The sequence below is a fragment of the Piliocolobus tephrosceles genome, chromosome 5, assembly GCF_002776525.5.
Source record: "Piliocolobus tephrosceles isolate RC106 chromosome 5, ASM277652v3, whole genome shotgun sequence".
Lineage (NCBI taxonomy): Eukaryota > Metazoa > Chordata > Mammalia > Primates > Cercopithecidae > Piliocolobus > Piliocolobus tephrosceles.
Genome location: NC_045438.1, coordinates 93,087,344 through 93,159,432, shown reverse-complemented (window position 1 = coordinate 93,159,432; position 72,089 = coordinate 93,087,344). Strand labels below are relative to the sequence as shown.

The 72,089-nt window shown below is 38.1% G+C and overlaps 1 protein-coding gene and 1 long non-coding RNA gene across 8 annotated transcripts; one reads left to right on the top strand and one right to left on the bottom strand.

Annotated features, from left to right (window-relative positions):
• Positions 1-23,646: 23,646 nt before the first annotated feature.
• Positions 23,647-56,415, bottom strand: HMGN3 (high mobility group nucleosomal binding domain 3). 7 transcript variants are annotated; one of them, XM_023223082.2, is made up of 8 exons: positions 56,121-56,305; positions 37,468-37,518; positions 36,038-36,076; positions 30,994-31,023; positions 26,003-26,053; positions 24,693-24,806; positions 24,473-24,572; positions 23,650-24,129 (listed from the first exon to the last, which is right to left on the bottom strand). In XM_023223082.2, the coding sequence occupies exons 1-8, from the start codon at positions 56,133-56,135 to the stop codon at positions 24,116-24,118; spliced, it is 414 nt and encodes a 137-aa protein (XP_023078850.1). In that variant the 5' UTR covers positions 56,136-56,305; the 3' UTR covers positions 23,650-24,115. The 7 variants fall into 7 exon arrangements, with proteins under 7 accessions (XP_023078856.1, XP_023078850.1, XP_023078853.1 ...); XM_023223085.1 differs by lacking the exon at positions 36,038-36,076 and having other exon boundaries at positions 56,121-56,415; XM_023223081.2 differs by having other exon boundaries at positions 23,650-24,572; positions 56,121-56,307.
• On the top strand, positions 55,245-58,341 carry LOC111549896. The gene is made up of 2 exons (XR_002733864.2): positions 55,245-55,497; positions 55,632-58,341. It is a non-coding gene; the product is annotated as an uncharacterized LOC111549896 (long non-coding RNA).
• Positions 58,342-72,089: the final 13,748 nt, after the last annotated feature.

Genomic DNA, 72,089 nt, shown 5'->3' with positions numbered 1-72,089 from the left:
GGCATGAGAATTGCTTGAACCTGGGAGGTGGAGGTTGCAGTGGGCTGAGATTGCACCACTACACTCCAGCCTGGATAACAGAGCGAGACTCTGTCTCAAAAAAAGGGAAATCTTGTCATGTGCTACAATGTGAATAAACTGAGAACATTACGCTAAGTGAAATAAGCCAGTCACAAAGGTAAATACTGTATGATTCCAATTATGTGAGGTATCCAAAGCAGTCAAATTCACAGAAACAGAAAGTAGAATGGTTGTTACCAGGAGTGTGAGGGAAGGAAAAAATGGAGAGTTGTTCAATGGGTTTCAGTATTTCAAGATGGAAAAGTTCTGGAGATCTGTCATACAACTAAGAGAGTACACTCAACACAACTGAACTGTACACTTAAAAATTATTATGATGAGAATAATTATTTTAGAAAGCCTTTAGAATGTTTTATAGAAATACATATAACAAAATTATATTAAATATGGAAATAAAGGACCATGGAAAATAGGATGAAAGAAGTCTGAATAGAAAAACATGAAGTTAAGCTGGAAGTATTTTGTCCACAACATGAATGCTATAAGGCTTTGTGTTTTTGACTCTAGGCTTTTTAGCAGCCATTGCCAACTGGAGGCTGGTCATGATCTTGTAATCTACAAAAACAAATTTATAGTATGAACTTAATTAGATCACAAATAAACATAAATATATATTCAACATGCCAAAATGTTAACAAAGGTTATTACTAGATGGTGGTGGTAATATTTTCTTCTTTGTGCTTGAATATATTCTCTAAAATTTTCCCAATTGCTTGTTGTGAATGAGAAAAGAAAGTCGTTTCTTGAGACGGAATCTACACTTGCTGAAGATACTGTGAACATTGTTGAAATGACAACAAAGAATTTAGAATATATAGTTGATAAAGCAGTGGCAGGGTTTGAGGAGACTGACTCTAATTTTGAAAGAAGTTATACTGTGGATAAAATAGCAAACAGAATCACATGCTACAGAAAAACTTTTCATGAAAGGAAGAATCAGTCAATGTGGTAAATCATTGTCTTATTTTAATAAATTCCCATAGCCATCCTAACCTTCAGCAACCACCACCCTGATTAGTCAGCAGCCATCAACACTGAGGCCAGACCCTTTACCAGCAAAAAGATTAAGTCTCGCTGAAGGCTCGGATGATTGTTAGCATTTTTTGAGTAATAACGTATTTTTCAATTAAAGCATGTAAATTGTTGTTTTTAGACAAAATGTTATTGCACACTTAAGAGATTACAGTATAGTATAAACATAACTTTTATATGTACTGGGAAACAAAATTTGTGTGACTGGCTTTATTGCAATATTCACTTTATTGTGGTAGTCTGGAATTAAACCTGCAATATCTCTGAGGTATGCCTGTACCAAAACATTTACCTGTTTAAGTGTATAATTCTATTGTTTTTATATATTTACACACACACACACACACACACATATATATATAATCACAATCTAATTTTCATTATCCAAAAGAGAAACCTCATAGCTATTAAGAGTCATTCCCCACATTCCCCTTTCTCCTGCATCTCAGCCTTAGATAATCACTAATCTACTTTCTGTCTCTACAGATTTGCATCGGATGGACTTTTCATATAAATAGAATCATAATATACAGTCTATTGTAACTGGTTTCTTTCACTAAGTGTACTTTCTTTGGGGGGGCTTCATTCATGTTATAATATGTATTAAGTCTTCATTCCTTATCATGGAATGATATTCCACTGTGGGGATGCTATGGTTTAATGTTCCCACCAAAACTCATGTTGAAACTTCATTCCCATAGTAACAGTATTAAGAAGTGGGAACTTTAAAGAAGGGATCAGGTCATGAGAGTTCCACCCTCATGAGGGGTTAATGCTACTATGGAGGGAGTGCGTTAGTTATCTCAGCAGTGGATTAGTGATTAAAAGGATGAGTTCGGCTTTCCTCTGTCTGTCTTGCACGTTTACTTTTGCCTTCTGCTATAGGATTGCCCTCACCAGTTGCTGGACCGTAGTCTTGGATTTCTTAGCTTCCAGAACCATGAGCCAGATAAACTTCTCTTCTTTATAAATTACCCAGTCTGCGGTACTCTGTTATAGCAGTGGAAAATAGACTAAGACAATGGATATACCACATTTCATATTTCCATTCATCAGGAGGCAGACATTTGGGCTGTTTCCACTTTTTGGCTAGATTTTTAAACCATTAATAATTTTTTGTACATGAAGCCTATTTCTTAAAGAGTCTTCTTTTTGAAAGTCTTACGGAGTGATTAATTTATACCATTTATATTAATCTATGACATTAAATGACTATTATTTAAAGTTTCCAGGTAGCATGAGATAATCAATTATCAATCATTATCCTTTTAGAAAATCAATTATTGTACTAAACTGATGTCATCTCAGTCAAAAAACAGAAACTTGGCATTTTAGTGAGCTCATACAGCTTTAAGTTAAATGTCCCATTTCTGCAAGGTTTTCTGATATAATGAATATAACACACAGTTTCCCATCATTACCTCTGAGGCCATTGAAGGGCCTGGAGATAGGACCTGAGGTTGCAAGTCCCTGTTTCAAATTACAGAAGAGTGCAACAGGCACTTAGCTTTATTGTTTTCAATTACATAAAGTAACAAGGACTAATTTCCAAAGCATTGGCATAAAATGTCCCCAGGGGATTTGGTTTAGTGAACAGCTAAAAGTGATCTACAATGAACATATTTGCTATTGTACATAAATGGTGCTTTTAAAGAGCTTTTGAGTTTTTTTCTTAGGGAGGGAAATCTGGTTTAGCCTGTTCGCATGTTGTAATACACAGAAGGAGAACCTTGCATTGCATTCTGTCTCAGTGGTTCCCAGTGGTCTACCGAAGAGCAAGCATAAATCCTCTTTCTTCCTGATGTCTTTTTACCCAGCTTGCACTCATCTCAGGTAGAAGAGAGCTGATCCTGATGGCCTGGTTTCAGCATTTGGAAGGGATTATTTTTTCCAGGGTGGAACTGTGTAAGGCATGTACACATCCAGCAATTACAGGTAGGGTCCGTTTTCTCTGACTCCATCTTAGTTCTTTTTTTTCATCTCCAACAGTGTCCAGGTTCCTTGCTGTGACCTGTGAAACAGAAGCAAAGCAAAGGAAATGGCAACACTTCGATTAATTTTGAAAAAAAGAAATGGTGTTGATGAGGAAAAGGTAGGAAAAATGCCAGGAGATGAAGGCTATCCAGAGAGTCACACTCTTTTGCATGCTCCTTTACAAATCTAACTTGGTCCGCCCCTGCCCACAGGCTAGGTCTACTGGACCAAGGTTTGCATTTGCTAACAAGATCTGTAGCAGAAGGTCCAGGTGGGCTAACTCGCCTAATAAACAGTCCCAGACCTCAGTGGCTTCATTTGATAAAAATATATTGCTTTCTCACATCACGGTCAATGTGGTTGGCAGTCATGCAGGAAGAGCTCAGGTTTTTTCTATCTTTTGACACCACCATTGTCAACACATACCCTAGTTGCCACAGAATGAGTGGCCAGGCATGCAAGTATATCATGTATGGATATGCTAATGGAAGATGGGTGGCATGTGTATCACTGCCACCCATCTTCCATTAGTCAGAGCTCACATAGCCTGAGCCTAATTGCAAAGGGGCCCAGGAGGAAAGTAAATGGTCTTGGTAAACACTGGGCAGTGTCTCTGCCACACCAGGTCTCAGCTAGGGGATGAGAAATATTTCTATTCCTCTCTGAAGGCCTGATTCTGGTGTCTCTGGAAGGGATCATTGTCACATTTAATAGTAAATTCTGAGATTTGCCTTTCAATTTAGTGAATAGTAGGGGTTCACTTGAGGTTGAATTGCTGAATATTCCTGATTATCCATTTCAAAACATCATCTCAAATGCATCTAATAGCAACTGAATCAACAGTTGGAGATTCTGAAAAAGTGAAATTCAAAAGCTTTACTGGATCCTCTCTAAGTAAATTTTATTTAGTGTTGTAAAGGTCAATAAGAGTGCAGTAGTGTACTAGAGCTTTGGCTCTTTCCTGATGTACACTGCTGAAATGTTTTTATCACTGAAAAACATTTCACCTTCAGCAAAAAAAAAAAAAAAATGCTACTGGGATTTTCATTTAACCTATGTGTGCACAGGACACGCTTGACTTTCAGGAGTGAAGCCCAGTGGTTAAGAGCACGGGTTCTTTGAAGACTGTCTTAGTGTGACCTTGAGCAATTTCCTTTTTTGTTTGTTTGTTTGAGACAGTGTCTTGCTGTGGACTGGAGTACAGTGGTACGATCTCAGCTCACTGCAACCTCCTCCTCCTGGGTTCAAAGGATTCTCATGCTTCCATTTTGGAGTAGCTGGGATTTACAGGTACACACCACCATGCCTGGCCAAGTTTTGTATTTTTTGTGGAGATGGTGTTTTACCATTTTGCCGAGGCTGGTCTTGAACTCCTGACCTCGAGTGGTCCTCCCACCTTGGCATCCCAAAGTGCTGGGTTTACAGGCATGAGCCACCACACCTGGCTGAGCCTTTTACTTAATTATCTGTGCCTCAGTTACCCTATCTGTCAAACTGAATGGTGAGGCATAAGGAAGATATAATAATAGTACTTACCTGGAATAAAGTGGATTGCCTTGCTTATCCTACATTCCACCTCCCTCCAGGGGTCCTTCCTCTCCTGCGGAGGTTGAAAAGCTAAAATCTGCATTTCTCAAACCCCTCTGCCTGTAGGGATTTGGATGTTAGGTTCGTCTCGTCATTTAGATTGGCTTGTTTGAAATTTGGAAGGCAGATGTGAGGAGGCCATTCTCTCATCTCACTTGGCCGTTTTTCTGCTGGAAAGCTAGATCTTGGAGGTGTGAGGCTACATCTGCAGCAGGGGTCCAGCGTCCTTTTCCCAGCTTCTTTGGTGCCAAAGGCAGGGGTAGTGGTGGGATCTGCAGCAGCTTCTCAAATCTGGATTCCTGCTCTGGGATGCATTCTTGAATTTACTAGCTCTCAGTAACCTTGAAAGTAGTAGTTTTCCTAGTGGGAGAGTTCCGTATTTCTCTGAGAATTACTTTTGGAGGTCCAGCCTAGAACCTATTCCTTCAGCCTTTCCAACAACTTTGTAAACATCTAATTCCTTGTATTGAATCCCAGCTTGCATAAAGTGGTTTCATTTTTTCTGTCATGAATCCTGACAAAATCAGTATCTCATAGTGTTATTGCAGAATGAAATAATATATATGTAAAACACTAAAACCTGGCATGTAGTAAGTATCAAACACATGTGAGTTTTACTATTATGTACACATATGACCAAGAATGTGAAAGGAACTGTTACAGGATTGTCCAAAGAGTTCCATTTTAAAAGATGAATCTAGCTCTAGCAATATGGCTACCCAGCAGCAAATAAAGTGGAGATTTAGTTATACATGGTTAATTTGCCCACATTCCCTTTCACATGCTAATTAAGGAAAAGCTGTTCGGCCCTCTGCTGACCCCATTACTTTGATAATTGCCATTTCACCTGGTCCTAAAAGGGCGCAACCTCAAATTACTCTTCAGCTTTTGGACTCTATGAGGACATTGTGGATAAAGATGAAAATGCACCAAGAACAGAAATACCTTATTAAAACCCTCTTTTTAAAAATCAATTTATTTAATTTCAGAAGCCAGCTAAAGGTGAATAACTGTCTATTCTTAAAAAAGTGCAAATATAAAAGAAGAAAATTTTAAACAAAATTGTATTTGGTCACTATGAAACTTCCTTTATTCAAGATTTTAAAAGCCTAATTTAACATTCATTATTTCATCCTGAAATCCATTCAGTCTGCCTTTCTTATAAATTACCTTTTCAATGCATGCTTTGTATCAAAGCCACAGAATTGTTTCCTTTTGTGGTTCCTTCTATTGAGCCGATATTTTGAATCCAAAGTGACCATTACTTGCCAGGCATGAGGAATTTTCAACAACTCAATATCATTAATGAAATTTGGGTGGCTGTTTTTGGGGATGGCAGATGTTTGTTATCAATGATGATGATATTTTTTGACAAAAGAGAGACTATGTAACTAGCTTTTTCTGGAAATAATTCAGTTCCATATTTACATCCTTGTATGACTTAATAAGCATCTTCTATCATCAAAGAAGGACTGCTGGATACCACAAAGAAGAAAGGTGAGAATACACTTTAGAACCAGGTGGACTCTGATGAGATTCTAGCTACAACTTTTAATAGCAATTTTTGGAAAAAATTATTCCCAAATCTCATTTGTAAAATAAGAGTAATCATAGTTTCTCCTTGGATTTCTTTATGATCACAAAGGTAAACATGTATATAAAATACTTAAGAGAGTGCTTGGCCCATAGGAAATCTATGGAGCTACTCCTGATTACAAGCAAGTTGCTTTAGTTTTCCCACTAAAACTTCTTTGCAGAATATTAAGATAAGTTTGTTTCAAGACCCAGTAAATGCTCTAAGTATTATTCTGACTGTTATTACTATTCTTTACAATTAGTCAACTCTCTTTGAACCAGAATATTTAACTAACAGAGTACTCCTAAAATGCGATAGATGACAATGGGTTACTGTATTTTTCATAAGTCACTCAATAGTTCTAAAAAATAATAGGTTAAAAATAATAAAACAAAGCTTGAATTAAAATGGCTACAGACCTAAATGCCATAGAATCAGTTCATGAATTTCTATTGTTGCATGAAAAAAAAAAAAAAAGAATCTTTTTCCAGTTGAGCACCTGTTTATTTCAATCACCAGAGCACAGGAGACTATATCTGAAAACTTTGCTTCTGAGCTCAGCATCTAAACTTACTCCACAGATGGTTTTTATGCTATTTCTAGACAGGAAATACAAACTGTTCATAGAAGTATTAAATATTCTTATAGTTGTTATTGAGAATGTTTTATGTTTGCAAATGTTACTTCAATTATAACCGTGTAGGGCTTTAAAAAGCCAAAGGCAGAGGGCCATTCGTGGGGATTATGCCACCGACATTTTCTACAATGATCATTTGTAGATCCCCATGAGTGTGTTTTCATCTGCATGTGCAAAGATGCTGAGAGTTGTTGAGAGTTCTGAGTATTCTGTTAATTTTGAGTTACCAAAGCCAGGACCTCTCCCCTGGTCCAAGGAACTGACTGGGTCTTGGAAGTTGAGGAGTGAGTTTCCTTCCAAGTACCCAATGCCTCTTGTCCTTCTAAGGCATGATCCACACAAACCCGGGGACTAAGGACCCTGATCTCCCATAGCCATCACTGGCCATCTGACTTACCTTTTGCTTTACCTTGGCTTGTTGTTCTGCAACCAGACTCCTCAGTGCTCTGTCAGATAAATAGCAATCAAATGTGATTGTCAAAGTTCTACCTGCTGGTGTCAGTACTGAGGTTTATGACAGTGGTACATCTGACTGCTACTCTGAAAATGACCTAGAAATACCACATTTGGGGCTCTATCCTTCAAAATCAGAGTATTTGACACCAGATATTACAACATAAAAATTAGGTGTAGATAACGAGTAAAATCCTCCTATTGTGAAAAAAAAATTGCGTTTTATCCTTTTTTGACATCCCCTAATTTGTAAAAATTTTTAGAGACAGGGTGTTGTTCTGTCACCCAGTCTGGAGTGCAGTGGCACGTACCATCATAGTTCACCGCAGCCTCAAACTCCTGGGCTCAAGTGATCCTCCCACCTTAGCCTCCCAAGTAGCTAGGACTACAGGCATGTGTCACCATGCCCAGCTAATTATTTTATTTTTTTGTAGTGATAGGGTCTCACTATGTTGCACAGGCTGATCTGGAACACCTGGACTCAAGTAATCTTCCTGCCTTGGTCTCCCACAATGCTAGGATCACAGTCTGCGAGGCACTGTGCCTGAGCCATCCCCCAATTTTAAAAATACTTTATGGGGGTACAATTTACATACCATAAAATATACTCATTTTAAATGTGTAATTCAATTACTTTTTGTAAATTTACCCACATTTGCAACTATCACCATTCAGTTTTAGAACATTTTGGATTGTTCATTGCTAGTATATTGAAATACAATTGATTTTTGTATATTGATCTCATATACTGCAATTTTGCCAAACTTATCAAAAGTAGTTCTAATCGTTTTTTTTTCATGTGTGTGTGTTCCTTAGGATTTTCTATATACAAATTCCTGTTGTCTGTGAATAAAGACAGTTTTACTTCTCCCCTAATTTTTAACAGATTTCAAATCCAGTCACTTCCTGAGAAGGAGATATTGGGAGGAGATGCTGGTCTTGGCCATAGAGCTCTTGCAGGGTGTCTGGCTGGCAAGTCTGGCAAGAATCAAGAATCTATTCCTTGTTTTCAGGAACAGGACCCCTCTTCGGAGTTCTTTGTTTTCTTATAACTGTGGTTGTAATTACACATATGTTTTTATATATTTATAACTGTGACTTTTTAGCACAGTTAATGAGAGTGTTTTCCTTCTTAGGTTAAAAAAGAAAAGAAATGCAAGACTGGTAATTCAAATGCTTTTGGGTGGCATTTATGGACACAACTATACATACGTACTGGAATTTCTACTAGGTGTTTATTGCCATTGCTTCTTATTCAGCTGAGCAATGAAAGAATTACCCCTCACAAAAAAAATTGTCCCCTTTATTTTCCTTTTTTCTGCACAATTTGTAATAGCACTTGATTTTGACATCTTCATAAACTCCCAACTTCATATCCATGACCCATTTATTGCTAAATTCTACTCCTCTCTTATCATATTGCCACAAAAGGCTTAACTTTTTAAATTGTCCTTCTCCCTTTCTCTCCTTGGCCACCTGAAAAGCCAAAGATATTTTCTCCATTGTTAAAGCTATTTAATATTCTTCCAGATAAAATATCAATCTATACATTTACCATTCCTCATCTTGATTAATGTAAACTTCTCCTGTTGGCCTTACTTATAAATCACTTTCATTTGCCAAAAATTATTTCCCATCTTTGTTCTTGTAAAAGTGTTATCATTACCAGACTCTTTTGTTAACTGCATTCCCCCTTAGGATTTCCGTTATATTATGAATCTTATTTGTGTTCTATGTGTTCTGCTTCCTGTCATCTTGGCTAATCTTTTAACTTTGAGGACTTTAGTCTCCATGCAGCTATCCTTTTGAAACGTAACTCCTCTACCCATTTCAGAGGCTAGCACTCACATCCACACATTTACCAAGTTGGGGGTTTGGAAGTCAGGAAATGTGCTTTGTTTTAGTCATCTGTGTGCCCCCAGCACTTAGCACAGGCCTCTGCGTAAAGAGGCCTCTTCATGTTCCCTGATGACTGGGCATCTTCTAGGCACCCGATGCCCTGCCGCACTCTGGGGACAGAAAGAGGAATTAGAAGCTGTCCAGGGCTTTGGTGAGCTCACACTCTAACTTTGAGCATTGTGAAAAGGGCAACTTGTTATTCATTGTGATGAGGGCTATGATGGAAGCACAGAAAAATGGCTGTGAAAACATATAGAAAGGACCTGCCCAGGGGTGAAGTTTCATGAAGAAGAGTGCCACTGGAACAGGGCCTTGAGGGAGTTTTTACCAGAAGAGAATCTAAGCAAAATGGTTCCATAACTGTTGAAGTAAAATTGAAAAAAAAAAAACAAAAAAACGGTATATTAGGAACAAACATTCTGGGCTCCATTTCCATCTTTGCTATTTTCTAGTCATGTGGTCTTGGGCACAACATTTATCTGTGTTCTGATTTCCTTATCTTTTGAATAGGAGTGATATGACAACACACCTGTCAATAATTCTGTGAGGATCACATGAAATTATACATGTGCAAATCTAAAACATTGTATGACAATAGCTTAATTTCAATATATGCTATACATATGGTATGAAAGTTTATACTCCCTATTGGGAGGCCAATCAATAGTATTTGTGGTTAAAAGTTATTTTATAATATATATTAGCATATATAATATATAATTATTAAAAATTATGATTAAAAAAATCAACTGAGAAGAGAAAAGCATATTATTTAGAATTTTGGAAGCAAAATCCCAGGGGAATATCTGAAAGTGTTTGCTTTTGGGGAGCGAGCTTTGGAGGGCAAGTTTGTAGTAGCCAGATGTTTGTGTATCAGTTAACTTGTAAAACATTTGGCTTTAAAAAAGGTAAAAGTAAATTAAAAAGAGTGGAGATCCATAGAGAAGGAAGTTTATTTGTGACCTGGAATCCCCTGTTCCCATGATATCCCCAAAGAAGAGCACAGACCCTGCCCCTTGAAACCTGACCTTGTACCCAGATGCTCACTCTGACTTCAGGATGGGAGATTACTGAAGTTCTAGAGCAGTAGCTCCTAATGGGGGATGTACTGTGTCCTCAGAAAAGTTTTCATCTTCTGCTGAGTCATTATTAATTGTCACAGTGACAAGGGGTGGTGAGGTGGGTGAGGGAGGGTCTAGACATCTCGCGAGGTGTGAACAGGTCCACACAGTGTAAGACTGTCCTGACTCTCTAACGACTTTCACATATCCCACTGTACATTCATGTAGTTAAAAAGAAGTCACCTTGTTTATAAGTATCCAAGCCTAGAATCTGTTTTAATGTATTCATATTGAATTTTCTGAAATTTTCTTGCAGTTTTAAACATGTTTAGTTTAGACCTTTATTAAGTATTGTGTGTGCCATTTCAGAAACTCACATCACCAATAGTAACACTATTTGAAGACTTTGAGACTCCAGTGCAACTGTAGCTGTTGCATCACAGTGATTCCAAGCATATATAGAAACATATTTATTCTCTATTTCAAAGTTTTGAGTATAAAAGAAGTATGTTAATAATCCACTGAATAGGTTTTATTTTTCTTACATTGTGCATCTATCTCTTCCATTATGTCTTCTTATGAAGTCATGCCTAAACATCTACATATTAAAATATACAGTTTATTATAAATTACTTAAAAATTTATATTCACTTTACAGCTAGAGCAGTATGTGTTGATTTTGAAATTATGTCTATAGATAGGTTATATTATCTATGAACTTTATTTCAAGATAGTAAAAGAGTTTTGAACAAATATTTATTACATAAGACAGTAAGTCTGATAGGGCTTGAGTATAGTTATTTTAGGAATGCCTGGAAGTTCTTTTTTGTATTTGACCTGGATCCCTACTGTCACTGTTTAGGGCCATTTTCAATTTTCAGTCACCTTCCCCCTCCCTTTAGAGATGGAAAAGAGCTATTCAGAACCACCTTAAATTTTTCTTTCTCTTTTTAAGTCCAAAGGTGTCAATGATGTAATATTGCCCACTAGGCTTGGCACAGCAAAGCCTTTTCTGGTTATAAATATAATTTTGCATAGTTCACAGTTCAAAATCCATGTTTTTTTTTTTGTGGAATCAGCTGCAGCATGGCAGGAGCTTTTCTGCAGTCTTTCACTGCAGCCTCTCTGGAGCTTCCCGGACTGGTTATACAGAACTGGTCCTGCTTCCTGATCTGTGGGGCCCCATGTGCCTCTACCCTAGAGCTAGGGCCTGCTCTGCATTCTACCCTTCACATTGCTAATTCACCAAGCTAATTAGGCTGGTTAAGGGTCTGTAAAGGCAGAAATCTGTTGGAGTTTAGTCTCATTCATTTCTTTCAGAGGAACTTGCAAGGAAGCTCCTGTCAGCTTTTGGAACAGGAACAGAATCTCAAAGGCTTGGCATGAGAAATAGCTGAAGGCGCCAACCTTCCAGGCCAAAGATTCTAGTCACAAAGAGTCCCAATTCAACTTTTTCCCTTGAGGCAAACTTCAAAGTATGCAGGAATCAAAAACTCATACAATGAAAATAAACCAAGGGATAACACACTTAGCTAAGACTTGCTGGAAACACTTTTCTCCCACTGTACCTCAGTTCTCTCTGCCTCCAGAAAGACCTCATGGTACTTAATTACTTGCAAGGTGGACAGAGCAGGTTTTCTGATGTTCACTTACTTTTTTCCAGTTGCGCCGTTTTATTAAATAAAGTTATGTAGCTTACCACCTGCCAGGCACTGTTCTAAGCACTTTAAAAATGTTAATTCACGTAATCCTCATAACAACGCTATGAAATAGGCACTTTTATTATTCTTATTTTACAGATGAGGAAACATGTACCCATTGTCTATTTTCCTTTGCTGGTAGATTTTTTTCTACCTTCCTTTTTTTTTTTTTTTCCTTACATAAGGTTTTAGGACAATGCATAATTTTCTTGTAGAACTTTTTTTAATGATTAAAAAAATCATAAAATGACTAGAGCAAAGCATAATCTCAAAACATGATGCTTAGAGTTGTGAGTTTTTTTGTTCTAGTGAAATATGAGCTACTTAAGGAATTCCATAGAAGGGCATAAACTAAAACCTCTTAGAGATTCATTTGACCATTAGGCCTAATTTAGGAGAATGAAACAGCACCAGAGGTTTTAATCTCTTGAATTTTTCATGTTTTTTTTTTTTTTGTGCTCTTGGCATTGCCTAATTTTTTTCCCCACTAGTGAACCTCTAGGCTTTTGGGGGGTGGCAAGAGAAGAATAGCATCCTTACAACCTGTGTAAGGCTGTTGTTCACACACCAACGCACATATTAAAAGAGCAAATGTCCAACTATGGTCATTCACACTTTTTGCTTGCACCTATATAGTACCATTTATCTGCAAGCTTTTGTGACAATTTGATTTAATGAATATCCAGCTAGTTGGTTTAAAAAACTATCATAGTGCTAGCAAAGTCTTGAGACTTCTGGTCTGTTAATATTAGAACCCTCCTACTGGAGCATTTTGGATTTTGAAGAAGAAAAGTATATGGCAGCTTCACTTATTAGATAAATCTTTTGTAATATAATTTCCTTAGGGTATTGCAATTCTTACCACCCCTATTTTGGAATTCTGAAGCACATGCCATTTAAATTTGGATTATTTTCAACTATCAATTAGTGGGGAGAGGTGGGACTACTCTCCCCTTTAAAGCATTTTTCCATGCCACTGAAATTTTACAGGAAGCTTGGTATTAACTGGAATGGTCAGAGAATGTGGATGTCTGGCTACTTGGTTAAGCAAAGAGTTAATGAGAAAGCCCATTCTGTTGGAACTCTTAGCCTTCTTTGTAAAACTAACTAGCCCTCCTAATGGCCTTAGAAAACAAAGTATGTAGTACGAAACATCACTGATTCTTTCTTTTAGAGAACAAGGTATTGTTATGCCTCAGGGTCCTCATTCAGGAGGACCATGATTGCTCTGCAGAACTGTAGTTAGAGAACAGGGGGACAGGACTCAACCTTCATTGCTTCCTGGACTTACCCACTCTGGAATTCTTTTCACTTGTATCTCTGATATGGTTTTTTTTTTTTTTTTTTCCTTCTTTCTTTTCTTAATCAGCTTGCCAGAGTTTAAATTCTAGTTCTACCATTTACTCATTGCATGATGTTGAACAAATTAATTCCCTGTTCCCGAGTTTCCTTATCTGTAAAATAGGCAAAATAGTAGCACCTACAACAACCCATTACTACTCATGTTATGAGTATTAATATTCAAACTAAAACACTAAGGAGAATGTCTGTGTCTGAAATTAGGCAAACTGCAAAGTCTGACAGGACAGTCTCCAAGACTGTCCTCGCTTCTGACACTAACTGCAAGCCCCGGGTGGGTCTCTAAAACCATGCCTAGTTTTGGTAATTCACTGAAAGAGCTAACAGAACTTGCTGAAAGCCATTACACTGATAACTGTTACAGTTTACTACAGGCTACACCTTAAAACCAGTTAAAGGAAGAGATACATAAGACCAAATCTAGGAAGGCTCCAAACACAAAGCTTCCATTATCCACAGGATATTCTACTCTCCTGGTATCAATGTGCAACAATACACATCGAATATTGCCAACCTGGGATGCTCACTTGAGCTTCAGTGTCCAGAGTATTCATTGGAGCTTCATTATGTAGGCATGATTGATTGTTTGCCCATGTGGTTAAAATCAGTCTCTAGTCTCTCCCCTCACTCTCCAATGTCAAGCTAATACCACATGGCTCAAGGGCCACACCATGGGTAACCTTGATAGCATAAACTACCAGGAGTTGTCTAGCCTGCCATGAATACCAAAGACATTCCTTTCACTTGGAAAATTCCAAGTGTTTAAAGGTTACCTCCCAGAAGCCAGGGACAGGACCAGACCTCTCTTTGGTTCAGGCCAATTTCTTTATTATGCAGAGTAAGCATTCTCCTAATATTTATGATTATCATAGTAATTGCCCTCTTTCTCTTGTAAGAAGACCAAAGAAAAACATTTTTTCCCACTTCTCCAACTTTTTCTTATAAAAATACACAAACATACAGAAAAAAAACATTATAAGAAACACCAATATGACCACCATTAGATCCTACAATTAACATGTTGCCATATGTATCTATCTAGATGAATACATGTATACATATGTGTGCATATATAATAGGTATATTATGTATGGGTAATATTTTTGGTAAATCATTTGAAAATACATTTCAGCGATCACAACCATTTATCCCTCAACACTTCAGCACACATTCCCTATGAATAACTACAATATCACTGTTATAACTTATAAAACTAACAATAATTTCCTAATATGTAATATCCAGACTATATTCTAATTAAAGATAAAATATGAGTTAATTGAGGAATCCAGTTAGTTGCCAGATTCCTTTTCTCCAGACACCATGCTCATCCTGTATCTCCCTTGTGGAAGAATCTAGGGTGGCTTCATGTTTCTTGCTGATCAAGTCCAAACACTGGTGCCTGACTTTCAAAGCTTTCTATGATCTTGTGGGTCTTTTGTGCATTGCCTATGTTCCCACATACATTTACATAACATTTCCTGAGTGCCTACTGTGTGCCAGGCATGGTGCTGATTGCTTTGTGTTCACAGTCAGTTCCTACTGCCTCATACCATCAACCTTCTGCTCAGACATGGTGTCTCCTTATCTTTCTGCAAAAACTGTGTGCATTGATCACTGAGAGGAGTTATTCTGTCCTCTCAGCCTTTAGAGTTTCCTGGTTCAGTAGTCTTCAAATTGTGTCCCACGGATTCAGTTGATGAGCCCCAGGAGTGGCCTTGAGGTTGAAGTGATGGCCAAGAGGGTGGGTCATAGATTCCCTATAGCTTCCCCTATTACCACTAAGAAAGAATTGTTAGTATTCTACCACTTTTAAAAAATGGTTTTACAATCCAGTAATCTAATCCAACCAAATCCTTTTACAGAAGAATAGTGAATCAATTTGCTCAGATATCCAAAACTTGGGTTTGGGGAGAAGAACCTACTTCAGGGATATTTGTGTACCCATGCTTACCTTTAGCCTTTGGGAAGGTTGTCCCCTTGTCTGAACAGTCACTCAAACTCCTCTCAGATCCACTCTGACCTCCTTAAAGCATTGGCAACATCTACCCTTTCTTTACCATTAAATCTCCCCACAAATTGCCCAAGGTCGTATCTTTCTCTGCTCTCCTAAAGCATTTTTAGTCTGAATTGCATACATTTAACATTTAGTTCTGTGCTGTTGAAAATCGTTTTTCTTTTTTTGTGTGTTTTAGTTTTTTCTTCTTTCAAGGTCATTGGTACTTTGAACTCGGGAGAACAACTTCGACTTTTTAGTTCGCCAAGCAAATAAACATTCACTGAATAATTACTGTGCACCAGGCATTAGTTGAGGTGCTTTGAAGAACACAAGGATGAATAACTCCTTGCTTCCAGAGGCTCAAATTCTATTTGTGAAAAGAGACAAGGAAATAATGTTCTACAGTGTGAATGAAGTAAGTACAAAATATAGGTCAAGAAAGGTGCTGTGACAATGCAAGAGGAAATGCAACTCATTGTAACAGAAAAGATCAATAAAGTTTCTATTTGTTTCCATCCATCATGGGGCACCCTGTAGACAAGTGCTGTTGATTAACAGAGGGTTTTATTCTATTTCAGTTTTGATGAATTAGTATTCAACTTTGATGGAAAAAAAAAATCCAGAAGTGGATATGGCCAAAGGCCTGTTTTGCCTTATAAAAACAAAGCCAAAAATTAAATCTCTTTTTGGGGTTGTGATTACTCTTGTAACACAGGGCTCAGAACACAGTAACTGCTTAACAGTTGCTTGTTAAAAGCAGCTTGTGGTGCTTTGTACATACTGAGTAAACCAGTTTTTAAGAGTACCATTCATTGTCAATTTCCTACATTGAATTCCATTAAAGAGCAAAAGCATATTTTAAAATCACCTTATTCTGATTCGATCCTACCTTCAGGAGAGTTCAAAAATTTCTCAGGAAAAAAAGCAATTCTTCTGAAATTCAAAGGAGACTCAGCTCCAAGCATAAAACTACATCAGCTAATTATTAAGGTCAAGCCCAGTTCTATGATTCCCAACTCTGAGGCTACCTTCCTCCTATCATTTATTCCCCCAAAACTCTATTTTACCTCAAATTCAAATTCCAAAGGCAATTTGTGTGACATTCTAGGGTTTTCTAGTACAAAAATATATTAGTGGAAGAGCCACAAGAAATACTCAGGATGAATTATTTCCTGGAAGTACAACTAAACATTAATTACGCCAAACCCAAATTGTCATTTTTGGCAGGCACTCTCTGGCAACCAGATGAATAATACTCTTAAGATGTTATTCATTAAGTTAACTTATTTAATTTCTTGTGGGTTTGTTTATGGCTAACATCTGTTAAAGTCATGGAGATATAGTTCTCAAAATGAAATCCATTAGAGAAACTACATTAAAGGTGTACCATGAAAGAGGTTAGGATTCCATAATGGCTCTTGTAAATGTATGTTTATTTGTGTTACTATGTAATTAATGTTGGCTTCCCCACCCACTACACTCTAAGCACCATAAGAGCAGGGAAACTAACCTTTTCACTACTGCTTCCCCAGTACCTTGCAAAATGCCTGATACCTAGGAGTTCAATATATTTTTGATGAATTGGTGAACTTGGAAGACAGAGTTTGGTGCACTCCTGGATTACTCTTTGCCCAGTAAAACATACTTCTTAGAGATCAGGATGAACTCACAGAAGACACACTAATCAAATTTGCAGAGAGGGGAACAGCTAGGGAAAGCGTAGGTTGAGCCATAGGAAAATGCTGTTTTTGCAGGTCCAAATGAGAAGAGAAGATAAATGTTTATTTTGGTTCAACATAATGTGACAGTTTTGAATATTCCTGCTCCCATTTCTCAACCATCTGAGTTTATAAGACTCATTAAAATGCATCACACTTTTAAGAGACATCTGGCCGGGTGTGGTGGCTCACACCTGTAATCCCAGCACTTTGGGAGGTCGAGGCGGGCGGATCACGAAGTCAAGAGATTGAGATCATCCTGGCCAACATGGTGAAACCCTGTCTCTAATAAAAATACAAAAATTAGGTGGGCGTGGTGGCATGCACCTATAGTCCCAGCTACTCAGGAGGCTGAGGCAGGAGAACTGCTTGAACCCAGGAGGCAGAAGTTACAGTGAGCTGAGATCGTGCCACTGCACTTCAGCCTGGTGACAGAGTAAGACTCCATCTCAATAAAATAAAATAAAATAAAATAAAATAAAAAGACATTTATGTCCTATGACCATAATCTGGAAGGGTAAGAGAAACAGAGTTGTTTTAGGGTGTGATAGACATCTTTAGATATTTGAGCAGCTGTTGGGGGAAGGATCAAATTAGCTTATATGTGCCTGATCCTAGTTTAACTGGAATCAATAATTGGAAGCTTCAAGGAGATAGTTCTTAATTCAGCAATAAGGATGAACTTTCTTTCAGAGCTGTTTGGATGATACTTCTTCATACTGGATGTATTTAATCAGTCTGAGTAACTCTTTGCTTGATCCTATTGTAAAGAGAAATCTAAGCCACATCAGGGAGGGACTAGATGACCTCAGAGGCTCTTCTCAGCTTCAGAGTTTATGATTTGTCTTCAAGGAACCCAGTGAGACCCATTAATGTAGGTCCAGGTGTATTTATCTCTAAGGGGATATTCTGTATTTAATTGTTAAATAGTATATGATTTAAAAAGAAAGGTATTACAGATCATGGTATAATTTTTCTAGAAAAGTGAACTTGGGTCTAGATTAAAAATAAATGTGCATACACAAAGGTGACCAAGTATTATCACAAGAACAGGACCACAACCAACTGAAATATTTTCTTTTTCACTAATTAGTGGTATTAGTGTTTTAAAAGGCTTTAAATCTAAGCTAAATTAGATAAAGATTAATTTTTGCATTAATTCCAAAGAATACTTGCCAGAATCATGGTTTATATGTTTGGGTTACACCAAACATATAGCTTCCAATTAGCTTCAGTTGGAGATGGATATAGCAGTGGTAACAACCCTGAGCTTGGTTGTTTCCTGTCCATAAAAGACCAAATTCAGTTCCACAAGTATTTACTGAGTCTATTTAATTTGTCATGTTCTAGAGGCACAAGGGAGAATGAGACAATGCAACCACTCTTCAAGGAACTAATATGCTCCATGTTTTGGCTAGAAATATTAATATTCCCTGTATTAGTCCATTCTCATGCTGCTAATAAAGACATACATGAGGCTGGGTAATTTATAAAGAAAAAGAGGTGTAATGGTCTCACAGTTTCACAAGGCTGGGAAGGCCTCACAATCATGGTGGAAGCCAAAGGAGGAACAAAGGCACATCTTATATGGTGGCAAGCAAGAGAGGTCAGAAGCAAAGGCGGCGGGGAAGGACACTTATAAAACCATCAGATTTCATGAGAACTAATTCACCATCATGAGAACAGGATGGGGGAAACTGCTCCAGGATTCAATTATCTCCACCTGGTCCCTCCCACAACAGTCGGGAATTATGGGAACTACAATTCAAGATAAGATTTGGGTGGGGACACAGCCAAACCACATCACTCCCTGAACACTTAAATCTGTGCCATTTAACACTTCTAAACACCTTATAAAGGAAGTACCATTTTAAATCCCATTTATATATAAAAATACTAAAATATAAGTAACTGAGTAAACTCTTGTGGTCATATAGCTGGTAAGTAACCAAGACAAGTTTGAACCCAGTCTGGCTTCAGTGTTCACAAGTTTAACCATTATAATATATTGCCTTCTAAGAGGAGCACAATTCCTTTGCGTTGTTCAAGGGATACCCACTGCCTCTGACAAAAATACATGGTATATACTCATCAGAAGATGGCTACATAGCCCGTTTGTATTCATCCAATGAGTTAAACTGTTATTTGTGGAAAACCTACTGTATTTTAGATACTGCAGCAGGTGATTTCACAGTGACTATCTCATTCAATCCTAACAGCGTTGTCAAACAGATACTATCTTTATTTTACAGAGAAAACTGAAAGCTAGAACTTAAATGACTTTTTCTGAGTTCACACAATTATTGAGAAATAGTACCAGGATTTAAGCTCAGGCCTCCTGATTCTAAGTCCTGTGCTCTCAGTAGGCTTATGAAAAGTCATTTTTTAAAAAGAATACAAGTCAGTAGTTGTTAGTATATTCATGAAGTTGTTCAAGCATCACCACTATTTAATTCCAGGACATTACAAAAGACACCCTGCACCCTTTAGTAGCCACCTGCCTTTCCTCCCTCCCCCATCCCCTGGCAACCAATATTCTAGTTTGTGTCTCTATGGATTTGCCTATTCTGGACATTTCATATATGTGGCCTTTTACGTCTGGCTTCTTTTACTTAGCATTTTGTTTCCAAGGTTTATCTGTGTGGTAACATGTATCAATATTTCATTCCTGTTTATGGCTATTCCATTTTATGGACATACTATATTTGTTTACTCATCAGTTGATGACCATCTGGATTGGTTTCCACTTTTTCATTATTAGCAATAATGCTACTATGAACATTCATGTGCAAGTTTTTGTGTGAACATATGCTTTCAGTTCTCTTGAGTATGTACCTAGGAGTGGAATTGCTGGTTCATATGGTAACCGTTTAACTTTTGAGGAGCCACCAAACTGTTTTCTAAAGAGGCTTACCATTTTACAGTCCCACGAGAAGTGAATGAAGGCTCAAATCTCTATATCTTCTCCAGTACTATTTTTCCTTTAAAATTATTATAATAGCCATCCCAGTGGGTATAAAGTGATTCCTCATTAGAGTTTCCAGTTGCATTTCCCTACTAATGATGTTGACTATCCTCTCATATTTCATGTGCTTATTGGCCATTTGTATCCATTTTTGGAGCAATTGTCTATTGAAATCTTTTGCTTTTTTTTCTCTTTGAGTTGGAGTTTTGTTTCTGTCGCCCATGCTGGAGTGCAATGGCATGATCTCACCTCACTGCAACTTCCACCTCCTGAGTTCAAGCAATTCTCCTGTCTCAGCCCCCCAGTAGCTGGGACTACAGTCACGCGCCACTACACCTGGCTAATTTTGTATTTTTAGTAGAGACAGGGTTTCACCATGTTGGCCAGGATAATCTCGAACTCCTGACCTCAGGTGATCTGCCCTGAGGTTGATCTGCCCTCGGCCTCCCAAAGTGCTAGGATTACAGATGTGAGCCACCACGCCCAGCCTAAATTACTTATTTTTAATTTAGTTTCTTGTGCTTTTGAGGTCAAACCTAAGAAATCACTGCCTAATTTACAGTCATGAAGATATACATGTAAGTATCATTTTAAAACTGGGCTTTCAAAGACTTTCTCTTCTCCCATGAGGGAAGAGATGCATAATCACAAAGTTCCCTTTATGGCTTTAAGTGAGCCCAAGTCTCTATTTGGTGTTGTAAAATTGGGCTTATTTTTACTAGGGGACAGGAACATTACATTTAGATAAATAATTAAACATTTTCTTCTAAATTAAAATTATTTATGTAAAGTGCTTATTACAGGACCTTAAACACTTTCTGGCTATTATTATCCTAATCATTATAACCATCCTAAGATTTTAAATCAATATTCTGCATAAAATAATAAATAGAAAATAATAAAAGTTTTGCACACATGATAAAGGGAAACACATTCAAAAAAGAGACATGTTAGCATGTGATAGCTGAGGTGAGACAGTTTTTCTAAGCGCACTATTTTTGGTCAACCTAAGGGATAGCATTTGTACCTCTAACCAAGTTATGTCCCCTAAAATTTGGGGATAGAAACCTTCATTTCATACCTGTTTCCAACCTCTTAATTATGTAAATATACATTTAAGATTTTATGGGATGGTTCACCTATTGTTTGACCATTGTATCTTGACTTTTGGTTCAGATTAATTTTTCACAGAACTTACAGTTGGGGATTCCAGGGCCACATGCCCACTGTTGCTGCAGCAGAATCCATGGGGTAGCCTCCAGAGAGAATTTTAAGTGTGCAGTAAATTTCAAGTGTACATATAGTGCAACTCAATTACAGGGGGCACCATTTGACTCAAAGCAATTGTAGATTCATAGGGCTATTATAATTCTCCAGCAAATTAGCAGACAAGTGTCTTAGAGAAAGAGAACCTTTTCTTAATTTTCTATAAATTCACCAAAGGGTAGCAGTGGGGCAGTGCATGGAGAGTCCCACAACTTCCATGTAGTTGAAGGTAATGTGTCCTTATCTTTGGCAGTATATTCATCAAATCTTCAAGTTCTGGGGGACCAATTTGGGGATCCTGGGTTATTGTGGGTAGCTGGGGTCTCTATGGTATCTGCTCGTTTTGTCAATATGGCCATGATAATATCTATATATTGTACTTAAGTAGACATCAATAGCCTATAGAACCCCTGATCTTTGTGTGTTTGATGCTATTACTAATAGTAATAATAGTAATAATTGATGCTATTAATAATAGTAATAGCATCAATGGTTGTTATTAGTAACAATGATTTAAAACACACTGACTCCCCAATAGAAAAAGACAAAATCAGAATTCACAGAAATTCAAATGACCATTAAACAGAAAAAGTTCAACTTTACTAGTAATAGAATACATTTATAACTAAAAGTGAGGCATATTTTCATTTATTAGACTGACCAAAATGAGTGCTGGCAAAGGTGGAAAGAGATGGTATTCATATGTTGGTGATGGAAGGGGAAATTAGTACATCTTTTTTGGAGCCAGTCAAAATGTCAAATGTATATTCCCTTTGATTCAGACATTCCGCTTCTGGGAAGTTATTTAGTTGAGCAGAAGAAATACATAGGTAGGCAAAACTTTGTATACAGGCATGTTTGTATTGGCAGCACTGTAATATTAGAAATGATCTATTTCTCCAACTACAGATTGAATAAATTCAAAATAGGATAGTGATTCATTCTTTTAAAATTTATATATACATATGTATATGTGTGTATACATAACCCTAACACACACACGAGAAAGACAAAATAGACAAAATAGAGTGCAGTGATTATCTCTGGGATGTAGGAATGGGAGGAAAAAAGATTTTGACTTTTTGCTTTATGTATTATTGTAGTATTTGGTCTTTTTTTTTAATCACTGGTATCACTTACATAATTTTTTAAACAGTAAACCTAGGGAATTTATGGTTCACTTCTGGACTGGAAACTGGCCAGCAATACACTCCAAGTGAGTACTAACTGTATACTGAAAATATTTTTGTAAAGTGTTCACTGGATACTAGATATTTTTCTTCAAGGTAAAGTAGTTTTTAGCATGTCCAAAACTCATGAATTAAGGTAGGTTTCATACTCAGAAACCAAGTAAACTATGAACAAGATTATTCTGTATATAATACGGTTGATATATGCAGTCAACTAATGACAGACGTGGGACAAGGAGACAAGTTTAAGTTCTTAGCCCCAAAATATAATCTGGAGGAGGAACTTTGTTGATAAGCACAACATAAAAGCATCTGAGGCCCAAAGGAACAACAGCTTCTTTGCAGGAGTCCCTGAGCAGCACAGGCACTACTTGCCATCTTAAAAGATTCAAGTCTTCATTTAAGCCGAATGCCCATAATTCAGCTTTCCTGGGGTGCTCATGCAGTTACCAAACTTCTCAGGTTGCAAACAACAACAAAAAATAACACGTATAAAATAACTCCTCTGTTCCTGGCACTGCTATGTCCTTTCATAGACATAAAGACACTGTTTAAAATTCAAAAGACTCCAGCCTGGATTTTCTCCTTCCAGTAAGTCAAATACACTCCACATCTCCATTTCTTATCCTAGAAAGGAGCTCTAATATACCCGTGCCAACTCCATTCTCAAACTGATGCAAGGCTGAAACATGCTCATGTTGGGTAAAGCACTTTCAAAGCTGTGAAGTCCTCAACTGAATGCGAAGGATTTTATACAAATGTGACTTAGTATTTATGATTTTGAAAGTGGGAGATTTTCAAAGTTGAGCCTCAGTTTATGGGTTTTTTTTTTTACTAGCTTTGATTTAGCAGAACTATATCCTATTTATAAGGATTTTAAAAAATTAGTGCTTTATGAAGTTTTATTATACAGTAATCATTGCTGGCCACTTCTGGTATAAAGTGAATTAGATGTAATTCTTCTACATTAGCATTCATAGATGATTTTATTAAAACAGTAACAATGTTAAAGGCCAGAAAATTAAGAAACAATCTTATTTGACTTATTGGAGATACCGCTATGGCAAGGTCCATCAGAATTCTTTATATCTTCTGTAACAATAAAATGAAACACTCCCAAAATGCAGTAAAGATACTAAGAGTCAGGTATTTTGCAGACAGGTAAACCTTTTATTTTAAACCACAAATAGTCAGCAGGTGGCCACAACTATCCATGTTTCATTAAAATCACATAAAACCTAGGTACAAAAGCACCACTGATTATTGCTCTAGAAAAACTGCATGAAAAATTCAAATATGCACAGTAAAAACACCACAGTATGCACAGGACTAAATTTTAAAGCAAGTGCATGGAATGCTGAATCAATCTTACACACAGCTTTCCAATATTTAACTAATATTTATTTTACTTGAGGATGATGTAAATTTCCAAAAAGCATGACTATGAGACGATAAAATGTCCATCCTTATATATTTTTGTATGCCAACTAGTAGAGTCCTAAAAAATTAGCATTTACAAAATACTTGGTAAAAATAGCTTTTAAAAGTTGTCCCAAGAGATACATAAAATCAACCCCAATTTTTCATGACAATTCATTCTCCCTCGTTATCTACAGATTCAGTTTTCTGTGCCTGTGAAAAAGAAAGGAAAAAAAATATATAGTTACTACTAAAACTACTATAAGCAAAGGAAATTCCACCCACCAACACACAGTTTTGAACATTTGTTTTCTTTTTTTCTTCCAGCTTTACTGCAAAACCTATTTCAACTCTGAGTGAAGAAGAGACAAGGCAGAAATACATTACACAAACACTTTGTTGCATTGACTGCTTTCTGCTTTTCAAACAACCACAGAAGCCTTACCTGCAAGCTCCCACTCTTCGTGATAATTAAAAAAAAAAAAAAAAAAACAAAAAACCATCACACTACTATCTGATTCTAGTCACTGCAAACATGCAGAATTTTCTACTGTACCCTTAACTCTCACTGTTTCAATCTGCCCCTTTACTGACAGTGTGCTGGGTGGGGTGCCTCTGGAGGTTGAGACATTAACAGTTGAGCGAGAGATGTGGATCTGCAATAACATTACAGGCAATAAAAAGAGACATTAAGAACGTGCTATCACCGGCTGAAGGATTGAGAAATTTCTTTAAAGACACTGATTCAATCAGTGGGAGGTATTTATGAAAAGTACCTCTTCAGCTTTAGTTTCACCATTTTCAGATGGTGCAGTACCTTCCTTTCCAGCTTCCTGCTTTTCCTCCTTCTTCCCTTTAGCACCTCTGCTAATCTTTGCTCCAGGTTCTTTCTAACAGGGGATCAAAGCAGAGGGAAAGAGAATGTTAGACATGGTGTGATGATGGCCAAAAGCAATCAGCCTCTGTCCAAACACAAGGTGAGTACAACCATCACCATCATGGTGGCCTTTATGGAGACACGGGAGCCCAATTTTGCTGGGTTTCAGCTGAGTTACACTGCACAAATATGAGTCTCTGTGAAAATGTAATAACAGGTTGCACAGAAAGTCCAGTGTACTTTCTCTTCTGTGGAAAACACAATGATTCCTCTCCTGGATTTGTTCAGTGGACCTCCCCTCCAGTAAGGGGAGAAGTGGTTCTGCCATGGAGACAGCAGCAGCAGGACTTGGGGAAGGAGGAGGCAGAGGCAGAGCTGGGGGAGAACCCAGCCAGGGGGTGGCTCTGCTGCTGCTTTCCAATGAAACCCCTCACGTGAAGACACATAGCTTGCATGACTAGAAAGCTGGGAAGGTGCCAGGTAATGCAGCCCAGATGAAGCAAAGTTCCTAATTTTAAGACCAAACAACAAAAGTGAGTTCTGTTTCTGAAATCACCTACTCACACCACTATACACGTAAGTTTCAAACAATTCACATGGGATAATAACGAAGGGTAGAGTGCAGAAAAGCCATTTTGGGTAAGTTCCCTAAGAATTCTGTATTTCAGTTTCCTCATCTGCAAAACAGGATTTTTGTATCTACATCAATAGAGTTTATGTGAAGGTCGTATGAGTAAAGCAATCAACCATATCTGCCATACTCTAAGGGCATTATAAATGCTAGTACTACCTGCTGGCATTATTATATTATTATTATTAGACCTCAGAATGGCCTGCAAAATCCAGTTAGATGAAGTCAGAAGCCCCTTCCCAAATTCCTCCCATAGTGGGGCAGTGCTGCCAGGGCCCAAACTCACCCCAGCTGTGTGCCATGTGAACCGCATGTTCACGAGGCTGCTGCCAAACCCCCTTTGGACACGAGGCTTCTCAGAGCAACATCTCTGACTTCCTGTGCCTCACTGACCAAATGGAAAACACACTCCTATTAAGGCAGAACACTGTGCTTTATGCCTTTAAGAAAGTCCGTAACAGTGGTAACGGTTTTAGCTTGGATCATTAAATATGGCCTTTCCTTGAATGATTCTGAAGTAGGGAATTATAATTTATTCATTGTTTAAAAAGCCAAAAGTGGGAAACAGCACTTCTTACCTTAGCAGATGTTTTTCTTGGTTTGGGTTCGGGTTTTGGTGGAGCAGGTTTCTGCAAAGATAATTTAAATTACACAAATACTGAAAAAGACAACTGTCAGCACCAAAAGAAACACAAAAAGACTAACAAAGACAACTATCCATTTTGACAAGGCCTTGGTCATTAAAAAGTATTTCATCCTATTTTCAGCACCAGGTAACAGCATAAAGATCTCCGCATTTCATAACTATTTTCACCCTGGGTTCACAAGGGAACTGCAGGTGAGATCGAAAAGCTGACTCCTCATTCCCTGGTCCAGAATAGCTCTCCGGGAACAGGTCTAAGCTTCTATCTCCTATGTGTCTGTTCTTCCTTTTATCACAGCACAGCAGCAAGAGGAATGACTCAGGCCCGTGGCCAAAGGACTCAATGAATTCAGTTGCACTGGCCTTCCTAACAATCTAGAAATGACAGCACAATCACTAGCAAAGCCCAGCTGGTAATGAAGACTGCTGCCTGTGAAGTATTTCAAAATCACTTACAAATCCTTCCACTTCTGATGTAGATTTCGAGTTTCTGTTGCCAAGCTTCTTCCTACTTTTATTCTCTCCAATGCCAGCTCAAGGTGAGAATCTTTTGCCTAACCAGATATGCTGGGCTCATTTGTCCCTAGAGGTTTTCATTGAGAACATAATTATAATGATAAAATGTCTACTGTTAGCTCCCAAAGTTTAAAATTTTTCACAGATATTATTAGCCAAAGAGTCCCCTAGGAAACTATTTTTTCCTGCCTCATGTGGTCCTCCTCCAGTTCCCATGAGCAGCATTCGCACACCGTGTGACCACGGTCCCTCTGCCACACAGTGCTTCAGCCCTGGCCAGCTTCCCAGGGGCCTGAGACCAGGTGGCACATGCGGATAACTGGGGAAAAGATAACCATTTGACTCCAGGAGTTTTCTGTAGATATTTTAGGACAAATATTTCTCTCATAAAACTAGAAAAAAGTGTACATCTCTCCCAGCACTAGAATGGTTTTAAAATAGAAAACACTGGCCAGGGTCTCTCCCTATGGAGAAAAATACATGTTCCTCCCTACTGCCTCTAGGTAATTCAGGTTCACACTGAATTTGCCCCTTTTCATCAAGTGCATAAACCATAAACGGAAATTGTAGACAGTTCGATTTCAGAAGACTGGCTGTTAGAAATGACCTTTCAAATAAAAAAAGAAAATCCAGCTTGAAAAGTAAGAGATGTTTTTATTAATCTTCTTATCACCCTAAATCTGCAGCCCAAATACAGCAGCTTTCATGGTTCTTACATTTTCAGAATTTAAAACATTTTGTTATCCTAAGCTTTGATATACTGTATTAATATACATGTTTTCTCCATTTACAGTAAACAATTTCCTTTTATATTATTTTCTGGAGGGCAGACCTTTCCCTCTGACCCAGCATTCAAGTGTTTTGATGGGACCAGGAAATGAGGTTTTGAAGTCTGTAATCCTGCTGGCCTCTGAGGAGGCTCTGTTTCCGTAGCACAGGGAATGATCTCAGTGGAAGGTGCGTATATTGCTGGTTTCTGGTGCTCAGGAAAAGCTTCGTTTTAAATTTTGGTCTTCATTTGACTTACAAGGTGTGTTCCCTTAACTGCCTGGAGATTCACAATAGCAACCCCAGTCTTAAGTCCTCCTAGTGACTGACACGTCTTCCTGATATGGTTTGGCTGTGTCCCCACTCAAATCTTATCTTGAATTGTAACTCCTACAATTCCCATGTGTCGTGCCAGGAACCTGGTGGGAGGTGGTTGAATTACAGGGGTGGGTCTTTCCTGCGTGGTTCTTATGATTAGTGAATGAGTCTCACGAGATCTGATGGTTTTAATAAGAGGAGTTTCCCCGCACAAGCTCTGTCTCTCTTCGCCTGCCACCATCCACGTAAGACATTACTTGCTCCTTTTGCCTTTCTCCATGATCGTGAGCCTTCCCCAACCACATGGAACTATAAGTCCAATAAAACCTCTTTCTTTCGTAAATTGTCCAGTCTTGGGTATGTCTTTATCAGCAGTGTGAAAATGGACTAATACAGTAAATTGGTACCAGAAGAGTGGGGCGCTGCTGAAAGATAACTGAAAATGTGGAAGTGACTTTAGAACTGGGTAACAGACAGAGGTTGGAACAGTTTGGAGGACTCAGAAGAAGACAAGAAAATGTGGGAAAGTTTGGAACTCTCTAGAGAGTTGCTGAACAGCTATGACCCTTCCTAAAGACTTGTTGAATGGCTTTAACCAAAATGCTTATAATGATATTGGCAATGAAATCTAGGCAGAGGTGGTCTCAGATGGAGATGAGGAACTTGTTGGGAACTGGAGCAAAGGTGACTCTTGCTATGTTTTAGCAAAGAGACTGGCAACATTTTGCCCCTGCTCTAGAGATCTGTGGAACTTTGAACTTGAGAAAGATGATTTAGGGTATCTGGTGGAAAAAATTTCAAAGCAGCAAAGCATTCAAGAGGTGACCTGGGTGCTGTTAAAGGCATTCAGTTTTAAAAGGGACACAGAGCAGAAAAGTTTGGAAAATTTGCAGCCTGGCAATGCGACGGAAAAGAAAATCCCATTTTCTGAGCTGAGGAGAAATTCAAGCCGGCTGCAGAAATTTGCATAAGTAATGAGGAGCCAAATGCTATGCACAATACAATGGGAAAAATGTCTCCAGGGCATGTGAGAGACCTGTGCAGCAGCCTCTCCCATTACAGGCCCAGAGGTTTAGGAGGACAAATGGTTTCGTGGGCCTGACCCAGGGTCCCAGGGTTCCTCTGCTGTGTGCAGTCTAGGGACTTAGTGCCCTGTCTCCCAGCCACTCCAGCTGTGACTAAAAGGGGCTAAGGTACAGGGGCTGTTGCTTCAGTGGGTGGAAGTCCCAAGCCTTGGCAGCTTCCGTGTGGTGCTGAGCCTGCGAGTGCGCAAAAGTTAAGAATTAAGGTTTGGGAACCTCTGCCTAGATTTCAGATGTATGGAAACACCTGGATGCCCAGGCAGACGTTGTTGCAGGGGCAAGGTCCTCATGGATAACCTCTGTTAGGAAGTGCAGAAGGGAAATGTGGGGGTGGAGCCCTCACACAGAGTCCCTACTGGGAAACTGCCTAGTGGAGCTATGAGAAGAGGGCCACTGCCCTCCAGACCCCAGAATGGTAGATCCACTGGCAGTTTCCACTGTGTGCCTGGAAAAGCCACAGCCACTCAATGCCAGCCTGTGAAAGCAGCCAGGAGGGAAGATGTATCCTGAAAAGCCACGGGGGCGGAGTTACCCAAGACCATGGAAACCCATGGCCTGCATCTGCATGACCTGGATGTAAGAAAAGGAGTCAAAGGAGATCATTTTGGAGCTTTAAGATTTGACTGCCCTGATGGATTTCAGACTTGCAAGGGGTCTGTAGCCCCTGTGTTTTGGCCAATTTCTCCCATGTGGAATGGTGGTATTTACCCAATACCTGTATCCCCATTTTACCCAAGAAGTAACTAACTTGCTTTTGATTTTACAGGCTCACAGGCAGAAGGGACTTGCCTTGTCTCAGATGAGACTTTGGACTTTTGAGTGAATGCTGAAATGAGCTAAGATTTCGGGGACTGTTGGGAAGGCATATTTGGTTTTGAAATATGAGGACATGAGATTTGGGAGGGGCTGGGGGCAGAATGATATGGTTTGGCTGTGTCCCCACCCAAATGTCATCTTGAATTGTAACTCCCACAATTCACGAGAACATATGCCCTCCCATATGTCATGGGAGGAACCTGGCGGGAGGTGACTGAATTATGGGGCAGGTCTTTCCTGCACTGTTCTCGTGAAAGTGAATGAGTCTCATGAGATCTGATGGTTTTAAAAATGGGAGTTTCCCTGCACAAGCTCTCTCTCTCTCTCTGCCTGCTGCCATCCACGTAAGATGTGACTTGCTCCTCATCTTCCACTATGATTGTGAGGCTTCCGCAGCCACATGGAACTGTAAGTCCAATTAAACCTCTTTCTTTTATAAAATGCCCAGTCTTGAGTATGTCTTTATCAGCAGTGTGAAAACCGACTAATACACTTCCTTATGAGACTCACGTGAAACACTGGCTCACCTGATCCAAATAGCTGTATTTCTGAACTTGTGAGTGGTCCTAATACCCATCTTTGCTTTGATTCCCTATATTGTACCAGACACAGATTTGGGTTAACAATGAAATCCATGCTTTCCCAAAGACCAAAGTAGCAGGAAGCTTCTCTAATAGCTAGTATGAGGATATACTAATATAGTGTCAGCCAAAATACCAATGCGTTTCTCTCTACCTTCTTAGTGGAAAGCCTGGGCTGCAGGAATTTTAACCAAAATCCTCTGCTGGAGTCCAGCTAATCTCTTAGGAGGGCAGCAAAAGAGAAGAGCATAAGAGCCAGTAGGGAGCACAGGCTGATGAGGAAGAGCTGGAGGATGTCCACCTTGGAGGTCCAGCCACATCTGCCCATCTCAGCTTGTATCCTAACCCCACAAGAATTTCCTGGCTCACAGAAGGAGACTCCAAATAGCAAAGTAGAATTATTACTGTTACAAAGATTCTTTAGGTCTGAAATGAGGCTACAGTATATGGATTCAGACAACGTTCAGAACATTCTCATATAAACATTCTAAAGTATGAGTTGTGGACAGAGAATCAGAATTCTGTCCACTTCAGTGCATCATAGGTAGAATCTGAAGACTGGAACTTTGCCTAATATACTACTTTTGTTTCAGAGATATAGCAATGTCAAACAACATCCTGCTTTATATTCTTCATAATGGGGCTGGCCACTGTCTGACACATTTGATCAAGTCAACTGCTTGGCAACACTGGTCAAATTTGCTAGACGTGAGGACGCCAGGTAATTTTCAAAAAGAAAATAAACTCACGGGAAACCATCTTAATCTTCCTTTTGCTGCTTCACTTTGGACAAAGGGACCATGTACTCATAAGAACTAACGCTGAAGTGGTTCTAAGGTACTTACCGCTGACAATCTGGCAGACCGTCTTGTGGGCTACAAAGGGAATGGAAAATATACATATTTTTTGGTGATTATATAAAATGAAGTTAATTTCTAAAAATCTGTTCTTAATATACCTTACTTTGTTGAATGACTATAATGTATGATTCCCATCACCTTCTCCAGGTAAGCACAATGAAACATATCCCAAGTCCCCTGGGCACCATGACACTCAAGAGGAAGTATTTCTAAAAAGGGGTAGGTACACTGTTCAAATAAACAGCTACTCCCAACTCAGGGTGTGGTGAATAAGTAAGGGAAATGAAGATCAATTTAGGCTTTATCCCGAATTAAAACCTGTACTTTTATGACAAAATCAACAGCAAGAACATTGAGGTGCTATTTAAGAGCTAGTCTTCAGTCTGACTCCAGCTCCTTAAAAATGGAACTAAAGCTTTTAAGTTAATACAAGAAGAGACTTATGCAATTGTGTAGAAACCAAAATAGCAGGAGTTCCCCATCTTGCTGGTATGTTAGAAATGAAAATGATTACAAATCTTGGCAGTTAACAAGAAAGCCTTCTTTTTACCTATAACAAAACAAACACATTTATCTAGTAGTATATGTTCAAAGGATTTAACTAGAATTAAAAGTGCATTAATTGTTTCTTTTAATTACGAAGTTTAGAAAATTTACAGAGAAATTGTGTAGAGATTGATATTTTGGGGAAATCTTTTTTTCTTCAAGGATATTACAAGTTAACAGCAAATGATCCTGCAAAGAAAATCTAAATTAAAAGAACTGTCCTAGGCATTTCAGCAATAACACACAAAATTGATATTCTACTTACCATCCAACCTACAGTGGCTCCCCAAGGGATTTCACATTGTAAAAGTATAACTGCCTTTTTAAAAAAGTGCTCCAGAAATAAATATTCCATACTTTTTGTCTGGTTAATTCACTGCTCCATCTCCAGTACAGTAGTGTGCTGGCCAACATACAGTATAAACTCAGTATTTGCTGAATAAATGAATCCAAGCCTTTCCCTAGTTCTCACTTACTCATGCAGAATTTGCCTCAGTACAATAGCTTAAATGTTTCAAATAATTTTTCCTAAGGGGGACAACAAAAATGGTCAGTAGGAACCCATGCCATAATTATGAGGAATCATGGAATTCTTGAAGTGGGGCTAAGGTCAGTCTAGGTCAGCCAGTCAGGCCAAACTGGAAGAAATATTTCTTGCCATCTCCACATCTAAGAACTTTATTGCTGAAAATAGCCAGAGAAGCTAAACTACAGAAGGAAATGAAGGGCCAGAGCTTCCATGAATACTTTTAACCCTGGGGTCTCGAGGAAAAATCAGAGCTGGACTTAAGGCCAACTACGAGAATGTGCTGAGAATGAGAGGCTGTGCAGGTTAAGTGGTTGGGTGGGATACACTCACTGCACAGAGTAAAAGCATGTAAGCTCAGCACATAGCCCTGTGAATTAGTACAGGAGGAGTGTGTGTCAGATTCTCCACAGGAACTACAGTGCCTGCTATGGTTATCAAGGGTGTATTCCTGACAGTGCACCCACGAGTCCCTGGGAACCAGAATCCAAATCCTGCAATACTTTTTCCAGGATGGTTAACTGTATTGAGTATACTGAAGAAAAGGCAACATTTTCAAGTAAACCGGGCAACAAGAGGGTATCTTGTGTTTTTTTAACGTACTTTCTGAGCATAGAGGAGAAAAGAGCATCTTCCAATTACCCAACAGAGCTCAGCTCTGAAGCTTCAGTGTGGCCTCAAGGACAACCCATGTCTGACAAACTACAGCAGGCAGACCACCTTCCAAGATGAAAGTGGCAGTCTCCATGCTGAAGAGAGGTCAAAGAACCTTATCTGACTCCCTCTCCACTTGATGTCAACTCATGTGCACCATGTTGGTCTTGCCTCACATTCACTTCATCTGACTCATGTCTCCATCCCCTCTTGCACAGGACCACTTTCTCTTATATTTCTGTGGCTCCAATATGGAGCAGGGGCCCTCAATAAGTGTTGAGATGAACAGAAGGGGTAAGCACCAGAAACATACAGAAACTGTGAACTTGTGGGGAGGGGAAGAAGTCCTAGAGCCACTACTCAGTTACTCTTTAGTTTGGGGCCTGAAAAGGGGCCAAACATGTTAGCCATAACTCAAAACTGCCTCCCTATCTGCCATCTAGTTGTCTTGAATAAAATCTCCATGAAGTGAGGCAAAATCATGAGAGAAGCTCCCCAACTGTGACACTGTTGTTCCTCTCCATGTGAACACCTGAACATGCTGAATAGACTAAGTGATGCCAGAGAGCTCTTTGGGATTTCCAGAGACATTCCAATCTAAGCACTGCTTTGCAGAGCCTAACAGTTGTTCTGATCCAAAGGACTTAATACCTTTTAAAAATTCAGGTCCAGTACAGGAGTTCCAATATAAAAAGCCTAGAAAATTAATGAGGAAAAAAAAAAAAAAAGCCTAAACTGTAGCCAGTCCCTAAAAATCCTATCTTTTATTATAAAATCATTTTATGACTTGCTACCTAAAATTTCCCAGCTCTTCTTTCTATGCCATTAAAAAAGACCTTTCTTACATTTGCTTTTCCAGTAGCCATCATAAGACATTTTCGTTTTCACTGCAAACAGCGGAGCTGAGACGAACGTTTCACTCTCAGTCAGCAGTACTGATTATGCATGCAAGTATGGACACCTTCCTGGAAAGTTCCATCAGCTTTCACAGCCTTAAAATCTATAAACTATGGGACTATATTTATTGGATATGAAATAGATGAGACTGCTATTTTTTCCTTGTTAAAACACTAACATGTGAAGTACTCATTTGAGACTCAGATTGGGTGGGACTGCTAAGGAAAAAAAAAGATACTAAGAATTTCTCTCTCTCTCTTTTTTTTTTTTATTGTGAATCCTCAGGAAAAGTGGTCCAGAGACTGCTCCTCTGCACTTCTCTGACATTCACTATTCCCCTTCCTTGCTTTGTTTTTCTTAATTGCCAATATCCAATTATTTTACTACCTCTCAGGGAGGGAAGGAGGGCTTTAAGAATGAAAAATCATCATTGATAAATATGACAAACAGATATGACAAATGTGAGGGTTTGTCACTACGGTATATAGGTGCTGGTCACAATGGAATTATCCCATAGGCATCATCCCATAGGCACGATCATCCTTTAGGTTGGGGAAAATTCTGGTGAAGCCTACTCTGAAAGACATGAAATCTTCTACTTTAATATCCTGGTTGCAAAAGCAACATAGAAGTCTAATCTCCCAATGACAAAGTACACGGGGATAACTATATTCAATAGAATCACTGTACTTTGCTGGATACTGCTTGAAACACACGGATCATTCCTTTGGAATGTGGGAGTATTTTTATTTTTAAGAGATTTTTTGCTCCTGAGCCTGACCATGTACCTCCAAGCAAAACCCAAAAGTCAAGTTGCTTCTAATTCTATTTAAAAAAAAAAAAAAAAAGCTTAAAAAGAAATTGCCTTCTTTTCAAAACTGGGAAGTAGAAAAGTTCGTACCTCAGAGCCTTGGCTGGGAATAGACAAGACAGAAAAATGGATACTGGATTACCAGATTTTTAGGACTGTCATAAAAGGGCCATAGGGATAGCAGATTTTGGAGCAGGAGATGCAGATATCTATCCTGGTTCTGCTATTTACAAGTTCTAATACCCAGGGAAAATCATGTTTCTCTGAGAACTTTGCTCTAGTTAAAACAGGGATAACATCTGCCAATCTGTCCTCCAAAATAGCACTTCTCTGACATTCACTATTCGCCTTCCTTGTTTTGTTTTTCTTCATAGCTAATATTCAATCATTTTATTTTACTCTCTCTCCCACTAAAAGGAAGTGCCATGAAAGCAGGGATTTTTGCTTGTTTTGTTCACTGTGGGATCTGGAGAGCTTAGAACAGTGCTTGGCATATTATAGGTGCTTATACATTTTTGTTGAGGAATAATCTGCTTCCTCTCATTTTAGAATTACTATATGGACCAGACCAAATGATGGATGTAAAAGGGTTTGTAACTGTTGATGGTAATGACTATAATGTATTATTTTGGTTGTTTACCGTCCAAGTCCCCTGAAGTACTATCTTCTGCACAATGCCTTCTAATACAGTGGAAAAGGATTTTCAAAAAAGAATCCCCCTTAGTAACTGTTATCCATTTACTATAGTCAAGATGGTGCATACTCAATGACATAACTGAAAAGTTCAGTCAATCCAGTGAGAAAGAAAAAAAAAATCAATATACTGACAGTTTTTACCCGAAACCATCAGCAAACTAACTGACCTTTTCACTTTTTAAATAACTGTGTTGATGTCCTGAAGTCATTATCATGAGTTTTAATCTGGCCTTGGCTTAAATGACAGGTAGAGCCTTGTCTAGAAAGCATTTTTATTAACAAAAAATATATAAAATACATAGAAATGATATAAAATAAAATATAAAAATAACAAATAAAAATAAAAACATAATAAAAAAATTTAGCCAGGTGTGGTAGCATGCACCTACAGTCCCAGGTACTAGGAGACTGAGATGGGAGAATCACTTGAGCCAGGGAGATAGAGACTGCAGTGAGCTATGATCTCGCCACCTCACCCACGCCAGCCTGGATGACAGAGTGAGACGCTGTCTCAAAAAATAAAATAAAATAAAACAAAACAAAATAAAATAAAATAAAATAAAATAAAATAAAATAAAATAAAATAAAATGTATAATACAGCTGTACAAAACTACACACATATCCTTTATATATATATTCTCAGCAGCTTGATTTGCTTTTGGTGTAGTGGAATTGGGAAGACAATCAAAGATTACTGGGTGCCATGGTGTTCCTAGGTTTTCTGACTGACAAATCAATTTAAATGCCAGTCCCTAAGGAAAAACCCAAATGCTTTTGTTTTGGCATCCAAATCTTAAAAACATTAAGGTTAGTTATACTTAGCCAACTGTTCTAAAAATCACATTTTGCCATTTCCCAAGAAAATTCAAGCATTTATCACTTTTTGGTTAGTTCTTACCATTTTTTGGTTGGTTCTCACATGTGTGTGGTGACTCTGCTTTGGATAAAAAACTTCATGATTATTCCAAACTCTGTTAAACAGTGAATGCTTGGTACATGGATCATGGGGACAGACAGTTTTGTTTTGCTTTTAACTTATTTCTTTATAGGTTCTGTTGAAGATTTTCCACTTGGCAGAATGAATTTCCTTGTACAAATCTTGTGCAGGGGTTTTGGTATCATGATAAACTCCTCTGAATTATTAACCACATTATGAATCACCCAATCAAAGAACCTGTAACTAGATATTGTTTTTGTCTCAGTCATGACCCCTTTTAGTTGATAAGTTCAAGGGTAATAGCTGCAGTTTTCCACCTATTCTAAAGCTCTGTGCAAAGGGAATGGTTGCCATCAAAGTTATATCTCATTTCCTACTATTTCGCCCATCTTTTTTTAGAGGTTCATGATAATAACCACAGAGGGTCAAATCCAAGAATCTCTTCCAAGTTTCCGGACTTTTGGAGGTTTCTGAATTTTAATACAAAACATCTTTGAATCATTGCCTAATTAATTATCCTAATATCTTAAGAGTGTTCCCAATTAAAAAAAAAAAAAAAGCTTTAATATTTTGACACATTGTATATCCCTCTATAGTTTTTTTTTTGTTTTTGTTTTTGTTTTTGTTTTTGTTTTTTTTTAGATGGAGTCTCACTCTGCTGCCCAGGCTGGAGTGTAGGGGTGCGATCTCGGCTCACTGCAACCTCTGCCTCCTGGGTTCATGCCATTCTCCTGTCTCAGCCTCCCGAGTAGCTGGGACTACAGATGCCCGCCACCACACCTGGCTAAATTTTTATAATTTTAGTAGAGATGGGGTTTCACTGTGTTAGCCAGGATGGTCTCTATCTCCTGACCTCATCATCCGCGTGCCTCAGCCTCCCAAAGTGCTGGGATTACAGGCGTGAGCAACTGTGCCTGGCCTATAGTTTTTGATTTTAGAGATGCTCCTCCTCAGGCAAAATATTCAGAACCTAAAAACTGATTTATAATCTACTCATTGGAGCATAGAATTTATGAGATCTACAGTCTTTCATTTTCTTGCTGTGAAAGGCAGACTTTGTTCTGCTTGATGAATTCACCTACTATATTACTCTTTGCCCAGAAGGAATTCTCAGTATCTGCTTTAACGGAAAGCAGGGCTGACAGGTAGAAATATAAACAACACAGTAAGTGGAAAATGCCTCAACAATATATCCAACTGAAACATACCTAGGCCAAGCGAGACTACATATAGACACTTATCGCTGTTTTATGTAGTCTTAACAACCTTGTTCATTCATATTAAACTTTGTTCATATGACTGTCCGCAGTTCATTCAGATGCAGACAATCCTAACGATATTAAACATTTTAATGTAAATAATTACATATAGGACGTCAAAGATATACTTACCTCCTGTTTAGTTACTTTGGATCCATCTTTGCCCTCTGTATTCTCTGGAGACTAGAAAGAAAACATTTCAGTGAATTGTATTTAAATTGGAAAACACACATCAGAAAAATGTTTTTAAAAAGTTACCTCATTCCCAGGACAAGATAAGCCAACAGATTTTTTTACAGAGAAAAACTAAGTTACAACAGGGTATATCTTGTACACACCTACGTGCATGCATGCACACACACGGTAGAGAGCTGCGTAACTGCTCGACTTTTAAAGCAGAAACGGTGAAAGAATGATGCGATTCCCTGTTCTCAATGTGCATTCACCCTAAGCGACTTTCATTTATCTTTGACGATTCCAGTTAAAGAACAGGGGCCAGAGGTCAGTGGCAGGAATGCCTGGGAGCCACCCTCTTGTTCCAGTCACTCCATTCCTTTAAGATAAGGGCAGGATGCTGGTAAAGCCCAGGCCAACCACAAAAGCACATTTTCATCCCATCCTTGCCTAGCCTTGATTTCTAGCCCATTTCTTGATATGAACTGACAAATTTATCATAGATTACTATTTTTCCATTATCAACTCCAGTATCTCTACTAAACTCCCAGCCTCGGCATGACAGCCAGGCTACGTGCCACCCACAGCTGATTTATTTCCAGGTTTTGATCCATCCCCTGGGGCGGCACCTGCCTCCTCTTGTGACAGCTCAAACCCGACTCCTTTACAGGATGTGTATACTATGGGAAAAAACATACCTTATATTTTCTTTATTTTTAAAGTAAAATATACTTTGGATTTATTGGACACTCCACATGTCCCAATATTTTTTATTGGCTAAGAGTTATTAAATAACATTAAAACAAACTAATTAGAAAACCAGACTAACATTTTAAAACTACATGAAGTTGGAAAGTGAATACTCAGTCTCTACGGCACAAATAGGCTGCTGATCTGAATAGAGCACCCGTTAGAAAAAAATACAAATAGCAAACTGACATTTGACACGATGTTTGGCTCAGCAAAATAAAACAGCTATGTGGTAATGCCTCATTTGATAAAATGAGAACAAAATTCAAGAGATCATAAAACCTACTGTTTGAGGCTAGTGACACTGTAAATTAATATAATCATTTCAAAGAACAACTTAGCAATATGAAAAAGACACAGAGGACTAATACGACCTAGTAATTTCAATTTTGGAACCCGGACTCAAAAAAAGAAACTCTTCGTAAAAATATGGCTTTATTTGTACTATTTCTAATATGGAATAAGTGGAAGCAATTCATCTATCAGTAAATAATAGAGAAATGATTAAGTAAACTATTATTCGCATATTTATGTAACAGTGAATGGCATTAAAAAGTTAGGCAATGTGAATACATGAAAAGTCCACATAAAATAATGCTAAATTAAAAAACTTAGGTCATAAAAAAAGTATGCAAAACAAAAGTCCTAAGTATACATAAAAGTCTTTAGGAAAGACAAAAGCTTTTCTTCAAGGCAAAGGACCCAGGGACCTTTCTCTATTACCTAGAGCTGCCTGTTACCCATAGCCTATCATATGCCCTCTTTCCAGAACCTCACATGTCATGGATTTCTCTCTTGTTTCCAAATCCACCATCTCCCCTCCTCCATGGAACCTTCTCCATTATGAAGAAACAGTTTTCTCTTTTTTGTTCCCCACTCTCTTGCACAGGAATATTTCATTCATTGATCTTGTGTTAATCAGTCAGTTGTGGCAAAATCTTAGTCTGAGCATACGAAGATAATTCCTAGGTGGACCACTGGTCTTTGCTCACTTCCATGGCTACAAACTTAACCCTTCTGGCTACAACAGATAATTGGTTGCCTAGGAGTGCTGGGCTTTCATTCAGACCTGTCAGGTCACTCAGTAGATTTCAGTCTAGGGTACTCTTTACCTGTAATTGATAGGCAGTTAACACAGCACTACATAGCTATTGTAAGAAAAACTGATGTTAATGACATTATTTTCATATTTTTCTATGCAGTGGATTAGTGACAGGCAATATGATGGAGTTCAGTCTCTAAACACTGACCTGATAATGTTTGTATGGGATGCAAATTATTCAAAATAGAGAAACTTGGAAAGGCACTGCATAAAAAAAGCAGGTACACTGAAAATGTGAATGCCTTCAGATGAATGAACATAAGGCTCTGGATGTGAAGAGCTAGCAAAGCTGGTTTCTCTGGCAATCTCCCACAACGGCTTTCTATTAACAAGCATTTAATACATCTGCAGTCAGGAACAATCCATCTTTACCGGGGATCAGTGTGATACAATGGTATGAATGCAGGATGTGAGCTCAAGACACCTGGCTGGAATCTTGGCTCTCTACCTAGAAGCTGTATGATCTGGGACAGTGATTTGATCACAGTGGCTCAGTCTCCTTCATCCATGATAGATGATAATGACAGCTAACTCAAAGGGTACTGCTTATGATCAAGTGAGATACTGGAGAAAGCATTTCATAAACTGTAAATTGTTATACAGAGGTTATGCGATAAAAAAGATCTTTAGTCTTCTGAATTATACAGTATGAAACTATATTCAACAGAGCCTTAAAGTTGATCACATTTCCTTACATCCAGATTCCCTGCAAACTGGTTATCTGTTTTTGTTGCACTGAGTAACAGGTAGACTATTTTGGAAAGACCTACCATTATAAGCTGTCTTATCACATAACCCTCTCCATCAATTAACACGAAGCCACAGGCCGGAGACAGGAAGGAAGAGAGCGTGGTTTTAAGGGATTAAAACAGAAACCCAAAGCTTTTTGTGCCAAGGGATTGCGAGGAATAAAAACAAAGAAAAGGGGGAAACAAAAGGTTGGGGGTGGATATAGGGGATCTCAGATGTACTTCAACCTTCTGGCAGGTGGATGTGAAAGATGAGGAGAGTTAGATGGGATGCAGGGACTGCCAAGGCAAAGGGAGCTCTTGCTCCATTCCCCAAGACACAATAGGCTTACACTAATCCAGTTTGAACCAAGAATGGTCAAGAGGGCCCAAATCATGGTCAAATAAAAAGGTCTCATGCACATATCCATCTCTGCAAGAGATGTTTTAACTTTCTGTTGTTAGTTTCTTGTGCCTTTTAAGGAAGCTGCTTATGTGAGGATACTCCTGTATGTTCTCTCACCCTGTACCAGCCCTAAGCTTTGTTTCTCATCCCTTCTGGCACACCCCAAGAAGGAAAACAGTGGGGAGTGGGGAGGGAAAGAATGCTTGCTCAATCAGATTTTAAGACTTAAAAATAATACACAATATAGGTAACTAACACTTATACAACAATATGATACTTAAAAGAGACACCAAAAACTCAAGGATATAGAAAGCATGAAAATAAAAAGATGTTGAAAAAATACATACTTAGCTAAAATTAAAAAGTCGAAACAACCTAAATATATGTCATCAGGAGGATATATACACTGTGGTATATAATAAAATAATATGTAGCAGTGAACACAAATGAACTGTGTGTATGCACATCAACAGAGATGAATCGCACAAACACAATGTTGGGCAAAAAAGGGAAGTCATGGCATGATTTTAAATAAAGTTTGAAAATACAAATACAATGAAAGTCTATAAAGAAAAGCATAAAAATGATAACTGCAAAATCATGACAGAGGTTACCTTTTGCTGAGGAAAGGGAGGGTAATTTGACTGGGAAAGACAAAGTCATTGGTAAGAGGTGTATTTCTTAAGCTAGATGCTGGTTTATTATTATGTAAATCATATTTATTTGGATACTACATATGCATGTAGTATCAAAATGTTTTTGATTCATACAAAATAGAAAATTTGAAGCAAATAAAAGCAGGTTCATTGAAATAAAAAACTCAAAACATGGATAAACTCTAGACCAGACACAGCAGGAACTGCCATAGACTGCTGAGGAATTAACCCAGAATGCAACAAAGAACAACAAAAGGATGAACAAAAGAGAGGTTAGGTGACGTGGTTAATTGAGAAGCTCCATAACCATCTGATAGGCGTTTCAGAAGCAGAGAAAGAGGTTATCAGTAGGAAGGAAAAGACATAATGAATATATTCCCAAAGTAAAGTCTTGACTCTCCGATTTGAACACTCACACCAAGGAACAAAGTGAAAACAAATCAAAACAAACAAGACAATACAGCAGGATATATTGTAATAAAACTACAAAGCATCAAGGAAAACGAGAAAAATCCTTAAAGTTATCAGAGTTAAGACCGATTACCTATAAAGAATTACTTCAACAACAACAAATGTATGAAAATATAGAGTACTATTCAAGGAGTTGAGGAAAACTGTCAACCTAGAATTCCATACCTAGCTATCATTCAGGAGTGATGGCAAAATAAAGCCATTTCAGAATACAAACATAAGGAGAGTTCACTTCCAACAAAGTCTGTCTTTCAACAAGAATCTATTACTAAAGGATCAAATTTAGTAATAAGAAAAACAAATCTAGAAGGAAGGAAAAGTATATAAGAAAAAAATGTAAAAAATATACTAATAAGTCTAATTAACTACTAATTGTAGATAACATTACCTATTGTGCTTTTACGTTTCAATAGAAATTCTAGAGCAGTTCTGTCCTACAGAGAAATACAACATATAATTTTAGATTTTCTAATTGCCACATTAAAAAAAGCATGAAAACAGGTGAAATTAATTTTAATGTTATTTAACTGAATATATCTAAAACTTTATTGTTTCACCCTGTAATTAATGCAAAAAAAAAAAAAAAAAAACGATTAATGTGACATTTCAGACTTTTTTTGTGCTAAATCTTTAAAATCTGGTGTTCATTTTATACTTAGAGCACATCTTTATTCAAACACTAAATTTTTATCAGGAACATCTAATCTGTATTTAGAATTCATAAAATTTATAGTAGTTTCACCCAGGTTGTTCCAAACATTTAAAATTTACCAATCGCTGATTCTAATATCAGTTTTTAAACTTAAATTGATTAAAATTAAATAAAAAATTCAGTTCCTCATTCTTAAGTGTTTAATAAACTCATGCAGCTAATGGCTACCATATAGCACAGCTTTAGACAATAACAATCATGAAAGATAGAAGTGGGGTTGGTAGGTAAGAAGTTAAAGGATACTATGCTCCTGGTTTTGTTCTGGAGGATGATACATATAGAGAGTAATTTTAGACTTTGTTAAAATAAAATTTAAAGTTACCATTAAAAAATGTAAGAACAGAAATAGGATCTATAAACTTCCAAATCAGGAGGGGTGGAACAAAACATATTTACCAATAAAAAGCAGGAAAGTAAAGAACAAAGGAAAACAAAGAACAGAAAACATAAAAAGTCCAAATATATCAGCAATCACAATATACCTAGACATAGTATACCCTTCCATTATAATGTCAAGTGACAGAGTGAAGAAACAGAGTATACAACAGGACTACACTTCTACAAATTTCTTTTTTTTTTTTTTTTGAGACCAAGTCTCACTCTGTCACCCAAGCCGGAGTGCAATGGTGCGATCTCGGCTCACTGCAACCTCCACCTCTTGGGTTCAAGCAATTCTCCTGCCTCAGCCTCCACAGTAGCTGGAATTACAGGCGCACACCACCACACCTGGCTATTTTTGTATTTTTAGTAGAGATGGGGTTTCATCATGTTGGTCAGGTTGGTCTCGAACTCCTGACCTCAGGTGATCCACCCACTTTGGCCTCCCGAAGTGTTGAGATTACAGGTGTGAGCCACCATGCTCCTCCACTTATAAATTTTAGAACATGCACAAATCAGTATTATGCGTGGATGGATGGATGTAACATAAAGGTATAAAAACAAGAACTGGAATAATACACAACAAATTCGTGATGATGGTTTTCTTTGGGAGGGTTGACAAGGAAAAAGAACGAAGGGGATGTTTCAAAGGAAACTGAACTTTATCTTTAATAATTTATATTATTTTCTAGAAAGGCCTGAAATGAACAATGATTTTTAAAAGATTCCAATTTGTGAATTCTCAGTGATTGGTAAATAGGTATGTTATATTATTTCCTGGATTTCTCTGTATTTACATTTTTTCCAAATAAAAATATCCATACTGGGGGGAAGAAAAAGACTAGAAGGAAACCTGCTGTATTAAACCCAGTTAAATAGTACCATATCTATTCCCTAACACAAATTACATAACTACGTTTACTCAGCATTTTTTCTATTTCTTCAATGTTATATCAATCTGGTTTATATTGCCTCCTCTTCTGAACAAGACATGTAGTATAACTGTTTCATTTGTACTGATAATGAAGGCACTGGACTCAGAACTCTTGAAGGAGAAAAAAGCAGTCCAGTATTAAATTGGTTAACAAGAAAACCACTCTGGGACCAAAAAATTCAAATAACACACCAAGAGAAAGGTCTGAAATGTGCCTATACCTAACTCTGTCACTCTTCAGCTAAAACGAACACATAACTACTTAACACAAGGTTAATTCTCTCCACAAATGATGGCACTGTACATGAAATTCTTATAAGGTTCTTGAGTTAAAAGGTAGTCTCCTGAAATTCAAATACTTCTATGACACATGAAACAGACACTGGAAGTTTTACTCAAAACCACCAAGCCATGTTTAACAACGGCTTGGTTGTTTTTCTTTGATCCTGTAGTTGTATGTCTGGGATCCTCTATTATTGCATTGCTTTTAAAGTAATCTTTAAATATCCAATACTTGGAATGGAGAGGTCCCTTCATGGGATTAATAATCAAACTTATGTTAAATTTATTTTCCATATGCTCCCCTGCTTGGCTTGTCAATTCCAACAGGTGATTTCTATAAACTCAAATTACATTGATTAAGGTCACTGCAGGCTACTATGTTTTTTTGTAAATGGTATTTTACTGTTCAAGATAATAGTAACAAAGAACGCTTCTTTAGAAGACTTTGAATGAACTGAAATAAATAGCAACTCTCTCTCTCTTTTTTTTTTTTTTTTTTTTGGGAGAGGGAGCCCCGCTCTGTCGCCCAGGCTGGAGTGCAGTGGCCGGATCTCAGCTCACTGCAAGCTCCGCCTTCCGGGTTTATATCATTCTTCTGCCTCAGCCTCCTGAGTAGCTGGGACTACAGGCGCCGGCCACCTTGCGCGGCTAGTTTTTTGTACTTTTTTTTAGTAGAGACGGGGTTTCACCGTGTTAGCCAAGATGGTCTCGATCTCCTGACCTTGTGATCCGCCCATCTCGGCCTCCCAAAGTGCTGGGATTACAGGCTTGAGCCACCGCGCCCGGCCCAGCAACTCTTTTTTCTGAGGACCACTTTGTAGGGAAAATATTTCTCTTGCAATCAGATATAAAAGACAACTAAAAATAAAGTCATGTGCCAGTATGTTCAGTGAAACTTTATTAGTGTAAATATACACAATTCAATAATGAGGGTTTATATTTAATATTAAGGAAATATAGGCCAGGCACAGTGGCTCACATCTGTAATCACAGCACTTTGGGAGGCTGAGGCAGGTAGATCATTTGATCCCAGGAGTTCCAGACCAGCCTGGCCAACATGGCAAAATCCGTCTCTACTAAAAATATACACAAGGCTAGGTGCAATGGCTCAGGCCTGTAATCTTAGCACTTTGGGAGGCTGAGATGGGCGGATCACGAGGTCGGGAGATAGAGATCATCTTGGCTAACACAGTGAAACCCCATCTCTACTAAAAATACAAAAAATTAGCGGGGCCTGTTGGCACATGCCTGTAGTCCTAGCTATTCAGGAGACTGAGGCAGGAGAATCGCTTAAACCCGGGAGGCAGAGGTTGTAGTGAGCTGAGATCGTGCCACTGCACTCCAGCCTGGGCGACAGCAAGACTCTATCTCAGCAAACAAACAAAAACCCACAGAAAACAATTAGCTTGGCATGGTGGCACATGCCTGTAATCCCAGATACTTGGGAGGCTGAAGTGTGAGAATCGCTTGAGCCTGGGAGGTGGAGGCTGCACTGCACTCTAGCCTGGGTGACCGAGTGAGGCCTTGTCTCAAAAAAAGAAAAAAAAAAGAAAGAAGTTTAAATATTTTAAACCTCTTTGGGCTGAGCCGTCCCTTTCACTAGAGTTACCTTTTTTATGTGCTGTGATTTTGAACAAACATGACCATGGAGAAAGCATGTGGCTCAATCAGAAGCCTGAATTCCAGTCTGGCTCACACCTGACTTCTCTGGACTTGAGTTTCTTCACCAGTAAAACTAGTTAAGATGGACTTTAAGATCTCACTCACCTGACTGACTTAGCTACTTGTGTACTTATTTATCACATTATATAAATGCCACGTGTACATCATGGGAATGCCAAGCACTGGGGTATCGGGAAAGCAAGGGAAAAGGGGTGCAACGGAATAATAAAGACAGCTATTGCACTTACGTGCAAGGCAATGATTGAAATGATTTAATCTTCACCACAATCTTATGAGGTTGGTAAAACATGATTGTATCCATTTTATAAACTAGGAATTGTGGCCAGAGAGGTTGAGTAACTTGCCCAAGATTAATCAGCTGGTAATCTTGCTGGTAAGTATTAACAGAAGAGCTGGAATTCAGCTCTTCTAGGCTGGCTCAGAGTTCATACTCTTATCCACTCCACCATTCAAAGTGGTTTGTGTTAGTGGTCTTAATTTCAAAACTGGGTGCAGATCTGGGATTCTAAGAAGAGCAAAAGTCTTCCAGCTTGGGAAATGATTTAACCTGTAGCCCTAGCCAAAGAGCAAATGATATGTAAAGGAGTGCTTCCTATTCTCCATCATTCATGAGCCTCTTGAAATAACAATGAACAATAACCTATTAAAAATAGTTTATGTTGAGTTGAACAAAATTTTAGTACTATTCTGGGTTTTTAAAAAGTCAGACACACAGATCTGGTTGTTTTTATCTCAGTATTAAAACCAAAAACATACACCAAACCATCTATAATTTTTTGTAGTACTTTACATGTTCAGTGTGCTTCTACATGGTTGTTGAATTTGATGTTTTCAATATTTCTGAGATAAAAGAGGGGCACAGTCTTTGTACAGTCACATCTGTACAATTTCCATTGTACAGATGAAGAGTAGAGCTTCCAAGCGGTCAAGTGACCTTCCCGAGGTAAAAAGTGGCAGAATTCACACTAGACCAAAGTCTCTGTATTGTTATACCGGGGCTCTTAAAAGAGATGTTACCAGATGGTTACTTTATTATTTTCCTGTTTGCTCGGACATACATTAACTTCTGGCAAATGGTAAACACAGTTACAATGTTCCTTGTATTTTTGCAAAACTAATCAGCTGGCTGTAATGTGATCTACATATGGTTGCTTAAGGGGAAATAAGATTAAAAATTGTAATTAAGGGGTAAAGTATTGAGTAGTCAGAATGTAGTTTGTTAAAAAATGTATTAAATAAAATACATATGGAACTTAAGGAGTCTTTAAAGCTTCATATTTTGATCACTTCGTCTTTGGTACGCTTATCTCCCATATACATCATGCCTTACTTTTCATACCATGAATTTCTACAATGTAGAACTTAACTAATTCTGTCCAATATTATAAAAACATCCACAGTTTATACCTAAGAGACAAAAAAAGAGCAAAAAGTAAAAGAAATAAGGAAACACATACCTCTCAGCATAGATTTTGTATTTCATTGCATGGGGTCAAAATAATCAAGATATAATTTTAAAATATCACTTGTACATTTAAAAAATAACACCTGTAATAAAACATTAGTCAACTGATAATCTAGAATACCTAAATAAAAATCCATCCAGTCCTAGGTCCAGTAGATATTCCTAGCTATTAAGCTTTTATTCTTGACAAGTTCCAAAAACAAAAGCATCTACTTATTTTTTAAACCCAGTCCCTAAGTAATGATAGCTTAATATTTACATTAAAATTCCTCAATATACTGTATAATATGCAAGCATAAATACATGTTCCTGTTCACAAGGGAGTATTCCCATTATTCTATATATAGCAAATTGATGAAGACAATATATCATGGAAATAGCAAATCCAGCAGTTTACGGTAGAATCTGAGAAAATTATAAACAGTCAGACTTTTAATACTCAAAACAATCAATAGTTAGGTGAGGAAACTGCGTATGTGTATCTTGTATATAACCCTACAGTCCACTAGTTACTGAAATACCTAGAAGACTTCATGGTAATGCTCCTCTCTTACCAAGAAGAGAACTGGACCCTGAGGCCAGCCTTAGGGCAGGATCACAAATAATAATGACTTGTTGGGTAACTTTTTTTCTATGACTGGCATTTAGAAACCATGGCACCAGCCTATATTGTAATAAAGATATTTTAAACAAATGAACACTCATGTTTACGTAACTCTTGATTCCTCCATGTTTCATTCATTAGGCACTGTAGTTAAAATAAAAATACATGTGGTTATTAGAAATAAACATATGCAGAAAGTATTATGGTGTGATAGTTAACAGCAAAATTCCTGAGTAAAAGAGGGCTTGGTTAGAATGCTGGTTCTATCACTTCCTAGCTGTGTTACCCAGAGGAACTCTGTTAATCTCACTAAATCCCAATATTTTCCCCTGTGTTTGAGAAAGGCTGCAGGGTTCACTGGTTAAGATCACAGGCTCTGGAGCCAGACTTCAGGAGTGAAATCCCAACTCAGCCATTCCTTATCACAGGTGGCTTTGGGGGAAGTCTGTTAACCTCTTGGTGCTTCAATTTTCTCATATGTAAAATGAGAACAGGAAGAGGACACACCTTACTGGGTGGTTGGAAGAATTAACATTATTAATGCAAAGTGCTCAGAACAGTCTGACTCATAGAAAGAGACCAACTTCTTAGCTGTGAGATGAAACTGCTTCATTAAACTGTTGTGAGAATAAAATGAAAAATGAAATGAATAATACTTCCCTTGCATTTATTTCTAATAATTTCACGTTTTTATTTAAACTAAGGTGCATTATGAATATAAAACACATATCTCAGGTTTACCTGAGATATGTGTTTTATATTCATAATGCACCTTAGTTTAAATGTATAAAGTATATTTGTGTTAAATATACTTTATACATTTAAAGTATACTTACTACATTACTTACTACATTAAAGTAGTAAGTATATTTGTGTTAATTACTGACATACATTTCTCTTAAAATATTAAATTTTGGAGCCAATTTTGAAATTTAAAACCATTTTTCTATCTTCCTACTTCTGAATGTGCACATCATTTACTCTTTGTGTGGCTGAATACGTATTTGCCTTGGGCATATCTCAATAGCCCTGTCTCTGGATATGCCCACAAGGTAGAAGAATACCGGATTCAATAAATAGCTTGACAAAGAATCCCTATGTGATTTGACTGAATTATTCTAAGAAGACAGTGAAATGTACAATAAGTAAGTAACCACTGAAAAGGAATTCAACATTTTGATTTGGTTTGTTAACTTCGACAGTGATTTTTAAATTATTCAGGAGACTAACATCATATTTCAACACACCAGGTACTGTGAAAGCAGACAGCTTAAATGGTGTTTATTTCAGTCACCATTTCCAAATTGTACCCTGCAGGAAAGTGGAATATATTTAACTCTGGTGTAAACAAAAGCAACGTTTTAGGAAAAAAATATAGGAAAAGAGGATCACTTGGTAATTGATCTTCCAAGGGAATTTTAATGTTATATGAAGATATTTTTAAACATATTTTTTTCTGTGAGAAAAATCAACCATGTAAAATTGCACAAGATTAAAGCTTATGTTCTTTCAAAAACACTCCATTTGTTATTTGGTGATTAAACATGTATTCCTATAATTGCAGTGAATTTGACATCAGGGTGGGATCTGCTTGCTCCCCAGTACTCACTGTGTGCACCATTTGTCATCCCACAAAATGGAGGCCTAGTGCTTGTTAGAAGCCTGTGATTCTCTTAATAATTAAAACTCTCATCATCACAACAAACATCCATTGACTGTTTTACACCTATCAGGCACTGGGGTAAGTTGTTTGTATTCACCATCTCAATTAATTCTCATAATAATGCAATGAAATAGAGCATACAATTATTCCCATTTTACAGATGAGGAAACTTGAGTCTTAGAGAATTAGGAACTTAGCAGCTTAGGGAGAGGTTAAGGAACCCACCTTAGATCATATAGCTAATAAAACATAGCGAATGCCAGAACCATACTGGAGTTGCTCCCACTATATGAAATATTAAACCTACTTACTACAAAATGATTAAATTTATTACTTCCTTCCTTTGAAAACAATTTATTCATCCATTTGTTCTACAAATATCTACACTACCTGTGCTGGGTGCTATGGGGGATGAAAGGAAGATCAGAGCCATGAATGACTTCACGGTAAAGTCAAATTAGGATTACAAAACAAAATTAATTCAAAAATAGGTAATTAATCAAATAACTTGTGCTGATTTAGAAACATGGCTCCAGACAACTTCTTAAACACAACAGGGTGGTTAAAGGATATAACCCCCAACCTTTTAAATCAAACAACACTCTTTCTCAGTGTTTCTACTTTGGACATTCAGCCTGGACAAACCTTTGAATGCTCACAGCTCATAGCTTCTCTTGTGGCTCATTATCACTTTCTGGCATGAATTACAAATACTTGTGTATGTCCTCTACCTATCCCATCAGACTGAAAAAATCCTTAAATACAAGGGCATTTACTCATTCGGGTTGAAAAAAACAGTAATTTTTCATTTAATTTCCCAAGGTGATGGTATCTTGCATAAAGGTGATGCCCAATGAATGTTTAACATGGACTGAATGAATAATTAAATGTACAGCCCTACCATTTTGGAGCCTTTACTCAAATATAGATTCCATATCAATATTTAACTCAATCAAGTGCAGCAAGCATTTATGGATGTCAGGCTCTTTCATATTCAGACTAGGAAACTCAATATTGCTAAGAAAGCAATTCTTTCCTAACTGATTTATAGATTCAATTCAATCTCTATCAAAATAATGGCAGGCTTTTTTTTTTTTTTTTTTTTGGTAGAAATGTATAAGGTGATTCTCAAATTTACATGAAAACTTAAAAGATCAAATAGCTAGAAACAATTTGGGGAAAAAATGACAAAAAGTGAAAGACTGACATTACCAGATTTAAAATCTTACTATAAAACCATAATAATCAAGATACTAAGATAGTGTAGTTTTAAAATTTTTTGTAGAGATGACGTCTGGCTATGTTGCCCAAGCTGGTCTCAAACTCCTGACCTCAAGTGATCCTCCTGCCTCAGCCTCTCAAGCTGTTGGGATTACAGGTGTGAGTCACTGCACCTAGCCAAGATAGTGTAGGATTAGTATAAGAAAAGACATACAGGCCATAGAACACAATTGAGTGTCCAGAAATAAAGTTTTACATTTATGAAGGAGCTTCAACAAAGGTACGTAGGCAATTCAGTGGAGAAAGGATGTTCTTTTCAACAAATGGTGCTGAGATAATTGGATTTCTACCAGCCAAAAAAGAATTTAAACCCTTATGTCATACGATACACAAAATTAACACAGAATAGATAACATACCTAAATATAAGAGTGAAAAGTATAAAACCTCTAGAAGAAAATATACGTAAGCTTGAATTAGGCAAAGATTTATTAGATGTAACACTAAATGGATTTCATCAAAATTAAAAACTTTTGTTCTTCAAAAGACATCACTAAGAAAAAAAAATATTTTTAAGTCACAAACTGGGAGAATATATCTATGAATCATATATCTGATAAGAGACTTGTATCTCAGACTTATAAAGAACTCTTTCAATAATACGACAACCCAATTAAAAATGGGCAAAATATCTGAATAGACATTTCACATATGATACACATTATGCTAGTAAACACATGAAAAGATGCTTATTGTCAGTAGTTATTACAGAAGTATAAATTAAAATTCATTAGAATCTCTATAAGCAAAAAATCAACAATACCAAGTATGAACAAGTATGCTGAAACTAAAACTCACACACTTTGGAAAACAGTTTGGAGGTTCCTGAAAATGTTAAACATAGACTTTCATACCAACCGCCACTTCAACTCTTAGAAATCTTCCCAAGAAAAACGAAAATATATGTCCATGCAATAACTTATTTACAAATATTCACAGCAGCATTATTTATAATAATCCAAACCCGGAACAATCCAAATGTCCACCAACTTGTGAAAGGATAAACAAAAACTAGTATATCCATACAATGGAATACTATTGGACAATAAAAAAGGATGATGTACTGACACATGCTACAACACAAACTAATCTCAAAAACATCATGCTGAGTAAAAAAATCAGTCACAAAAGACTACATATTGTATCATTTCTTTCATATAAAATTTCCAGAAAAGGCAAATCTACACACAGCAAAAGTACATTAGTGCCTGGGGCCAGGCTGGGAGTGGGGATTGGCTATAAACTCCATGAGGGACCTTTGTGGAATGATGGAAATGTCTCAAAACTGGATTATGATAATAGTTGCACAACTCTATACTTTACTAAAAATCACCGAATTGTATACTTTGAATGGATGAATGGACTTTATAGTAAGTAGATTATACTCAATAAATGTTTTAAAGGAAATTATATTCTCATAATTGAGAGTGCTGAGTGTCTATATCCCTCAGCACTAGCCAGTAGGTACTTTTAATCTTTTTTTAAAGCAGATTGGTTATTTTAAAAATTATATCTCATTATTCTTAATAATGTACATTTCTTTGATTTCTAGTAAAACTAAGCATTTTTGTCTACTTGAGTCTTATTTTCCTCTAAAGATATACATCTTTTCTATAAGGAAATGTGAAATACTATCTTTTTAAAATAGCAAACATTTTTCAGTGATATGTGGTACAAATTTTTCCCAGTTTTTTATAAATTTAAAAATTTTGTTAAGTTTTTTCATATTGAAATATTTCATGTAGCCAAATTTGTCTGTGTTTTCATTTACAGTTTCTGTTTTTGGTGTTATGACAAGTAATATTAATTTCAAAATTAACTAAAACAAACCTTGATCATGGTTAGTTAAGCATCCACTGTGCTAATAAGCCCATTGCTACTGCTACTGGGCCTTCCATTTTAAAGAAACAGATCAAAACCTAATTTTGAATTTCAAAGCTACAGGCAGATGGGCTTTCCTTCCTTAAACCTTTAAGTGTCAAGAGACATGGTTGTTTACATGCTCCATTCATGGAAAACTGCCTCATTAGAGAATTTCTGATGTGATACACTAGACATTTTAAATAGTTCTAGTGATAAGGAACAGGAAAATATTAATAAAAAGAAAGATGTAAACATGTTTCCTGTTGCTAACCATGCCAAGACTGTGATTCTAGGCCTCGCTGGCTCATGTTTCTGTTGAACATCAAATCATCACATAACAACATGACCACTGCGGGCATTTGTGGATGTCTGGCCAGAACAGTCGAGAACTCCATCACTCATTGTCTCACCACTGAGTCCATGAATGTTATCAATTCCCCTGTAATTCCACTCACCCACCACCCATTACCTAATAAATACAGGAAACTGACATTTATATCTTGCAAAACTTACAGATTGATATGCACTGAAGAACTCTTCACTAAGTGCTTATTACTTCACAAAATACTATAGCATTTATAAAAAACCACTTGGCTTAATGTAGCTATGACTATCACACACAAAGATACACATAAAACTTACAAAGAAATGTCATAAGAACCTTTTAATATTAATTGAAATGATATTGCAGCCCTGAAGTTGCCAAACTGAGGCCTGGTCATGTTAAGATACAATCAGGAGACACATTTAAATACCTGGGAACAAAAAATGACTCTGACTTCTTTTGTATATTTGAGTCCTGCCTACACTTTTTAAGACTAGCCTAAAGTGAACTTTCCTTATCTATCCTACTGGTTGTGGAATCTGTAACTACACATTCTGGAACATAGACACAGTTCTAATGTTATTCAACTGTTTTGTGCTGCTAGTCTTATCACCTCATTGAAGTAAACACAAGTTCCAAGAGAGGCAAAAACTATAATGTCCCTACAATATTACAACAGGGCAAGATTCCAGATATTTTCACTGACTTTACCACTTCTTGCTCTGCAGAACAACTTACTCAGATGTTCATTAAATAACATTTCTTGATTTCTAGGGAAAGTTGATACAGGGGGCTAAGAAGGCAAAAAAAAAAAAAGTACTATGGGGACATTTTTAAGGCTTATTATATTGTTTCTTTAGACAGTTTCTAAAGAACTGTCTGCTCTACAAGAAATTAAGAAAAATACTGTGTAGTATGTAAATGCTTTGGCAGTTACCCCAACTTTAAAGATCTTGAAGAGCTATGCATGGATTGTCTCCAGTTCTTTTTTGTATCTAAGCAGGCTTTACCTAATGACAGTGGTTCCCCACATAAGTTCCAGTGAACTTCAGGATTCCATGAGGCTGCTCTAAGATTTGACTGATAGATGGGATGGCCATGATAGCTGTGTTTAATCTGAGGTTGTTCCACGTACCAACTGAGGTCGTTAGGCTTCAGGTATAGATGGAAAGCCTTCCTATTAATCAAGGAGAGATTTTCCATCACCGGAGAACACTCTGATGTCCTGAGAGATGACACACAGGTGCCTGTACAGTTTTGCCCCTAGTCTCAGGACCATTGGCTAGCTTATGCATGGGGGGTTCCCTGCCTTCCAGGGAAACAAAACCATAATTGTTATTTTACTGTTTTTGTTTGTTTGCTTTTTCCTTCCCTCTGTCTGCTTGAGAGAGGTAGACAGGGGAAGTAAGAATAATGGTTTCAGCAACTCTGGCCCTTGAATAAACAGTAAGGAAGGGTTTCATAGTCAGGGTCCATTATACATAAAGTGTGCACACCTAACCTACTGTTTATGTAAACATTTGTTAAAAATTCCCAGGAAAAAAAGATGGCCCCCGGCTCACTTACTCTGTAACTCATATCTTGATGATTAGTTCCTTTGTCTCTACTAGAATTTCCAACCCATCATTAACCATCAGTCAAAATGCTGAAAATGGTGACATCACTTAATATCCTAATTCTAATAAAACAGGGCTAGAAAATACCTTCATAAAAATTAAGTTTAAATAATAAATCTCAAGTATTAGTGCTCTTAATATGCCAACTGTCTTCTTAAACTGGGAGTACCTTTGGATTTCCTTAATTCCTCTTGACCCACCCTTTCGTAAATTAGTACTATATGGGTGAGAATAAGACTTTGGGATCTATAGCATCTGATTAAATCTTTACTAGTAGTTACTGGTTGGTGAGACGCAGGGCAATTTATGTCTTTAAGTTCCAGCTGAATGGGGGTAACACCACTCAAGCTATTTTCAGGATTAAATGAGATAATGCAAGTCAAATTGTGCACAACGTGAGGCACACAGTATGTGCACAACAAACTCTAAGACTTTTGAACACTTCCAATTATTATCATTTTTAAAAAGTGGGGTAGGAGACAAGTTTCCACCCAATTCTTAGTAATAACATATAAGAAGGGGAAAGCTTTTGAATTTTTAAAACTTCAGTATTTTAAAATAAAGCGGTCACTCTTACACACAAATTAGTCCATGTTCTTCGATAAAGCAGGATACTAGGTGTAATTTTGCTTCAAATTTAATACCCACACTGGTTGACACTGTTGGAAACATTGAGGCTGGCGGTGGGAGGGTGCAAAGCACTTGCTTAGGAACCAGCCATCACACACTGGTTTCTCGGGGAGGAGGAAAGCCTTCTCTTCCCTCCCTGGGACAAGTCGAAGCCCCACCCCGAGGGAGATTTGAGTCCCCGAATGTGGTAGTTGGTGTCCGGGGCCTGCGCAGAAGGGGACAGTCCGCAAGGGGCGGAAGACAAGACAAAAATGACTCCAGTTCGCTATACGCGCAGAGAGGCGGATAGCGCGCGGACCCCGCCTTCCCCAACCGAGCGTGAGTTCCAGTCGCTGGGGAGGACCTGGTAGCCCCCTGACCTTGGACGAGCCATACTGGACGCCCCGGCGCCGTCCCGTCTTCCACGCTGCCAACTCCGCTGCTCCCGCCCCGAACTGCGGGTAGGTCCAGGCCGCCAGGCCCCGCCTCGCCGGCCCCAGCCCTGATTGACACTGGAGTTGGTACATACGGGTCTGCCGCGGAGGCGAGCAGGAGGGTGAGCGCTATTTTAAACATGGCTTTCTCTCTCCCTTAGCCTCGAAGCCACCGCGGCGCACCTAGCCCACGGGCACAGCCGCATGGGAATAATCTCAACATTTGCCTGATTTATTTTCTTCCCTCTCCATACGCTTGTACTTGTTTTTCTCCTCTCGCTGTTTTCCCTTCACACTAATTCGCAACCTGGCAGTTTGCAAAGAGGAAACTCCCTTTTGGAATGGAAAGCCGCTTTTGCTTCTTGTTGTTGGGGGTGGAAAACATTCCAGCGTGAATGAGTTCAAAGAGGGGAAACCGCGTCACTGGAGAGAAAGTAACATTAAGAGATCGATGAGGACGGGGCGGGGGGGGGGGGGGGCGGGGGAGAGAGGAACCTCTGCAACAGGCATCTAAAAACAAGCGTGGAGGAGCGAAGAGATTCCCAATCCCCAGGTTACCACCGCGCGCGTTCTGCGCGAGCCATTGCAATGCCAGGATTTACTGTAAGCACAATTTGAAGGCTTTTGAAATCTTTTTTGGTAAGACTTACCTTTCTCTTCGGCATAATGACTATGTCGGTGAAGCAAAAAGTAAAGCAACGGGCTGGAACTGCTGGCGCCGCCGCTGGATGCTGCCTCTGCCGCTGCAGCTGCTCACGCGCAGGGCACGACGTAGCCCGGCCTCTTCGACCTGCACCTCCGCGGCTCCCTCCGGGGGCCCTGTGCTAGCCTCCCTGCTGCTCCAATGAGGAGCCCCGCCAGCCAGCCGCGAGGCCCCATTGGCTGAGGCAACGTTCTAAATTCCACGAGGGCACGCCCACCTCCGCGCGCGGTACGCGCTGTTGTAGTTTCCACTTCACCGAAAATAATCTGCCTGGCGACTGAGCATGCCCAGTTCAACTAGTAGCCTCCAGGCCACACAACCCTGAAGTTTCATTGTTTCGCTGCTCTCTCTTTGAGATTGTAAGAATAAGAACAGTGTGTGCCTTCATAGGAAGGAAAAAGAGTAAGAATGAATACGTAAACTTTATAATGTAAATATATACAAAGCAATTACTTCATACATTTCCTACCCATAAAGGCTTTTAGTGAATGTTACATGATGGGAACCTGTAAAGCGTGGGAAGGTACTCTGTTCTGGAAGAGCGTGGCAACCTCTAAAGGCCTCAATTTCCCCCTTTAGATATATAGTGACAATAGTCCCTAAAATCACTTAGCTCTAATTTTCTAAAATCTGTGATTATAAATCACTCACTAATTCAACCAACTTCAAACTAGATGTGAAGACGAATAGGACATGCTTGTTATGGAAATTAGGAAAAGAAATAACAAGGTAAAAACTGATTATTTTATATTTGAAACATATATTTGAATGACACCTGTCATGTTACACTTTATGCGTAATGTTTCTCAAAGTTCTGCAAGGCATAAAATGAGCATTGCAAAAGTATTTCTGAATTCATTTTATGAGAACAGATTTACTCTGATACCAAAACCAGTGAAAGACTTCAAAAGAAAAGAGACTTACAGACCAATATCGCTCATAAACATAGACACAAAAGCTGTGAACAAAATTTTACTAAATGAAACTCAACATTTAAAGGGACAATACATCATGACCTGTGGGGCTTATCTTGGGAATGCAAAGCTGCTTTTTTAAAATCTGAGAATCAATCAATGTAATTGGCAGAATTAATAGAATAAAGGGCAAAAACAATCCTTTCAGCAGATGCAAGAAAAGTGCTAGTGAATGGGGAAGCAAATTGTGATGAGCACATACAGTGGAATACTACTCAGCAATAAAAAGGAATAAATTTTCCTACATGGATGAATATCAAAAACAAAGTGCTGTATGAAAGAAGCCAAATAAAAAAGACCACACTGAATGATTTCATTCATATGAAATTATAGAAAAAGCAAAATCGGACAAAGTTAGTTTCAGAATCATCTTATCAGGCAAAGCTCACATCATAGGAAAATGTGTTGAAGCCTTACATTATGAATATGACCAAATCCACTTTGGTAACACAGAGGCTGCAAATATGTACTAAAAATATCATCAAGCAATGAAATTTAATATTTCACTTTTTCTTTAGTGATTTTCAGAATACATTAATTGATCTAGCACACTCCAGGGGTGGTTAATTACTTTCTTTTTTGAAACATCTTTATGAACTCATGGATTTTTACATATTTGGTGTGCATCAGTGTATTGCTATCATTATTATTACCTTTTTAATGCTCCTTTACCACATCTTAGCCAATGCATGCCCTTTCAAATTAGTGCTTGCGTCCTTTTGACATGATCTCAATTATTTTTGATAGATTCCCTGTTCTCGGACATTCAGTGAATGACAATAGCATACTGAAATGAACTAAGATAAAAACTAACTGCTTACAGCTAGATAAAAATTTACAGGTTAATAATTTTATCATTAAAATAATATTTATAATGAAGACATCTTGCAAGAGATTAATTTGCCAAGTGCTTGATAGTTAAATAAAGAAAAAGTCGGTGAAAACATTTTTAATAAGATATATGTGAGAAGGATACTGAGTAGCACTTGCAATCTGGACCGGATGGCTATTTTTCTTTAGGGAGATGGAAAGGTGCCACAACAAAAGTAGTGCTAAAGTGAATATTTCTCCTCTGTGATGAAAAATAACTCAGAAAATTGACTTATTTGTTAATTTTTTTTCAAAACCAAACAGATCAACAACAGCAAACAAAATTGTGAATGTTTTTACTGCACACAATAAAAATGCTACAATGAAACTGAAGCTTGCTTGTTGGATAAGGAAAGCTGATTGTGAGGACCTTGAGTCCTTGGAATCTTTAGTTCATTTAAAAGTTATGAAAATAACAGCTTTGATTGAAAAACAACAGCATCGCTTATCTTTCCTTTGATGTAGATTGCACCTGACTGAGCACTACTCTAGGAAATGAAGTGTTCTCCCTTATACCTTTGGTAGCCTTCAAGATCTAGGAATGTCAGAGCAAACCTCTACTGGTGGTCCTGGAAGTAAGAGGAGTAGGCAAAGAGAATGATTTGGCGGGTAGCTGGAATTCTAGGTTAAGAGATAAAGACATCTGGGCAGAAATGAGCATGTCACATACAAGACAGTGAGGAGGTCAAGCTGGTAAGAAGTACAGACTCATTTGTTTATCAATATATTCCACTGAGCGTTTCTACTACTTTGGAATATCAGCTTCTAAGACAGTAAAAGTAGGATGCGTATACTATCTTAGCTAAGGTAGACCTGGATAAATCAACGGGAGTTACTAAGAAAGAAAGAAAAAAAAAATAGTGAACAAACTTGTTTTCCAATTCCAGCTCCTCTCCTCTTTTTTCTTGCTCAAAACTGTTGGAACTGTACACCTACTTCACATTTTTCAAACAGCAGGGCAAAACCATTTATGGTGTCATGACTATTATTAAGGAAAAGAAAGAGATAGACATTGACAGACACACACACGCACACACACACACAGAGAGAGAGAAATAGAGAGAGAGAGAGAAGGAAGGGAGAAGGGAAGGACAAGAAAAGCAAAGAAAGGGCCAAGCATAGAAAATAGCAGAGTGTATTTCACATTGTAAAGGTAAGTAATGTTTCATAAGATAATTGTTTCGATTTTCCATATGTGCTCATATAAGCACATACACAACACACATATGTATGTGTGTATGTTGAATTGTGACATGAAATTTGTTTTTAGTATGGTCTTGGTCAAAAAAATTGAATGCCACTGCTAATAAATATTGTGACTCTTTGAAGTTCCAAAACAAATGCTTAATATTAATTTTTTTTTTTTTTTTAGAGGTAGGATCTCACTCTGTTGCCCAGACTGGCATGCAGTGGCACAATCATAGCTCACTGCACCTCAGACTGCTGGGCTAAAGAGATCCTCCTGCCTCAGCCTCCTGAGTAGTTATGTAAGTGCAGGCCACCACACCAGGCTTAGAGGAAGTTTTCAGAGGAAAGAATGACTTGCAAATCACCTCCCTCTTGAACTGTCCCTCTTTTCCTCTTTCAGGCAGACACAGGCAGGGTCCCTTAGGCTTTTGCTGTAAGTAATGACAAATTACTGGAGAAGTCAGATTCAGAATCTACATATTGTTTCTTCTGATAGTTGCAACTGAACACCTACTTTGCAGTTTTCAGACAGCAGGGCAAAACAAATGATAGTCATGACTATCATTAAGGCAAAGAAAGAGACAGAAACATAGACAGACAGACACACACACACACAGAGAGAGAGAGAGACAGACAGACAAAGGGAGAAAGGAAGAAAGGGAAAAGTGAAAATGATAGTGTGTTGCTTCTGATAGTTTGTAATTCCAGATTAAGTTACTATTCTTCCATAAATAGGCCAAAAAAAATGCAGTGAAGAATTCAGTTATGTAACAAAACAACATCAAAAACAACAAATAAGAGATGGCAAAAGAATATTTTGTTTGTATTTTCCAGTCAAGTCTCTACTTTGATTGGGTGCTAACTTTTGAAGAGACCAAGGTTAGTTTTTACAAAGCAACAAGACGAGTCCAAGAACCAATGGTCCCAAACCAAATGAGCTGCCTGATAATAGTGCAGATCCCCAGGCCCCAAGCCCAAGGTATTGAATGGCTAGGCTTGGAAATCTGCATTTTCAAACAAGCTTTTCACGTGTTGCTTACACTATAATTTGAAGACTAGAGTAATTAATAGACTAGGCCCTTGCTTTCAACAAATATTTGCTGAATGCCAGTACCTGGATTCTGATGACAGATATCTATAAAAGCCTGTGGAGTTCTCAACACACTTCCAGAGCAGGAGCATAATTCTGTGGGTGAAACTTGCCCCACAAACCTCACTTTGTGCTTTTGTTCCATCTCAGTTTTGCTGGGCACAACCTGTTGATTTCACATTCTTCCTTTTCTCTAGTTGCAAGGAACCTGAAGAGTGATTAAAAGCTGCACACATCCAGATACCTAGAAGTGTCTTCTTCTTCCCAGGCAGCCCCTCTAGGCAGCTCCTTGGGCCCCTGGAAGATGAAAATCCCTGACCCCAAATCCTCAAAGGGAACTTACCTTGGCCAAAGCCCTATAAGCCACACCCTTTCAAGGCTAAATGTCAATGATTGCATAAGCATACCTCACAACTGCATTAACAGCAAGAGGAGCCAGGGCATTCTGTGACCTTCCAAGGAAACCACTCTTTGTTTTCCCAACCTTCAATCAAATTTAATATTTGTGCAGATTCTTTACCCCAGGTATGTTTTACACAGTTTTCCTACCCCCGGTACTTTTCAGGTTCAATCTCTGTGGTATTTACCTCTGCTTCTTGCTCTTGCTGCTTAAACTCACAGGAGTGTGATTAATTTGCTTTTTGTAGTTCCCAAATGACAATTTGGGGATGAATTAGATATGCTCAGTAGATAGAACCAGGGATTGGGCTACATTGGTTTAGCCATTCCTTTTTGTCAGATTGTTAGCATGGCTGGTGCCAAGAGCCATCCAGGCTCAAGGAGGTGAGAAAGTTAAGGGAAGGAAATCCCCAAAGTTCATGGTGAGGATACAGCAAAGTTAGGACTCCATCCCATCCCCTTAGGTAAAAAGCCACAAGCTGCAAGGTGCCAAAGACCAATGAGTGGTTGTTGCAGAGCTCTCTGACTGAATTGCACATTCTTGTAAACTACTGTCAGTGCCAGTACACTCTCAAATAGGACCACACCCTCTTCTTTAAGCTAGTGATTTTGACTACCTATATTTTCTGCATGTCCTTCAAATCTCATGGGAGCTTGTAAGGAACATCCAGTAACCCCATCTCTGTCACTACTCCCAGTGGTCTTGCCTTTCAGAGATATCATACCATTTTCCTTTTCTCAATGAAAGCAAGAAAATGCTAGTTTGGGGAAATAAGAGTCGAATGAATCACTCTGAAAAATACTATGTAGCAACTGGAGATGATTTTCGGGTTAGCTTGGTTAATAACTCTTATAATTCTCAAGCACTAAGAAAGAGTTATCCAATAAAATGAGTTTGACCAGGTCAGAATGAATTCTAGCCACAAGGCAATAAATTTTTGCCCAGCAGTGGAAAACTAGCCTGGAAATATGCCATAATCTTCAAGGCTGCTTATCTGCATAGGGTTTTTGTTGTTTTTAAAACACGGAATTGTGCTACTCCCACAGAAAATCTCTCATCCTTTTCCGCCTTCTCATTCCCACTCCTACTTCTGTTCTCTGGAATCTTAAGCAAATGCATTGTTTTTTCTTCCCCCCCCCCCCAAATAATCCAATTTACCTCTTAACATGTCAAAAAAAAATTAAGTTTTAACCATTTTAAAAATAAATGTTTATCAAAAAGTTTGGAATTTGCAGTCATAGGCATGAATTCAAACCTCAAGCTATTGAGCTAGCATTACATTACTTAACCTCTTTGAACCCTGGTTTCCTTATCGTAAAATGAGAAAAATAATGTCTATTCAAGGCAGGTACTGCTAGTTACCTGCCCAATATTCACACTAGCTTTCTTCCTACTAACAGAATTCTGATTTTGGCAATAGGCCTGGTCAAAACAAAACAAAACAAAACAAAACAGTCTTTCGTTCCTCCAGCTCCTGGCAGATAGAGGTTGCTTTGTGACACCTCTGGGACTAATGAAATATATGCAGAAGTCACAAGGTGGTTGTGTAAACACCACCAAATAACAGGGCAAACCTAGCCAGGTAGCTAGATGCCTTGTACCTTTGTTCTTCCTCTCCTTCTATCCTGGAAGTTGCTAACAATGTCTGGAAGTAGAATAGCCGTCTATGTCCAAAAAGAGAAGGGCCACAGTTTGGGGTGAAAGAGCAGAAAGGCAGGCCTCGAGGTCTCTGCAGTGGCCCCAGATTGTCCAGCTTTAGTCTACCTTTAATGTTTGGAAAATAAACACTGTGTTTGATCAAGACACTTTAAGTGGATGTTTGTGACATGCAGCTGAATACTATCCCTAACTGATACACTGCTTCATGGAATTGATGTGAAAATTGAAGATGATAAACCACCAAACTATGGGAATGTGCATATCCTGGAAGGATGATGCTTAACATATTTCTTTTGAAGCAAATATATTATGCTCCCCCTAAAATGATAAAAGAGAGCACAGAAAATTTTTAACTTTTCCTGAATCCCTAAGGGCCTGATTATGAACAGTTAGCATAAACCTCTTAAAATTACTTTGAAGTAGGCAGGGATAAAAATGATTAAAAGAGGTATTTTATTGTTGCTATAGAACGGGATGCTCCATAATATGGCCTGTTGCTATGTTTTACCAATGTAGATGCTGGATTGTTGCCCAACTCCATCTCAGTTTTAGTGTGACTCCCTTCACTCTAGATGCTGGAGTCCCCACTACAGCTGAGGTTCTGGATGTAATTTGCATTTGGCTAATTAGATGCACTAGCATGAGGTATAGACAGTGAAGGTTAGGAAGAGGCTACGCTTTTGCTACATCTGTTGTGTCTGCTGCTTCTTGTTTTCCTAAAAACAACATCAGCAAAGATCCCAGGCACCAGCATTGTGGATTCGGAGAGGCACGTCTCCCTGCATTCACTCTGTAGGCATAGACTGTAGCAGGTGAGGTGTGATCTGAAACTGGCAGAGACAGGGGCTTTATGATTGAGAAAGTATTTTTATTCTTATGGAGTCCTGATACTAGTGGATTCCTGCTTGCAAAAGAGACACAGCTCCTTTGACGACCTTGTTCTGAGTGTGATTTTGGGAGACTTTTCTGAAAGCTCAACCTACAGTCTGTCTCTTTCATCTTCTGAGCTATCCTATAGGCTATTGAATCTTTGAAACCTTTTCTCCTTAAATTACATAGAGTGGGTTCTGTTCTCTACAACTGAATCCAGAACCACGGAGCTTCCTTTAGTGTTGCTTACCAAATATTTCCAGCTTTCGGAGACATACTTGGCTGGGCTCAATGGCTCATACTTGTAATCCAGCACTTTGGGAGGCCAAGGCAGGTGGATTGCTTGATCCCAGGAATTCAAGACCAACCTGGGAAACATGGTGAAACCCCATCTCTACCAAAAATAAAAAACCCACAAATATTAGCCAGGCATGGTGGCATGTGCCTGTAGTCCCAGCTACTCAGGAGGCTGAGGTGGAAGAATTGCTTGAGCCAGAGAGGTTGTGGAGGTTGCAGTGAGATGAGATTGTGCCAGTGCACTATGGCTTGGGTGACAGAGCCTGACCCTGTCTAAAAAAAAAAAAAAAAAATCAAAGAACGACAACAACAAAAACAAAAAAGAGTCACACTCTCACTGGAGCTGATTATGGAAACAGATATTGATATGGAGATTGCCCATGTGTTTCTTTCAGTGATCACAGTGAACAGAACCCTTTGAAGACCCCCTTCCAATGGACATAGAGCTGTCAAAGCTAAAAATGAACCTGGTATTTAAGCTGCTGAGATTTGAGGGAAATTTGTTTCCGCAGGATTATCTATCTTATCCTGAAATGATATAGAACTTAGATCCTAAGAGAAAGGTTCTGCTTTAATAATAAAACAAACCCTAAAATGAGTGGCATTGGCTTAACAGCTGGTCGGAGGGAATCAAGCAAACTATTACTGAAGCTTGGAAGAATGGAAATTATTTTTCTAGTGGGGAAAACTTTGGTAAGACTATTGCCTACAGTAATTTGAAGGCAAAAGGCATATCTAATTTTGGGGAAGAGGTTGAAAACAGATTATCATTACTGTTTATTGCCTATTATTAATTGTATTTAATAAGATATTATAAGAAAAAGATATGTTCAGAGAAGACTTGGTCAGTTTGTTAGGATAGATGAAAGAGATTTAGAGAGTCTACAAAGTCAAGAATTTGTAAGGTTGGAAAAGGCAACTGCTTCTCAGTCTAAATAATGAAAAGTAAAATTGATCCTTTGAGCAACAAAAGCACATTAAAACTCAGCTTTGTGGCAAGGATCAGATCACTGATCATGAATTAAGGTGTGGTGCCCTTCAATTAGACCAAATGGCCCAGAATGACTTACATTGGTTCATGGGACAGCGTAGCTGTCACTGCTAGGCTCAAGGAACCTATAACTAGGGGAGAGGAGACAGAGGGAGAAAAGAGAGAGGGAGGTAAAACAGAACTGCTGGAGCAAGAAAACACGGAAATATGGCAAATAAATATGTCTAGAAAGAAACATGCGAGTAAGTCAGAAGACAACCAAGGTTAATTTTGTAAGACAATTTTACTGCTAAACAAAGTCTCTAACCTGGATTAAATGTGATTGTTTCAGTTTGAGACTTAACATGGCTCTTGGACTCTCTACCATTCATAGGCAGGAAGCAGAGTGCCTATTCAGAGAAAGCTGAAAGAGGACTTTCCCAAAGGGAGAATCCAAGAATCACAGGGATCAGTGGACAGGGGAGCTCCTTTCAGGAAAGCCAGCCTGTTAAAGGAACATTTCCCATCCTCTGGGTAGGAGGTTTAAAACATCTGCCCAGTCTAATATTAAAAGGCCAATGACTGCCAATGACAGGCCAATGTCTGCCATATGTTTCCCATTCTTCTGCTTTTAAATGTGAGTATTTGTTGAAGGTATCTTGACTCTGTTCTACCACTGGATAATGTGTGAGTGGGAGGTGGGAGGGTCAGATCTCTGGATCAAAAGGAGATATACACAGACCTATTTTACAGGCTCCTTCACATTATCTCCTGACGTAAAGACTGCCATGCATCTTCCAGGGATCCGGGGTTTTAAAGTTGATGCCATCACTGAGACTTTTGAGTTTTCTTCCCTTGGAGGAAAGTAAATGAATGCATTTTGTATGTGGGAAGAAAGATGAAATATTTCATGCCCTGAAGTGAAGACTTCAATTATTGTTAATACCATTCACCAAATATTTCTGCTTTACTCCCTCATGACAGGATTGCACTTCACCTCCCCATCTTTTAAAGGTAGGCATAACTATGTAACTTGCTTTGGCTAACTAAATGTGAACAGAAGTGATGTGTGTCTTTTCTGAGTATCATTTTTTTTTTATTGTGGCAAAAAAACACATAACATAAAATTGACCATCTTAGCCATTTTTAGTATATAGTTCAGTAGTGTTAAGTAAATTCCCATTGTTGTGAAGCCAATCTCCAAAACCTTTTCATCTTGCAAAACTTAAAACTCTATACCCATCAAACAACTTCCCTTTTCCACCTCCTCCAGCCCCTGGAAACCACCATTCTACTTACTGTGTATGCATTTTACTACTCTAGGTCCCTCACATAAGTTAAATCATACAGTATTTGTCTTTTTATTGACTGTCTTCTTTCACTTAGCATAATGTCCTTAAAGTCCATTCATGTGGTAGTATGTGACAGAATTTCCTCCCTTTTTTGAGGCTGGGTAATATTCCATTGTATGAATATACCATATTTTATTCATCTGCTCATCCATCAGTGGACATTTGGATTGCATCTACCTCTTGGCTATTGTGAATAGTGTTGCTGTGCTGAGCACCATCATTAAGAGCCAGTGCATGATTCACCATACTGCCCCTTTTTTTTGCTGCCATGAGCAAGGAAGCACATGCAAAGATGGGCTTCTCTCTGCCTGGGCTTTTGAATTCTTAAAATGAGCAGAGCTCCCAACTGACCCAAGATGAACATGTAGAGTGAATGAGAAATAAGCCTTTGCTGTTTTGAAGTCACAGAGATTTGGGCATCCTTTTTCTTTTCCTAGTGAAAACTGATAAGGTTTAAAATTAAAACTTGACTGTTCCAAAGTTTGCAGAGAAGAACTTTAATGAGAGACTCTCATAATGGAGAAGGCTGATGTATTTGAGCCCTGTAATTCTCTTGTGTCCTGCAGTTACACCTTCTTCTTGAGTTTGTGGGGGAGGGTAGGGAGGATGGCCATACCCATAGCTTCTCCTTCTTCAACTGGCCAATGTCTGGAGAAATCTCAAATCCTGTTTTCTCGTTCCTCATCCATTTATCTCACTTTCTGTACACTGGACTGGCAACTTTATTGCACTTTGTATTTGATAGGATTAGCTTTGACAGTGAGTATCAAAACTCCCAAGTAACAGTGGGTAGGAAAATAGACTTAATATTTTCCCTCACATTAAGAACATAGGATTGATATAGTGATTCCATAGCTAACTGAGACACACTCTTCTTGTCTCATTACTCTTTCACCTTCATTATGCACCTTCTATATCTTGGCTAAAGATGTCTAATCCACCTTCATTCCTCATATGTTCATTTTGGCCAGCAGGAAGGATAAAAGATAAAGAAATGCCCTCCCTCTTTAAGGCAACTTCCAGAAGCTGCATATATCACTTTCATTTACATCCCATCATAGAATTTAGTCACATCAAAGGAAGTGGAGAAACATGGTCTTTATTCTGGGCCATGATATTCCCAGTTTTTAGTAAATGACATGGACATTTATAGTGATATTCCCAGTTTTTAGTAAATACTTTTGACGAAGAAGAACATTAATATTGAAGTGTACTTAGCCATGGTAGGTAGAATAATTGTCCCCCAAAGATGTCTACATCCTAATACTAGAATATTTCTGTAAATATATTATCTTTCATAGGAAAAAGGATTTTTTGTATGTGATTAAGGTAAGGACCTTTAGACAGGCAGATTATCCAGGATTATCCCAGTAGGCCCAATCTAATCACATAGATTCTTAAAAGCAGATAATTTGTCCAAGCTATGGTAAGAAGGGAGCTAAGATGAGGGTCAGAGATTCCATGTGAAAAGGACTCAACCCACCATTGCTGGCTTCGAAGATGAAGAAAGGGAACCATTAGCCAAGGAATGTAGGTGGCCTTTAGAAACTGGAAAATGCAAGGATATAGATTTTCTCCTAGGATCTCCAGAAAGGAACTCAGCCCAGCTAACACCTAATCTTAGCCCAGTGAGGTCCATGTCAAACTTCTAGTCTATAAAACTGAAAGATAATAATTTTTTTTTTTGTTTAAGCCAGGTGTCCCCAATCCTTGGGCCATGGATCCATGGCCTGTTATCTATTCATTCATCTGTTATCTGTTAGGAACTGGGTTGCACAGCAGGAGCTGAGGGGCAGGTAAGCATTACTGCCTGAGCTCCACCTCCTGTCAGATGAGTGTTGACATTAGATTCTCATAGGAGCATGAGCCCTATTGTGAACTGCATATGTGAGGGATCTAGGTTGCACGCTCCTTATGAGAATCTAATGCCTGATGATCTGAGGTGGAACAGTTTCATCTTGAAACATCTCCCACCCCACCCTTGAGTCTGTGAAAAAATTGTCTTCCACAAAACCAATCCCTGAGGCCTAAACAGTTGGGGACCACTGGTTTAAGTCACTAAGTTTATGGCAATTTGTTATGACAGCAATCAAAAAATAATACATTAGCAGCTTCAGCCACAATGCCCTCCACTTTGGTCACCCAAATATTCATACTCTTTTTTTGACACATAGAACATACTCACCTTCTGTCCAAAGGAGAAACCCATCCACATCTTCCAGTTACAGTGTTCAGCTCAAAGTCTAACACCTGCAGGAAATATTTAGTCCTTTCCATCAGGTCTGGATGTAGCTAAGGTATCTGCTCCCCAAATACCTAATATACTGCAACAAAGTAGAAAGATTCATTCTCTCTCTTTTTGGTAACTTTTTTTTTTAAAGATAGAGACAGGGTCTTGCCATGTTGTCCAGGCTGTTCTTGAACTTCCAGACTCAAGTTATCTTTCCAATTGGGTCTCCCAAAATGTTGGAATTAGAAGCATGAGCCACTGTGCCCAGCCAAAAACTTATTCTCTAGCACAAAGTTCCTTGACTGGCTCATTTAGCAGACTTAATGACAGGTTTTCCTCTTCAGGATGATTAGCTATGGAAAACCATTATTTATCAGAATATGCAACTTCAGAAAGATACATACCCTGCCTAGCTTCAGGCATCTGCAAACTGTGCCCCACACAGGGTGACTATACATGGACATTAGAAACTAGAGCTTCTTCCTAGATCTTTGATCTCATCTAGCATTTTGGCTAACATCTCTTTCTGGACCAAAGAGAAAAGTCTTGAATGGGGTTTCACATCTGCTTTTGACCCTAAAAGGAAACTACAGGAAATTTTAGTTCAAAGGCATGGATCAACTGACTTTACATAAGAAGAGTTTAAAGAGCTTAAGCCCCACAATTTGAGAATCAGCATCATCCCCAGTGTTGGAGCCCATTTGTAAGAAATAGATTTGCTCCTTTCCCCTATATAGAGACCCCCTTCAGAATAAAGTGCCTAGTGTATCAGTGTCTTTAGCCTGGAGACATAATCTTCACCTCAGATACTGATATACCCCTTCTTCTTTCTCAAATGTGTAGAATCCCTGTATCCTGTTAATTTTTCCTCTCTATCAATACGGCAACATTAAAATAAATAACATTCTGCTCCAGTTAGAATGTAGAAAGTTATGATAGTCACTCTCACTTTTAACTGGAAAATAATTGGATAAACTAAGAAAATAATTTTTAAAATGACAGCTGTTAAATACAAAAAATTCTAAAGGAACTAAATTCAAAAGAGATGTCAAATCCTAGAAATTTATATAAATATGTAAGAATGATAGAAATGTAATCAAATTTTTGAAAAATCATTCCAAGGTATTATTTTTCCAGCCAAAATAAAAATATTAAATTGATTTCTTAAAAACTATTCTTAATAAGTTAACTTTAGGCTTATGCTTGATATGAGAATATAATGTAGTTGCTAGATTTTATTCAGATATGATTTTTTTAGCACTTGATATAACTAATAATGGATCACATGATATTTTTCAGCTTAAATAAAATGTAAACTATTCTTGTTTAATTCTCAAAGCCCAACTCACACACAAAAGCATGAGGAACAAATATAAACAACATCCACAGGCCAACAGCAACCCATAGCCATGAGCAGGCCACTTCTTGAAACTCTGAGGAGTCTAAGATTGAGCCATCAAGCGAGAGAAAGACTTCAATTCGCAGCTGTCTATGTGTATAGTTTTGTAGCATTGATCTGGCATGTATTTTGTGTACCTTTGGTGAATTCAGTGCCCGTGCTGCTCATGTGATACCTCTCTCAAATCCAAAACCCAATGAGAGGAATTAAATAGAATTAAGAAATGAGATTTTACCAGGTAGGGTTGAGCTTTGGCGGCCCATATGCCATTGCAATATTAAGATTTTTTGAGCATCCCGCAATAAATAGTTTTTGCCCAATTGAGTGTAATAGTGTACTCACTGGGAATGTATAATGTAAATGAATTTAAACCAGTGATAGGACATATTTATACAATTAATATTTTGAATGTGTATTTGCAGGACAGAAATATTTTCCCTTGAATTGTATGACTTTTTTTTAAACATGTAACTTACATTTATAAGAGATAACTCCCCTTGTCTGCCCCCCCACCCCAAATTTCCCTAATTTGATTACAGAAGTCGGTGACTCAAAACTCATTTAATAGAAATTCATTTTGAAGCACACTTTTCCTAGGCACCTCAGGAATCAACTTGTGCTATAGTGTCCAGCCCCAGATCTTTGGATAATTACAAAGGTAATAATGGGTGTTATAAGCTAATTTTAATATGTCAAAATACCTAGAGAAAATCCTACTTTTGCTGGAGTTTGTTTCTCTAACGTACTCAGTCATATAGGTCTTTGTTCTATAAAAACAGGACATTAATTCCCTGACATCTCCTTCCAGCCCATTCATGTACCCTGCCTTCTGCCTCCCACAGCTCCCCTTTTCTGTTTGCCACCATTCCTAACCCCCTTAGATATTTGTCAGAATTTTTAACAAAACAAAATTTACTGCTCAGTAAGTGAATTTTACTAAATATAATATTTTGAAGCACAAGGTTTATAAGTTAAAAGTTATTAACAGGAGAGCTTAGTAGTGAAAATGTTTCAACTACTGATTTATTCTAACTTTCTACTGAGGTATAAAGAGGTCAAATGCATTTTCCAAGATCATCCAACTGGTTGATAATGGAGGCAGGATTAAGTCCCAAATTTCTGACTAAAACCTGTTACACGTTTCACTACATTATTGCTGTCCTCAGCAGGAACAACGCTGAACACTTGTACCATAAATGGCATGAAGGCTATTTTCTATGGATAGAGGTTAGTGGTTGCCTTATCCATTTCCTATGGATAAGGCTTGTGAGAGCTAATTTTGCCTGCTTGGTGTATGCCAGGGTACTGTCTTCAGCCCAGAGCACAGCAGAAGGCTGAAGTGCAAAATGCTGGTGCAGCATTTTTGACAGATCCTGAAAGCAAGCCTGTGTTGTCTGTGACTGCTGAGTTGTGCTATGATAATTGTGGTTCACAATGATGTCCCTAAGGCACTACAAGTTTTTAGGATGTGATCTGACATATCGAAAAGTAGTTATATTTAGAACAGTCTTAGCATTCACTACATATGATGGCATTCTAAAGTGATGATGTGGCAACCTACACAATTTATTTAATTGGACTTGAAAATAAGATTCCTGGAATATAATTTAGTAGAAGACTCAAGGCATAGAGTCATATTGTTATTATAGTTTATACTTATTGTAATAGTTTTACTTTTGCCTCATTAAGCCTTTGCTGAATATTATGGTATGGATGTCATTCACTTTTCACCTCTTTGAATTACTCAAGTTCATTAAAACATAATTAATTCATCAATTATGCATTCCTTTAATAAATTCATTGTTCATCTACCATGTACCAGACTTGTGCTAGATACTGGGGAGATACTGATGGGAAAAAAACTATAGAGTATAGCAACTATAACACTTACAGCACAATAAATATAAAATTACAACTGTGATGAATGCTATTGAAGGGAAGGTATGCCTGTATCACAGTTTATTAAAGGCAGATTTGATGAAATTGAAGATAATAGTAAAGGATTCCTTGAGGAAGGAATGATTAAGCAACAATCTGAAGAAGTAGCCTTTAACTAAACAAAAAAGGCAGAGATGTGGCTTCCAGGCAGAAGAGCAGCATGTATGAAGTCCCCGTGGCATGAATTGGTTCAGTGAAATGAAGCCTAGTGCTGGTGAAGTGCAGAAAGGGTTGGACAATGTTGTATGAGATGAAACCAGAGTTAGGACCAAGTTATGCATGATTTGTAGGCAGCATTGGGCACTGTGGCTTCATTCTGAAAGCACTGAAAGCATTGAAGGAGGTGGGGTGATCAGATTTATGTTTTGAGAAATCATATGACAGCATTGTGCAGAACGGAGCAGAGAGGAAGAAAGGAGGTATTGAGGCCTACCAGATTATTTTAGAAACAGGAGTGACAAATGATACTTATTTAGACCATGACCTCTCAACAGGGGTGATATCACCCCCAACAGGGCTAAAATTGGTTCATGGAGGGGGAAAAAAAATCTTAGCTATTACAATGATTTGTAGCCCTACAAAGCTCAACCCTAAATAATAAAACCTTATTCCTTAGTATTTAATTTCTATTACTGGTTTTTGCTGTTGTTTTTGGGGTGTCACATTAGCAGTATAGAAA

Bases quoted from the DNA above. Each gene is read 5' to 3' on its own strand.
- HMGN3 (XM_023223081.2), bottom strand. The intron at 36,077-37,467 runs GTAAGTATATCT...TTTTATCCAAAG, and splicing joins CCAAAGTAACTAAACAGGAG to CAGAGTCACCACACACATGT. The intron at 31,024-36,037 runs GTAAGAACTAAC...TTCCCTTTGTAG, and splicing joins TGAGAACCAACCAAAAAATG to CCCACAAGACGGTCTGCCAG.